Source organism: Cryptomeria japonica, chromosome 9 (assembly GCF_030272615.1).
Source record: "Cryptomeria japonica chromosome 9, Sugi_1.0, whole genome shotgun sequence".
Classification (NCBI taxonomy): domain Eukaryota; kingdom Viridiplantae; phylum Streptophyta; class Pinopsida; order Cupressales; family Cupressaceae; genus Cryptomeria; species Cryptomeria japonica.
Window position 1 is genome coordinate 192410633 of NC_081413.1, and position 72089 is coordinate 192482721.

Below are 72089 nucleotides of genomic sequence, written 5' to 3' on the forward strand. Positions count from 1 at the left end.
TTAAGATTTATCTTTCTATGTTAAGATTTCAAATCAAATTTTTTATTATTATATTTCATTATATTAGAATATGAATCTATTCTTCCATACTTATTCCATTTCAACTAAGATTTGAGACTTCATTAACATACACTTGATCTCTACCCTTCCATTCATTATTTTCATGAATTTTCACCCTTAGCATCTATTCATACATGCCTTAAATAAGTATCATAGATTGATGCATGACCATTGAAGAATAAGTTGATTTTTCATTGCTTTGATTTACTGATTTTTTCGAGAGGAATTGTGAATGAATTGCAAATGTTGTTTTGTTCTGACTTTGCATAAACATGTTACTAGATGATCAAAAGCTCCCATCACATGAAAATTTACTAATTTTCCTTTCTGAGTTCTTGTTGCTTTGAAGACAGAGATAGGTTGTTGTGTTTTGTTGGTTTGTGAGTTCAACTTACATTGGAATGGTATCACAGCCAGAGATTCTGAGAGCATAGGCATAGGATTGAACGAGAGGCAGCCTGTGTCATGACTGTTGAGTGGAAATAAAAAAGAGTAAAGTGGTTTTGTCTCAAAAAGAATCTTAAAATTATTTGTTGCATGAAAGAGGAGACTTGTGACTGTAGAGGGTAGAGGAGGCGGCACAAAAGATTGCTTCAGATTGTGAAAGACGTTCAAGTGAGTTTGAAGGGAAAGATGAGATGGGTTTTGAGGAGGCATGTAATAATCCCATCTTGGGATAAGTATTGGGACAAAGTGGAGAAGAGAAAGCTCCATAAAAAATTGGAAATGATTGCAAGCAGAATGGATGCCTTGGAAAGGAAGTATTTTCCTAATGAGGATGTGACTGCAAGAACTGAACAGCAGGAACTGAACAAGAATAAGGATGATGATGAAGACTATGAACATTTTGTAGATGTTAAGGAAGAAGATTACCAAGTCAAAAACTGACAAAAATATTAATTCTCAGAGTTTAGAAAGCTCAGACTTTGGTTGCCTTGATGATTTGATGAAAGATGGCTCCAATGAGGATGAGGAGATAAATATGATAGTGGCTGAAAATGAAGAAGCTATGAATGAGATCAGAGCAGTTGAAATGATTGCAACAAATAGTAAAATTAGGATTCAAGAGTTAGAGGTTGAAGAATTGCTTGGGCAAGAATTGATAAGGGAGCATCTTAGCCCTTGTGCTGAAGGAGAATGGAGAATATATAGAGATTCCAACACCATTAATCTGTTTGTTATCAGTTTGCGGGAGTTATATATGGATGATCCAGATTTCCAAGATGGATATGAAGCTTATAGCAATTCTATAAATAGCAATATCGAACAATAGATTATTTTTGTGTTGCCAAAAGATTTCTTGTTGACTTGCAATCGATTCTGCATACCTAGGGGCTCAATGAGAGAACCTCCTGATGGAAAGTTATTGTGTCATTCCGTTGTGGACCTCATGCGCAGTAGTATGTATGACTTCTTTTGTTCCAGGGGAGACTGATGCAAGAAGCATTTGAGCATTTATTATTTTCTTGGTTTATCGTACTATTTTCGCTTGGAATTAATTTTGGTAGGTGGTTATGGACGATATGAAACAATTGAAAGGCAGAAGAAAAAATAGAGAAAACGTATATTGGAGGAAAGTTGGACACTAGTCAAGGGGAGAGAAACGTGTGGAGTGGGAGTACGAAAGGAGGATGCAAAGAGTGTGGAGACCGGATTGAAGGAAGAGAGAATACAAGGTGGAGGAGGCTGATCAAGTGGGATTGAGAAAGAGATCCGGTAGAACAGGTTTCAATGAGATTTTTGTTTTGCTTTGAAGGTGTTATCATTTGCTGGCAAAGTCAAAATAAAAGGATGCACAGGTTTGGGTTTTGTGTTTCCTGAATAAAGTTTGAAATCGGTTGTTTGTAATTATCTTTATGTAAAATGAAGAATAAGTTGATTGTTCATTGCTTTGTTGTTTTGTTTTGACTTCGCATAAACATATTACTGGAAGACAAACTATCTTTGGCTCCATCAATTAAGGTTTTTAGAAAAAGAAAAGAAGAACAAGAGATAGGAGCTATGCCACTTTTAGAATGTTTTATTGTAAACCCTCTTCAATTGTTTTCTCATAAACCTTTCTAAATTGGTTATATATATATATATATATATATATATATATATATATATATATATATATATATATATATATATATATAATCCAAGAAAACAACTCTAAAGAGTAAATCAAAGGATTATTAAAATGGCAATTGACTTGGACTCGTACTTAATTCAAAAAGAACCCACCAAAGATCAGTTATTGCCAAATGTTTTTTCTAAAGTACAAGCACCTTAACTGAAGTTTGAATTCATCTTTTTTTTTGTCAATAAAGGCAGAGCCAGATAGATACAAAATTCAATCGAGCAGAGTCTATTGGTCAATGGGTCATTAAACGAGACTAGACAAAATCAAGCAGAAAAACAAAATGAAAGAAACAGTCCTCCACGAAGTCCAACGCGACATCCTGTCTTTAAAGGCGGGACATAGTTTAAAAAATTTATACAAAATGGAGAAATGATCCCCACCATGGCCGTTTTTTCACTTTTGAATCACAACTTAAAAAATTAGTAGAATGTGTGCATTGACATGCTACTTTTTTCTAAAACCGTATAGATGAAACTTCAAATTATAAATAAACCCTAAAAAAATATAGTAGGTAACAGGCGTGGAATTTGACAGGCTAAATGGCCATTTTTTCACTTTTGAATCTATTAATTGATTATCATTTAATGTTTATTAAGATGTGCATTGCATTTTGGTGTGGCTTCAATCTTTACTTTTATATTTTTTGACAGTTAATATTTTTCTTAAAACGTCAAATGAAAGACATTGACTAAACCATCATCAAAAAAGCATATGACAGGTAGGGGTGACCGTCAAATTCCATTCATGATCCCACATTCAATTCTGAAGTTTAAATTCTTTTGATGAATACACTTAACTGAATTTTGTATCCGAAAAAAATAGACAATTTCTCACGAAGGGTTTTTCATCTCATTTTGAAACATTAAATAAGGGCGGTATGTTTTTCTTGTTTGGCTGCATCATTTGAGCTCTGCTTGCAATTGTATTGTGTGCCGCCTTCTTTCTTTTAGGTTCTAGTTGCCCTGCATTTCTTTGTTTGGCTGCTAGTTCTAGTGGGTTCTCTGCCTGGTTTGTTCTAGCATCTGTTCTAGTGGATCCTCTGCCTGGTTTGTTCTATCATCTGTTCTAGTGGGTCCTTTGCCTGGTTTGTTCTAGCATTGTTCTATCATCTGGTCTAGTGGATCCTCTGACTGGTTTGCTCTTGTAGAATCTGAAACTGCCCCTGTTCTTAAAGCCAGCTGTTAAACATAAATATTTATGACAGAGAAAACAATTGACAGCCAAACCATATAATCAGAAACATCCAAATTGAACTCACAAATAAATAATACCAATCTTCATCTGAGAGAAAAAAGAGAATTAGAGGATACTCTGTTTTTTAACAGCGGAGAGCTCTATTTTTTATTACAACTTACAAAAAGAGCTGAGATTCAAGGTTTATAAAGGAATCTCAGCTTTTCAAAAAAGACATTAACAACCAGTTCATTGCACCTCTAAAAAGAATTCGAGAGATTTGCAAAATAAAGTATTTAGTGCTTAAAGCAGAGCATGCACAGCATGCATTGTTCGGTGAAAGGAACTAACTAATAGTTCTAAAAAAAAAACTTATACACTCGAACTAAATTAGGTTAACTAAAATATCCTTGTATGGGCATGCATTATTTAGTCAAAATTTAGAACTGGCTGTTCGAAATCTAATTCTATTGCTAATTTATTAAACTACGGTTTCATTGAATACAAATGCTTTGATCGGTGGGTGGCTGTGCAATAACGGTGTATGACGGTGGAGCTCTCAGTGAGCTGTTCAAACTTTTAGTTCAGCATCAGTTCTCCACAGTTCTAATGCCAACTCCTATGATCAAACCCTCCAATTGACATCACACATATATATCTCTCTATTCTCTGTTTTTTTTTTTTTACATTTTACATCACACATATATATGTGTTTGAATGGTTTTCATAACCCTTTGGATGAAAAGACACCCCCCTTTTAAATAAAAATAATTCCAAATCCTGAAATTGCCTTAGTTTATGTAATTAATTGTCACTTTACAAGTTGTTTGGGCATATTAGAGGTATTTTAAAGCTATTTTATGGGTATATAATGGATAAATGGTCTTTAAATGATGTAAATACCCCCTTTGGTGCTTCACACTCCATTTTTTATGCCCATTATTGTGTTTATGTTATGGTTTCATATTGTGCAACAAATATAAAATATATTACTTGTACCTATTCAATATATATATGTATATATATATTTAAAATTTTTCTTGCTCCTTGTCTTGGAATTTAGAATTCTAAAAATTGCAAATTTTAGGGTTCCAACAGGTCCTTTACCTGGTTTCTTCTATCTATGTGGCGTAGATTTGAACCTGCAACTTAATTCACTTCTGTTTGGTTTATTTATTCTTCTCTACTGCTGCTTTAGCGTTCAACCACCTATCTCCATCAACTTTCATATTCTTTTCCCAAAAACAAAAGATGGCAAATTATAGAACAACTGGAGCTGATTCTTCATCCAGCAGTAGCAATGGTGAGCAATCATGGGTTTTGATTAGTCCTATTAGGGTTGACGAAGAAGAAAATACTGTTATGTCTTACAGTCAACCTGCAATTGGGTCATTAAATTCTGAAGTTGCTTCCTCGTGCAATGGAAGCAACACTGAGCAATTGCCCAGCCTTAGTATTGATGAAGAAGATTGTACTAGCATTTCTCTCAGTCCACCTGAAGAAAGGTCATCCGGTTCATCATCCTATTCTTCTGCAGAACAGTCCCTCCAAAAGCAGTCTATCAAAGACATTCACAAAATACAGGCTAACTTGCAGCGATTCGAAGTGGACACCCTGAATTCCATTCACATGCTCACGACACACATCCAGGCTTCTTTCTCTGAGGTCGGGAAAGAAATACATGTTCTACAGAACACTATGATGAATCTTTCGCAGGGTACAGAGGAAACAAAACCTGTGGAGACTTATATTCTGCAATTCATCTTCAGCAGGCGAAACCCTATTGAGAACAAAGAAGACAGCATTGAGGCAGTGAAAGAGCACATACTTAAAAGAATACTGGGGTTCGAAGATTCGCAGCTTCCAAAAATAAAATATGTGCTCAAGTCAGATTTTACTAAAGTGCTAGTAGTATTTGCCGATTCTTTTTCTAAAGAAATAGTTTTACGGCGGGCAAATGAACGGAGGCAAATGATGGCAGGAGCAGATATTACTATATTTGACTGGTAAGACAAAACATTTTGGCTCAGTGCTATAATTTTGCGACTCGTTCTGAAAATAGCAGGTTTCAATGATGTTTTTGCAATTTCCTTCGGTTTTTGAGGTTTTTCTGAGTGAAGGAAATCATCTTTGCTGGATATTTACTGTTCTCAAATTGATGAATGCAGGACTCAATAAAAAGACTTGGAATATCACAAGAACATGAGAGAATGCTGGCTTGTCCTCGGGTTAGGGTTAGTTTAAGAATTCGGTAGTTAGGAGATAATTTAGGTTTGATCTAAATCAGGGCAATTATTTTGTGATCAAGCATCTACCTGTTTGTTTGTATGATTCAGTGGGCAAAAATCACTTCCGAACAAAGAATTTAAGTTCGTCCATGTAAACCTTTTGGTATTTCAAGAAAAACAGAAACTCCTTAAAACACTTCGGTATTTCAAGAAAATCAGAAACTGCTGCTTGGAATGAAAAAAATGCTGCTCCGAATTTTCGTAATTCCATTGTTTATGTCTTTGAAATAAATCAATTGTTGCTTGAATGAATCAATAGCACATTGTTTGAAACAAGTTTTACAGTATTTAATCTGCCATATCAGCTGAAATCCCATTTTATGAGCTTTTGAAAATTTGCATTTCTGTAAAAGTGGGCAACGGATAGGAGAAAAGAGAAAAGATCTTGCATGCTAATCTTTCTAAATGGGAGTGATTGGAAGATTCATATCATGGAATAAGTTGCGACCAATCACTTAAGAATGATATGGTCTTTCTACCATATTTCAGAATGAGAAAACAGCTGTAGATTTTAGTTGTAGTGCTTCCATTCTTCAAAGCCTCCTGAAAATTCCCATTATCCTCATACTTTATCTCTTTCATTTTCTGGAATCAAAAACCTATGCAGACAACACTTTTGCAGTCAATCCAAACGCATTGTATCAGGTAGTCCTACAGGAAACCCCCTTCTGATTTTCGCCCATCAGTCTATCAGTTTGGAATTGGCAGAGGACCCATTTAAATTTTATGAAATTTCTTTCCTTTTGGAATTTTCTAAGAGCTCAACAGGATATTTTTCATTGTTCTTTTTCCACATTTTTTCTAGGAATAATTCATCAATTAGCAAAGTTTCAGAGCTAAACAGGATATTTTTCGTGGTTTTTTTTCCACATTTTATCAAGAAATAATTCATCAATTAGCAAAGTCTGAAAACACTTCTTGCTCTGTTTTCCAATAAAGTATATATCAATGTATTTGCTAAAATATGTATTAAATGTGAATTCTCTCTTATTCTTTTTAACAAAATTCTCTACAATACATATTGCTGCAGAAAATATTGATTCTTTAAGCTTTTCTGTTCCATGTTAACTCTGAATATTTTAGTGGTTGGAGCGATTTTGTTGTTTACTTTATTATATTCTAGCAAAAAAGATGAATCATTAAAAAAAAAGTCTAAACCAGATTATAACAGGAAGATTTAAGATTTCTAGACAACAATAGCTATTAATAAAGTCAGGAGAAGGAAAACTCAAGGGGATTTTTCACTATTCTGTCAGCTGCAAGAATCAAAAGAGACCATGATCTAAACAAAACTTGCAAAATCAATGAACAATAAGAATGAGAATTGACCCTGATCATTATGAAGAAGCTGAAGAAGTTGCAAAAATCTATCTAGAGGCAAAGATACACCCATTCAATGATATTCTAGTTATGATCAATATTAGAGGTGCATTTTGTTAAATAGTTCTCAATAATATTTCGTTTTTTAGGAATGTGAACGAAGGAAAGGGATTCAAAATTTGGAGTGAAAAGAAGCATCAATTTGACAAGAAAAGCCAATCACTAGGAGGACTCATGCAACTTCCTTTGTTCGAAATAGAAATTAGAATTATTGAATCCATTTAATAAATAACCTTCTTCCAACCTAGCTCATAGGTTTTCTCAAGTGCTACAAAAATGGCTCAAGTCTCTATTTTATTATTAGTGCAACAACCCATAGAAGAAGTGAATAAAGAAATGGACATAAACATCACCATCACATCCAACCTCTCCAATCCAATAGCCCTTGGTTTTTCCACGATGATACATTGGTATTAATTTTGAAATAAACCAAGTTGAGGAGGAGACCACTTACCAATCTTGTTCACCTTCCTATAAGCGTTCAATCTTGAGTCAACCTGAATGTAAAAGGCAATTGAGGGGGAAAACTCTTGGAGGCTTGATAGGTGAGCATCAAAAGGGAATACAGTCTCATCAAAAGAGCATTTGGTTGCAATAGTTTCTTTGACCAAATTCTTGATCTTTTGCCTAACCTACACGATGATACTCTAGCACCCTTGGAAAATCTGATGGTTTTATTCTAACCAGATCTACCAAAGAGTAAAAATAAGATCCAAATCCTAGGAAACCAAAAGGAAAGAAGCCAATGTCATAGTATGACCCAATCTTGCCCAAAACTTAGATAAATAAGTTGCATGAATGAATGGTTGATTCCACCTCTTCCATCATTGCCACACAAAACACATTTAGAAGGGCCTTGAAATTCTCTCTTCCTAATATTATCCTAAGCGAGACATTATTTCTAACACAATAAATAGATACAAATATTACATAGGCCAATTGAATTTGTTCTTGATTTTTTTCCACTGGGAAAGTCTGTACTCACACCTTTCTTATGCTCTAAAAATTGATAGCCAAGAGCAATCAAATAGGATCCTTTAGGATCATGATCCCACACAAGATCATACATTCCCTCTAAGGAACATCAAGGCCAACCAATAGGAATGGAGGCAAGAGTAGCATGGACTTCATGTTCCCCTTCTAGGCTAGCTACTAGGGTCTTTTCAATAATATATATGAGAATTCCCTAAATGAATAGAGCTCTTAAAATCAACAAGTTTTGGCCAGCCCATTGACTGAAAGTCTTCACTCAAATGCTGGAGAAGGGGGAAGGAAGTGAGGATCAAGAGATGGAGACCCAAAGAATTCTTCTAAAAAAGAGCTCTATCACCAATATTGATAATCTAGTAAAGCCATTCTTTGACAATTGAAGCCCCTTTCTTAATGGCTTTCAAACCATTCAGATTTTTTCATATAGATCTATCTCAAGAACGTCCTCAACAATTCTTCTTGAATATTTGAAATTAAGGATTCTAGATCTCAAGGTCTTTTTGGTATGAGAAATTACCATACATAAATTCCAAGGACTAATGTTTAACAAATCAACAACCAGTATAAGTAAAATAGAATGACAAAGCTTAACTTTTACAGCTATGTCTAGAGTTAAACTGGTAAAGAGTCTTTGAATAGAAACATCATTCTCTTTTGAAAAATATTCAAGAATTAAAAATCCATAAATAATTATCAAGAAAAAGGAAGAGTCTTTACTACATTTTCCCATTAGAAATAATAAAAGTACACAATTTTCAATACAACCTTCTTTAGATAAACTTTCAAATTATTCTTTTTGTTACAATTTTCATAGTATATTCTTCATGGAAATAAACTCAGACCTAATATATTCATTACTTCATGTTATACATGTGCATGCTTGATATTCATTTACATGGAGCAATTTTCTCATGTTTCCACTATTATATTCTCACCTACAATTCTTTTTATGAAGTCCACTAACTTCTTGTTCCGTGTGTAGGAATGAAATAAATGAACTATCAAAAAAATAAAAATTAGTCTGACTATGATGTTGCTATCAAACTCATTGACCCATGTTTCATGAGTAGTGGTTCACAAGAACCCATCTCTCATGAGAATGAATGGTCCACTTAACACTCATTGCATCTATAGTCTGATTTCATGTAAGCACGTGAAATCATAGACTACAACATCATCAAAATTGAAATTGTTACAAATCTTTCTTTCAATTCACTATAAGAAAATATGTAATACAAATATTTTAGATCTGTTGAAAATTGTATAATAAAAAATTCTATTACAAAATCAATAAAATATACAGTATATCAACATTTTAACTTCTCTATAGGCAAAACCATTGCACCCCCTTCTGCATTCTATCCAAGAAAGCAGCCCGTATTTTCAGAAAAAACCCACCAAAGATCAGTTATTGCCAAATCTTTTAAAAGTACAAACAGAACTGAATTTTAAATTCTTTTGATGAAGACACTTAACGGAATTTTGAATGGGGAAAAAGAGAAACCAACGGTCAAAAGAATTCAAAATTTCTCACAAAAGGTTTTTCATTTAATCTTTGAAACTGTTTAGTAAGGGCGGTTAGTTTTTCTGGTTTGGCTGCCTCTTTTGAGCTCAGCTTGCAATTGCATATTGTGCTTTGAGGTTCTAGCTGCCCTGGATTTCTTTGTTTGGCTGCTCTGTCCTAGTGGGTTCTCTGCCTGGTTTGTTCTATCATCTGTTCTAGACTTCTAGTGTGTCCTCCGCCTGGTTTGTTCTATCATCTGTGTAGCATAGCTTTGAACCTACAACTTGATTCATTTCTGTTTGATTTATTTAGTTTTCTCTAATGCTGCTTTAGCTTTGAACCAGCTATCACCATCAACTTTCATATTCTTTTCCCAAAAACAAAAGATGGCAAATTATAGAGCAACTGGAGCTGCTCCCTCATCCAGCAGAACCAATGGTCAACAATTAGGGGGTTTGAATAGTCCTATTGGTGAGGAAGATAGTAATAGAGTTTCTCTCAGTCCACCTGGAAATAGGTCATCCGGATCATCATCCTACTATTCTGCGCAAGAGACTTTCCAAGGGCAGTCTATCAAAGTCATTCACAAAATACAGGCTAAATTGCAGGTATTACAAGCGGACGCCCTGCATTCCATTCAAATGCTCACGACACTCATCCAGGCTTATCTCTCTGAGATCGGGAAAGAAATGCATGCTCTACAGAACACTATGACGGATCTTTCGCTGGGTACAGAGGAAACAGAACCTGTGGAGACTTATATTCTGCAATTCAACTTCAGGAGGCGAAACCCTATTAAGAACGAAGAAGATAGCATTCAGGCGGTGAAAGAGTACATATTTAAAAGAATGCTGGGGATCGAAGATTCGCAGCTGCCAAAAATAAAAAGTGTGCTCAAGTCAAATTTTAATGGAGTGCTAGTAGTATTTGCCGATTCCCTTTCTAAAGAAATCGTTTTACGGCGGGCAAATCAACGGAAGAAAGGGAAAGCAAGAGAAGGCATTATTATTTTTGACTGGTAAGACAAAAGATTTTGGCTCAGTGCTATAATTTTGTGTCTCGTTCTGAAAATAGTAGGTTTCAATGATGTTTTTGCAATTTCCTTCGGTTCTTGAGGTTTTTCTGAGTGAATGAAATCATCTTTGCTGGATATTTATTGTTCTCAAATTGATGAATGCAGGACTCGATGAAAAGACTTGGAACATCACAAGAACATGAGAGAATGCTGGCTTATCCTCGGATTAGGGTTAGTGCAATAATTCAGTACATAGGACAAGGACAGAATTTAGGTTTGATCTAAATCAGGGCAATTATTTTGTGATCAAGCATCTACCTGCTTGTTTGTGTGATTCAGTTGGCGAAAATCGCTTCCGAACAGAAAATTTAAGTTTGTCCATGTAAACACTTTGGTATTTCAAGGAAATCAGAAACTCCATGTAGACACTTTGGTATTTCAAGAAAATCAGAAACTGTTGCTTGGAATGAAAACAAATGCTGCTCCAAATTTTCGTAATTCCATGTTTTGTGTCTTTGAAATAAATGAATTGTTGCTTGAATGAATCAATAGCACGTTGTTTGAAACATATTTTACAATATTTAATCTGCCATATCAGCAGAAATCCCATTTTATGAGCTTTTGAGAATTTGCATTTCTATAAGTGGGCAAGAGATAGGAGAAAAGAGAAAAGATCTTCCATGCTAATCTTTCTTTTTGCTGTTCTGGAAAAGGAAGAAAATACAGATAATTAAGGGAGAAAATGGGAGTGACTGGAAGATTCATATCATGGAATAAGTTGCGATCAATTACTTAAGATTGATATGGTCTTTCTACCACATTTCAGGATGAGAAAACATCTGTAAATTTTAGTTCTAGTGCTTCCATTCTTCAAAGCCCCCTGAAAATTCCCATTAGGCTAGCTGTTTGGCATAGAACCCATTTAAATTTTATAAATTTTCTTTTCCTTGTGGAAATCTCTAAGAGCTTAACAGGATATTTTTCGCACATTTTTTCAACGAATAATTCATCAATTAGCAAAGTTCCAGAGCTCAACAGGATATCTTTCGTGGTTTTTTCCACATTTTTCAAGGAATCAGTCATCAATTGGCAAAGTTTCAGAGCTTATCAGGATATTTTTCGTGGTTTTTTTTCCACATTTTTTCAAGGAATAATCCATCAATTAGCAAAGTTACAAAATCTGTTTCCCAATCAATGTATTTGCTAAAATATGTATTAAATGTGAATTCTCTCTGCTTCTTTTTAATAAAATTCTGTATGATACATATTGCTGCAGAAAATATTTATTCTTTAAGCTTTTCTGTTCCAACTTCCATGCCAACTTTGAAAATTTCTATCGTTACAGCAATTCTGTTGTTTAATTTATTAGATATTGGTAATAAGGATTAATTAATTAAAAAAAGTCTAAAACGGATTATAACAGAAAGATTTAAGATTTCTAGACAACAATAGCTATCAACAAAGTCATGAGAAGGAAAACTCAAGCGGGGTTTCCACTATTCCACCATCCCAAAGAATCAAAAGAGACCATGATCCAAACAAAACTCGCAAAACCAATTAACAACAAGAATGAGAATTGAGCCTGATTATGAAGAAGCTTAAGAAGTTGTAAAAATCTATTTGGAGGCAGAGACACATCCATTCAATGATATTCTAGTTGTGATCAACATCAGAGGTACACTTTGCTAAGTAGTTCTCAATAACATTCCATTTTCTAGGAATATGAACAAAACAAATGGATTCAAAATTTGGACTGAGATGGAGAATCTGTTCAACAAGAAAAACCAACCATTAAGAGGACTCGTGCAACTTCCTTTTGTTCAAAACATAAACTACAAATCATTGAATCCATTTCATAAATAACCTTCAACCTAGCTCTTAGGTTTTATCAAGTGCTACAAGAATGGTTCAAGCCTCTATTTTAATATTAGTGCAACAACTCATAAAAGAAGTGAATAAAGAAATTGATAGAAACATCGCTATCACATCCAACCCCTCCGATCTCAATAGCCCTAGGTTGTCCCATGAGGATATATTGGTATTAATTTTGAAATAAACCAAGTTGAAGAGGAGACCATACCAATCTTGTTCACCTTCCTAAAAGCCTTCAATCTTGAGTCAACTTGGATGCAAAAAATAATTGAGGGGGAAAGCTCTTGGAGGCTTCTTGGGTGAGCATCAAAAGGGGATAGAGTCTCATCAAAAGAGCATTCAGTTGCAATAGTTTCTTTGACCAAATCCTAGATCGTTTGTCAAACCTACATGATGATACTCTAGCACCCTCAAAAAATCTAATGGTTCCACTCTAACTAGATCTGCCAAAGAGTAAATATAAAACCCAAATCCTAGGAAACCAAAAGGAGAGAAGCCAATGCCAAAGGATGATCCAATCTTTCCCAAAACTTAGATAAATAAGTTGCATGAATGAAGTGTTGATTCCACCTCTTCCATCATTGCCACACAAATCACATTTAGAAGGGTCTTGAAATCCTCTCTTCCTAATATTGTCCTAGGTGAGGCATTGTTTCTAACACAATAGATAGATAAAGTTATTACATGGGCCAATTAAATTCATTCTTTATTTTTTTCCATAAGGAAAGTCTCTATTGACACCTTTTCTATGCTCTAAAAATTGATAGCCAAGAGCAATCAAATGGGATCATTTAGGATCATGATCCCACAAAAGAACATACATTCCCTCTAAGGAACACCAAGCCCAATTGAAAATAATGGAGGCAAGAGTAGCAAGGACTTCAGATGTTCCCCTTCTAGGCTAGCTACTAGGGCCCTTTCGATAATATTTGAGAATTCCCTAAATGAATAGAGATCTTAAAATCAACAAGTTTTGGCCACCCCATTGACTAAAATTTTTCACTCAAATGTTGGAGAAGGGGGAAGGAAGTGAGGATCAAGAGATGGAGGCCCAAAGAATCCTTCTAAAGAAGAGCTCTATCACCAATATTGATAATCTAGAAAAGACCTCCTTTGACAATTGAAGCCCCTTTCTTAATGGCTTCCCAAACCATTGAGATTTTCCCATATAGATCCATTTCAAGAACATCCTCAAGAATTCCTTTTGAATGCTTGAAATTAAGGATTCTATCTCCAAAGGTTTTTTTGGGTGCTTGCACCATCACTAATATAATTTGGCTACTAGGGCCTAACAATTGAGCTCAAACTTCTTAAGACCAATGCCACCATATATTTTACATCGATAAACTTGGCCCTAACTAATTGAGCTCTATTTTTGGAAATCTAGGTTTTTGACCCATAAGAATTTCTTAGGAGTGTTAAATTCCTTAAGAAAGCTCTTAGGGATTGGTAAACCTAACAACCTACAAATAGGAAGAGCTTCTAATGTAAATTTTAAAAGTGTCAACCAACCAACAAAAGACAATCATTGGAACATCCAAGTACTAACCCTCATGTGAAATAAATGTCTAGAATCATTTTCCTCTAAAATCTCTTTTAGGGCTTTCATTAGATAAAGGAACACACCCAAGTAATCCAAAGGGAGAGTCCCTATTTTGAAGTGAAGAGTGTAGGCAATTCTTTTCTAAATAATCCCAAGAATATTAAAGAAAAATGTTGAATTTATCTTGATGAGTTAATTTGTTGACCAAACATAAAAAATATATATAATACAGAGTTTTCCTAAAGTTGATCACCTCACTAATTTTAGCAACGTCCATCGGAGCAATATCATCTACAAACTAAAGGTGGGATTGTGAATCTAGTTGTTGTTCCTAAGGACAACCCTAAATGGAACCATTAGCTCTCAAGTGTTTAAGCATTCCACCTTTACCTTTTGGCATCGAGATAAAAATGTAAGGTGATACAGGATCACCTTGTTGAAGTCCCTTGAAAGTAGAAAAAAGAGAAGGGATTCCATTAGTAAGAGTTGAGAATGAATAAGAAGTTACACAACTCATAACCCATTCACAAAGTTGCTAACACATTCATAAGGAATGACCACCTAACTCTAACATAATCCTTGGACATGTCTAGCTTGATGAACGTAGCTTCACCCCTAGAGCTAAACATGGAATGAATAGTGAAGACAAGGTGGATAATAATTATGCAATCACAAAGGATTCAAATGCAATAAATGAAACATGTTACCTTGTTTTTCTATGCTCCTTTGATTGAGTTAAAGTGTAGTGCACCCAATGATCCACTAGATGTGATCTTTGTGATGGATTGATGGTGGAATGTGGTTGCTTGGTGAAATAACAATATGACTTTACAATTATGATAGATGATCAAATTGACAACATGATTGTATGGAAGTAGATGACATGAAAATAATGACATAAGGATAATATGAAAGTAAATGATGCAATTGGAAGGAGAGGCCTCAAATTTATAGAATTTTTATGAGAGAAACTAAGGGCTCAAATGCATTTTTTAAATAAAGATTTAGGAATTGAAGAAAATGAAGGTATGGAGCAAAGTTGTAGTCAAGTGACAAATATCACATGAGGTGTAAGAGCTAGGTATGACCACATGTGTGAGAAAAAGAGGGGACAAGGTAAAAAGCTCAAGGGGTGATGGGGAGGCTTAGTATGCCTCCAAAATAGCACGCTCACACATGTGTGAGCAAGGTGTGGATAAGGTTAGCATGCTCACACATGTGGGAGCATGCAAGGGTTGAGGTGGAAGTGAAAGATGCTTCCAAGAGTGCATTCTCATGCATGTTAGCTTGAATCTCATTTAATGAAGTATAAATGATTTATTATTCCAATATATTGTAAAAAAAAGTATAGATTAAGATTATAGTATAGTTGCACAACATCTAAACATGTTAAGAGACACACAAGATGGTGTTCTCAAATTTTGAAAGTAAGTTGTAACTTAAAAAGTTTCAATTATTTGGTATGAATGAGTATTTAATATTATACAACTATGTGTAGCTATACTTCATCGTAGGGTGGATATCACCTTGGTGATGCTCCCTATCTCTCTATCTCTTCTGCTTCAGGTTATGAAAAGGGAAACATAAGAAGTATTATAATATGAAGGTTAACATATCTTGTGACCTACTGATTAAAATAGTAGATGACCCTTACATATTTTCTTATAATGTCATATATAATTTTCTAAATTTATTATGGAAGAGCATGACTACTATAATAAGATTGATTGCATGTCTCAGCAAATTGGTTTTGAGGCGTGTGTACATGCATTTCTACATAAAATAACTTGTTTTACGATTATGGAAAAGATTATAATAGCTCAAGCATTAGTTGTGATGATGGAGAACCATTTATATGTTTTGAAAAAAATGTCAAGGTGTTTGACTCTTTGATTTCGATTAACAATTATGTTTAATTTATTCAAAATTTTCTATATTTAATTAAGTGATTATGAGTAGTTGTTACAAGGGTGGATTTCAAAGAAAGGTTATTTAGTGTGGGAAGCAAGTTTACTCATTGTAATGAATCAATAAAATGTTGAGAAACATGAGATGACATAGTTACAATGAGAACATTACTAGATTAAAATCAAGTATTAAATAAAATATGAATAAATTATGCAAGCTATGGTGTTCAACTATATGTACTAGTTTGTAATGAGTGAGATACGTGTTAGGCCCAATATGGAAAGCTAATGTACTGAGAGGGGAGGGGTGAATCAACACTTCAAATCTTTTCTTCAACAATAACTTTATTGTTATGCATAAACCAAAAACTGTTGTAACATAATATAATGCTAAAACAAATAAATAACAATCATACATGATTCACTCCATAACACATATATTTTGGTTATGCAGAAACTCTTGGTTAGAGAGAAAAAATGCGGTGGGGATGGCACCCACAACTTCACTACTGCAATAAGAAAGGTTGCTTGGTTAGAGCTACATGTTTGGCTATTTCTGATAGCTTACCCTGTTAGGAGTATCAAGATCGTTAGATCTACCTTGCTAAAGGATTTTACAACACTTATTCTAAATGTTGCACCTGGTTAAAGGCTTTACAATTTATAGACTTTGTTAGAGTCTTTTACCCTGTTAAAGGTTTCTCTTACAACTCAAAATATTACAACACAATATTGCAAAATATCTGCAACTTCACATCTGAAATGTTATAGTAGATTCTATGTGCTCAAAATGAGATTACTTTGCTTATAGCATACCTCGGTAATCCATAGATTAACTTGGTAAACCCTTCTGTTTACTCTGTTCCTTGACTGTTCTCTGAAATCCTTCTCGGTGACCTTCTATGTCTCTAACAGTCACAATAATCAGTGCTTCCTTATCAATTACACGTCTTGCTTCATACACGACTATTTATGATCCTTAATTCATGCTGTATAAATAGATGTCTTAGGACGGTGATCTTGTTCATGCTTCGATCTTACAAACATGTTTCATCGAATAACTATACAAAATATTTCATTGGATAAATGACCTCAAGATCATACAAAATCTTTAAGGTGCAATTTCCTAAGTGATAACGGTTCTTTGTTCCTTGATCTTGTAACACGTTTCCACACATGTGTCCAGGTTCAATGAATTTGGTAACACGTTTTCACTCGATGTGTTTTCACTTGGTGTGTGTTCACTCGGTATATTATTTTTGCTGCTCGGTAGACATAGAGTGTTACTCGGTAGACAACTCGGTGTATACTAGACTCTGTGACTTCTATCTTCTGTAACCGACTGCTTTAGTGCTTACCGACTGAATGTTTTGGTAGTATTAACCGACTAGAGTATATAGGATGACTTTGGATATAAAACTAATGACAACTTAGTAAATAGTAACAATATGTGCAATGTCATTAATGATAGATGACAAAATAAGATCCAATTCTAAAATCACCATCAATAATGGTGAAAAATACAAGGATAAAGCTCCTATTAAATACATTGAATATGCACTAGTTAAATGAAAGGATTTCACCTGTTATGTATAGTTTATTTATGCTCCCAAAAAATTTCAAGATAGGGATAATAGGGGACAAGGGAACACATTTTTAGGATGGGGTTTTCTAAGACCATCTTAGGGGAGGATAGGGAACAACTATTAAAAATGATATTTTTTTAAAAAAATAAGGAAATTTTAAATATTCATATGATAACATTAATCAAAAATTTGTCATAGGCATATAGAACAATTGTGAGCATGGGTAATTAAATAAGAATTACGATGATGATTAAGACATGTCTAAGAGGTGTATATACTTAGATGAAAGATTTATTATTGAAGTTTTCCTAAAGCCTCAAGATTGCATATTTTATTATCAAACTCATTAACAAAGAGGAAAAGGTAAGTAAAAGTTCTAGTTTGACCTCAACTAAGATATTAATAGATGAGATTGTTCTATGAGTTGTTTGTGTAGGACATGATTGATACATTTTTGTAATTTGAAAGTGATATTTCCTACCAACTATGACTTAACTGGTACTCAATAGTATAATGACTTAAAGCATGACAACTTTGTCTATGGTAGTTCTGGTATATTGAATAGGTTGCACAATGTATGAAACAAGATGTGAAGATGCATAGATTTGCAAGGAGGGATATGTATTTTATAGATTTTATGATCATGATTAACCATTGGTCTATTACTTGGTCAAACTTATAGCTTGGTGGGGATTTCACGACAATACCTCCAATAGGGTCAAGGGGTAGCAGCTCCAGCAAGGTCAAGGGGTATCTTGATTGAAGACCTTTAAAACCACACAAACATTCACGGAACACATCATTTTCAATTTTTTTTGTAAATCTTAGATGAGCATGTCATAAACCAAACATGATTAAAAAAGGTAATAAAAGTTTTTTTTTTTATAAGTAACAAAAATGTGCCTGGGTACATTAAGAGACATCCCCTAGTCATCCTAGGGATGTTTCCAAATTTTTGAAAAAGAAGGGGATGAAATGAGTATATTTCCTATCCATTCCAATGTCCTCAAAACATCCAATATAAAAGACGAGATCATTTTGGATGAAGGACATATCCTTTAGAAGCATAACAGTAGTAAGACATTATGTTCTTGCAACACCAAACAAACATAATTACTTTTATATTAGAAAATTAAGATAGATAGAGTTGATTATGTCAATTTAAGATCTCTGAGTTGTTCACGAAGCCTAAACTTTAAGGTGTTGTAGTTGTTCACAAAGCCTAAATCAAATGGTCTTATTTTTATATTTAAATTTTTTTGTCATAAAATATAATGACAAATTTCGAAAAGACTTATCTCATATAGAAACAAAAATTGAACAATGTGAAATATTTACAGAATAATCTCACAGGTTCGGATGTTTCCAAATATTTATGAAATAATCCCACTTTACTGGAAGATTCCATCGTATATTTACGAAATATACGAACAATTTGACAGTCGAATGATACCAAAAAAAAGCATTCATTAAAAAGGAATACAATTGAAGAAAGCCAGAAATAGGCTGAGAATCTGTGAGAGGGTACTGAATCTGTCCTTCGTGGAAATTTTAAATATTCCCTGAAGAAGGGTTCTGCAAACAGCAAAATAACAGGCAATTTAATGGATATCGAAAAGTTGCAGGATAATCTGCCGGTGAATAAGGGCCATTTGCTTCTTTCATCGGAGAAGAAGAAAACTGGACTGGTGTTGGTGGACCTTGTCAATGGCTTCTGCACTACTGGCTCTGGCAATCTGGTATTTTCTTTCTTCAACTCTTTAAATTTTGATATTTAGGGCTTCTAGGTTTTATACATCGTTTTAGGATAGCTGTCGTGTGCCCTCGGGATGGTTAAATGTGATAAGATCGCTGGAATTGGCTTCGCTAAGGGGAAATTTAAGGGGTGGAAATTGTTTTAAAATTATGAAATGGTTGATCAGATTTCCTGGCTCAAATCAAAAGAAATTTAAGATGATAAAGAAACATCAACCTGAGGAATGCGCTTTTAAAGAAAATGTTATCTGTCTGTTTGAAATTTAATCGATTGGAAGAAAAAAAAAACTGTAAATGATACCCTGGAATCTGGATCTGTGTCTTGATTTTTTAAAGTTTTGTTGGATTCACGAGCCAACAAAAAGTTAGGCAGGAACTCAGGAAAACAAGGGCAATTTGAATTTTCAAAACTCCATGCTGCAAATCCTTTTTTTTTATCTCTCTTGTGGTTGTTTTAAAACAGAAATTTAGATGTTAAAGTTTGCCAGCTTCAAATAGAGCAGTTTGCCTGCTTCAAATAGTTTTTCCGCTTTGATTTTGGGTGTTATTGTCTTCAAATTATGAATGTAGATAACAAGCTCGAGATAGATAACAAGCTTTAGATTCATATAACCAACCAATCTAAAGGCAGAGATTTTTAAATAAGATTTGAATACATTAAAGAATGAAATTCTACGAGGTTTTTAAAAGTAGCAATGTGATCTTACTTCGAGGATAGTTGATGTTCTCAACAAAGATAAAACACTAAATTTAAGGTCTATTAATGTGGTTGAATTTTATATCATATTATCAAGAGCTTATCATGTCAATCCATTAAAGTCCTTGCAAAGTTTAAAACAAGGATGAGAGATTGGTATTCAAGATGGCTAAAAAGCATTCATTTTATATTAATATTGTTGGTTAAATTATTTTAAGTTTGTTTTTGTTTGTTTAAGGGAAAGAAGAAACTTAAAAACTACATTTCTAATTGTGAGTCAAGCGTGTGTATGGTTTCATAAAATCATGTTTGGATAAAAAAAAATATATAAATTGGTTACATCACTTTTAATATTAGTTTTAGTGTTGTTTCGTTAATAAATAGAATCATTATATTTTTATGGACATGGGAGTTATGATGCTTCCTCAACAATTCATAAGACACATTCATTGGAGATGAACTTTTTGAAATTAATATCACACACACCATACAAACTTTAATCACTTTATGTACATGTGTTGTTGTATTCATGTTGCATTTCAAGAGAAAAAAAGTAGAGTAGAGATATAAGTACTTAGAATAAAAACTAAGAGGGAAGAATTAACACAATTTGGATAGAAAAATTTGAAAAAACATTAACTGATGTAAACATAAAATCAAAATATAAGGGAATATGAATTTTGCCCCTAAATCCACATACATTTGTCAAGCACCTTTATTGTAATTAGACAAGTCATTTTACCACACATGATGAGGCTTGTTTGATAAAGAACATACTAACTCTTATAGGAGTTAATGTGTCATAAAGATAGGTGAAAAGAATCCAAAAAAAAAAATCTTGCAAGGGAGGAAATATATTGTGAAACACTTGACCACCTAGTAGAGAAAATTGATGACCAACAAGAGTTCTTATGGAGGGTCAACAAAGTGATGACCTTGAAGTGACCCAATATAATCACCAAAAAGAGGGTCTGGTTGTTCCCATTGACCTAAGCCAACCATCATGATTGATAGCGAGGGAAATGAACTTTGGAATTGAATTAAATTTTGAATTAGAAGAATAAAGCTTTTCATTACTATCTCCACCAAAATCAATGGATGTGTCTTAAGTGATACAATACTATATTAACAATGGAGGATAAGGAAAGAGAGATAATGTTGGACTTGGGAGAAAATGAGGATGATAGGGGATAAGGGGACATGTTTCTAGGATGACTTTATTTGAAGGCCAATTTTTAGGGGATGGTAAGGGATCATTATTAAAATTCAAGATTTTTTTAAAAATATATGAAAATTTCAAATAATTCATATAATAACATTGTTTAGGTGTTTATCATAGAGATTATAGAATCTTTGTGTGTATGAATAAATGAATAGGAATTATGATGCTCTTTATGGGCATGTGCACAAAGATGAGGGACCAGAAAGTGGTCAAACTACTTTTGGGTTCAACTAACATATAATGTGAGCACATTATAACATGCTTATGTTATAATACAAGCAAATTATAACATGCTAATGATATGTGAGCCATAAACACTCACATTTTAACTTACTTTGGAAACTATCAACACTTAGGGTTGGATTTACCTTGGGCATGCAACCTAAAGGGTTTGACCTACATGTTAATTTTCAAAGACATTTTTTCTACAATTATTAAAAAACAACTAAATCTCAAGCATACTCTCCATTAATTTTGCACATTTTTGGATGTTAATTTTAAAAAAATCATATTAATGTCAAGCTTTCTTACCTTTCTAGCCATGTATTTCTTTTGCAATGCAAACATGTTATGGTTTTGATATTCAATTTATCTTGCTAGTGTCTTTTTATGTTGATGCATAGTATTTTTGTGTCATTTTTTATTTTTTCATCCAAATTTGAAACAATTTGTATTTGGACATTCTCAAGATTATTCTATACACATCAAAAAATTATTTTCAATTAGTTTTAAAAAAGGTGAGCATGTTCAACTTTTTATTTTTTAAGACATGTGTCCACTTTGAAAATTAGTAAGAAAATAATATATTCATTAAAAAATAGCAAAACAATAAGGGATAAACTACATGCTAGCTCATTTTCTACTATAGTGATTTGTGAAATATTTTTTAAAAGTTAACATTTTAAGTGGAGCACATTGGATGCTATGTTATATTTTTTTGACAAAAATAGGAGTTATCTTCAAAAATTTCTCATCCACTATTAAAAAAATGTAGATCAAAAATTAAAATACAAACAAATTACAAATCGTATTTTTGTCACATTTTCAAATTTTGACTATGGTTATCTTCAATTTCTCATCCAAGATCAATTTTGATTGGTTTTAGAAATAAAAATAGCTATTTTTTTTAACCTCTGTTTGGTCCCTTATTTCCTTGCACATATTTGTATATGCCCAATTGGTGTGTATATTCAAGTGAAGGATTTATTATTGAAGTTCTAATGAAGCCTTCAAGACTACATGTTTTGTTGTCAACCTCGTCAACAAAGAGGAACAATTAAATGAAAACATAATTGGTTATGTTCCACTTAAATCTCAATTAGGCTACTAATAAATGAGAATGTTCTATGAGTTGTTTGTGTAGAACAAGATAATACATGATTGTGAAGATGTGGATATCTACAATAGGTGATACATATTTTGTATATTTTGTGAAAATGATTAATCTTTGGTCTATTTCTTGGTTAAACTTATTGCTTAGTGGGGGATTGGGCACAACATCCCCAATGATGTCAAGGGGCAGTGCCCCTCATAGGAGTTCCACGGTAGCATCCTTGGTGTGTTACATATCATGATACAAAGCAAGGTTGAGGGCTAGAGTAAGGGTGGAGCCCCAATTACCAAGCCCAATTGAAGACCTTCAAAAGCACACAAACCTTCATGTTGCACACTGTTTTCATATTTTTTGTAAAGCTTAAATGGGGATGCCATAAATCAAATAGGCATTGAAAGGTTATAATTTTTTTAAAGTAATTAAACTATGTTTAAGTACAATAGGGGATGGCTAGCCACCAAGTCATTGTGATACATGGTGAGGTCAAGGGGAAGAAGACCACCACCAAGCCCAATTGAAGACCTTTAAAACCACATAAACCTTCTCCCAAGGATGGCTAGCCATCCATTAACATACCCAAGCACACCCTTCAATATTTTTGACATCCTAAGGATGCTTTTGAAATTTTGAAAAAAAAAAAAAGGGGAATAGGGTGGCAATGTTTCCTACTTGTCCTTGCATCCCCAAAACACCTCCTAGAGAGGATGAGGTCATTTTGGGTAGGGGACACATCTCTAAAGATCATAACAATTTATAGTATAAAATCTAATACATTACATTATTGTAACACGACAAACATCCAATATTTTTCAATTAATTGACAACACATTTTATCAAACATAAAATTGTTGTTTTAGTAAATACTTTTGTATTAAAATATTATGCATAATATAAGATAGTGAGAGTCTATTATATCAGTTTAAAGTGTTGAGATTGTTCACAAGACATGAAATTGATGGTCTTATAATTATAATCAGACATTTTGTTATAAAATATAAACAATTTTTTAAAAGACATATAATAAACAAATAATCGATATATAATTTTATTATGCCGAAGGCATTCCCTTATTTGAGATGGGTTGCCTGCATTTTAACATTACCCATGCAAGATGATCAAACAAATCAAGGCCGTTTGTTTTTTTGTCAATTCATCGAGCAACTTTTTTGACGCGTAACTATTTGTGATGGGACCGATGTGATATAATTTTGCAGCACCATACAAATACAATTCAGATCATGCAGCGCATACCTACATTGTCAATGACAAATATTTTTGAGTTCTGTAGGGCCCACAAAGACAACTGCGACTGTTTATATTTTTTATGAGTAATATACTCAACCAAATAAAATTTCTTACGGTATCTTACAATCATGATATATATTAAGGTGTGCAAAGAAACATCTAAATTTTATTTTGAAGCAAATACCAAAATTAATGAGATTATTATATGGGTTAACTAGTTCTTATATTTAGGTAGTTATATTAGTAGTTAGACTTTGATTTATTTTTTTAAATTAACAAAATAAATGAAATAGTAAAATCAGATATAAATAGTAATTATATTGTGTTTTAATTAAAAATCAATGTGTTTATTATCATTAAGAATAATCATGCTAGTTTAGATTTTGGGTGATTTTAATAAATTAGTTTTCAAATCAGATGATTTTTATGGATTGATTCTGAAAACTCTTGAAGTATTTAATGTTAATATAATACTTAATTTATTATTAAGGTTTTTACTTTGTTTAAAAAATTAATAAATTTGTCAAAATAAACACCCTTCAATTTCTAGCAATAAACTAATTATAAAGATAATTAATAATTTATATAGTTCAAACAAAAAAAATTGGTTTCAACAAATGATTGATTTTAAAATATGTTTTTTAATTGAAAAATAATTAAATACACTTATTTATATTTTGTTTATTCCTTTATATTGTAATATTTTGTTAAATAACTTTTATCTTTTGGTCTATCTTTTTTTTTGCTCGATAATATATGTATTTTATTTAGAATAAAAAAGAGTACACCCATGGATCTTCCAATTGTCAGCCAAAAAACAGAGCTTCCAAAAACACCCCACACCTAATAGTAACTGCTTGCTAACCCCCAAAATTATAGACCCATCATCCAAATGCATATACAAATTTACATAGTTTTAGGTTTAAAATGGGAATCAACAAAACACGTGAATCAAACAAGTGCAAAGATTAAACACCAAAAAAGAACAACCTTAAACAGTTTAAATAGTAAAACTAAATGGGAAGAAGGAATCATGCACCCTGAGAGCTCCCTTCCCCTACATTTCAAGAATCTCACACAATCTCTTCCTCTTACGTGGTTGCATCACTCTACTAGCCTATGTCTGAGCTTGACAAATCACTTCATCAATCTCCTTAATTTGCACAACTAGTTTCAAGGCTTCCCACCCATGCTTGGCTTTCGCCCTTCGGTGAGCCTTGCCACACTCTTCTAGCCATCGGATAAAAGACAAGGGTTTCTTGTGTCTCGCATGTGGCACCTCTGCCATACTTTCACTGAAATCTAAATTCACTCCCAGGATTACCCATTCCATGATGGAATCCATGCCAACCAAATAATCTTTGTGCACGATGGATTCCATCACCTTTTTCACCACCTCCATTGGTTCACCAAGGTCTAACCCCCATGCCATGATTAGAGAAAACAAGTCCATGTTCGTGCGATACCGGTGCCTAAGCCTTCCAAAAACCTCTCCCAAAATTAGTTGCACGCTCTTTATCAGCTATTCATCCTAAAAGAGAAACATCCCTCGGAGCCTTCTCTTTGTGACATCCCCAATGAATGGGCAAAGCTGCTTCTTGGTTTTCAACTTGAAGTTGGCCTCCATTTTTCTCTGCAACCTCAGTCGTTGCCCCTCACTTGCCAGCTCAAAACTTCAACAAGAAGAAAGATTGCCAAATCTTTGGGCAGTGTAAACAAATAAATGCACATCTTAACTGCAATTCCTTCAGCATTAAAAGCCCCATCCCTCGCGTGTCGCCACCCTTTTTTCCACTTCCTCCAGACAACGCATTTAATGAACTCTACCATAGTTGTGCTTGCTCACTAATTCTCCAAGGATTCAAATTCACAAAGATGGCCAATGTACAATTGTATCATCGCCACCCCACCATGTTGTCACAAACCTGTCTAGCACACAAGCCACATTGGACAAAAAGTCTGCCACTCTGTTACCTGCTCACCGAATATGAGTGATCCTGAAATCATGAAAGGATCAAAGCCTTGAGCAAATAATCGAAATGAATTTATTAATTTTCCAACTTGGAGAAGCCTCTTTCACAATTGCTTCCACTACAATTTTTGAGTCCCCTTTTAACTGAATCTTTGAAACTTTCATATTGCTTGCCAAATCTAATGCAAGCATTGCGGACTGCACCTCAACCTCATTATTCGTGCCATCTTGCAATCTTTGAGCCCCTTTGAAAAGCACTTTACCATCTTATCATGAGCTACACACCCTGCACGTGAGGTACCTGGATTACCCCTTGAAGGTCCATCAAAGTTGATCTTGATCCATCCTTTCTTTGGCTTTGTTCATACCTCGATTGAATCCTTTCCATCCCTAGAAGAAGGATCAACCCTCCCAAACCCATGAACGGGTTATTTTTTGGTTTATTTTCAAATTCAATCTTTGATTAAATATTTTTAATTATATGTACAAATCTTATATCTATAACTTAAAATTTTATATTATTTTGAATAACATTGAAAATATTCATTATTATTGTAATAATTTAAAAATATATCTATTATTAATATAAATATTTAATTTTTTCTTTTCCAATATCTATTAATTATTTTAAATCAACTTTCAAAATATTTCACATTAAAAACATTAAAATTTTAATTTATGATATAAAAGATGATTTAAAAAAATTACATATTATCAAAATAAAAAGATATTTTACTCTTTTCATTTTTTTCATATCCCTCTTTTCTCTCTATCTTTATCTTTCCCTCTCATCCCCTTTCCATATTCCTCTTCTCTATCTCTATCTCCTTCCTCTCCCCCCCTCTCTCTCTCTATTGCAAACATAACATGAGTCTATTGGTAATGAAGTTGTTTGTTCAGAGGTTTTGTTTCAATCATGTTTAGATCCTTCTAAGTGGATGTATAGTTAATTTGAAACTATCACATATCTATTAAGACCTTACTCACACATACTACATTATTTGCACACCAAAATAGACTAAAATTTTCTCTTATTGACCTCTTCGGCATACCCATTGCACACCAAGATGCAATTGCTAGTTTATATTTCCTATACTAAAAATTGCTTGACAAGTGAGACCAGACGGCAAATTTAAACCTAAACTGGCATCTAGACGCCTCCAAAATTGAAGTGCACTATTGTTATATTCTCTCACGCAGTATGAACAAGAAACCCGAATAGTAATAACCGCCAGATTTAGGCGGTATACACACTGTGTACACATCCATAAGCTAGTTGGAAGCTTGGAATTTTCCTTGGTTTATTTGTGGAATAATTCCATTGTGTGCCGACAATCTAGCAGTCAAATGATACCAAAAAAAAATCATTCCTAAAAAGAGTACAATTGAAGAAAGCTAGAAATTGGCCGAGAATATGCCTTTTGTGTGCTTCCTGTTCCTTGGGTGGGCTCTGCAAATAACAGAAGAAAGGCAATTTAATGCGGTATCGATCTTTTGGAACAATTGCAGGATAATCTGCCTCTCAAGAAGGGCCCTTTGTTTCTTTCCTCGGAGAAGAAGATTGGACTGGTATTGGTGGATCTTCTCAATGGCTTCTGCACTACTGGATGTGGCAATCTGGTATTTGCTTTCTTCATCCGTTCAAATTTTGATTTTGTTGGGCTTCTAGGTTTGAACATGGTTCTAGGATAGCTGTAGCACTACACATCAAACACTAAGAGCAGGTCCCCATGCGACTGCTTAGCTTATTTTGGCTATCAGCCACTGCTCAATTTTTTAAGCATTAATTTGTGGAGCTGGTGGCCCCATGAATGTAAAATTTTGCTGCTTATAAAATAAGCAGTCATCTTAAATTGCATTATTAAAAGAACATTTAATTCTAATTGGTCACATAAATTGTGGAGAAAAAATTGGAAACAAATAAAAAGAGGGAAATTGTTTTGGACAGCCACATGTCAATCTTCTCAATAAGCAGTTGCTGCTTATTTCCAACCCCCCCTTTTTCTGCTTATTTCCAGCCCCCGCTTTTTTTCAAAGCTTATTTTTAAGTTTTAAGCAGCCCATGCTCCACTTAAATAGGAAAAGATTCCAAATTATCCTTTCCTCTTAATTAAAAAATTGCATGGGAACACTCTCGCCGCTTAATTTTAAGCAGAAATTGCACTTAAGCAACCACATGAAAACATGGGGTAAAAGATGTTGTGGTTGCTCACCAAACCTAAATTTAATGTCTTATTCCTATATTTAATTTTTTATTTTTGTCATAAAATATAATGACAAATTTCGAGAATACATATAATATAAAAACAAAAATTGAACAACGTGATAGGTTAAGTGAATAATCCCACTAGCTTCGAAGTTTCCATATTGAATTATGGAATAATCCCACTTTCCTCGAAGATTCCATGTATATTTACGAAATATACGGACAAGTTAACAGTCAAATGATACAAAACAATCATTCTCAAAAAAAACAATACAATTGAAGAAAGCCAGAAACAGGCTGAGAATCTGTGACAGGGTACTGAATCTGCCTTTTGTGTGCTTCCTGTTCCCTGAGAAGGTTCTGCAAACGGCAAAAGGACAGGCAATTTAATGGATATCGAGCTTTTGGAACAGCTGCAGGGTAATCTGCCGGTGAATAAGGGCCATTTGCTTCTTTCATCGGAGAAGAAGAAGACTGGTCTGGTTTTGGTGGACCTTGTCAATGGCTTCTGCACTACTGGCTCTGGCAATCTGGTATTTTCCTTCTTCTACTCTTCAAATTTTGATATTTAGGGCTTCTAGGTTTTAGGATAGCAGTAGTGTGCCCTCGGGATAGTTAAATGTGATCGGATCGCTAGAATTGGCTTCGCTGAGGGGAAATTTAAGGGGTGGAGATTGATTTACAAGTATCAGATATCCTGGCTCAAAACAAAAGAAATTAAAGAACCTGGAGAATGCGCTTTTAAAGAAAAAGTTATCTGTTGGTTGCTATTTTTTTTCGACAATTTGTTTGAAATATGATCGGTTGGAAAAGAAAACCATAAATAATACCCTGGATCTGTGTCTTGTTCTTTAAAGTTTTTGTTGGGTTAGTGAGTAGATTCATTTATGAACATTACTGATGGTATAATTTTGAGATCACATCCGGGCTTCAACTTTGCAGGCCCATTTTGGGCTCAGGGTCTCTCCAAAAAGATAGGCAAGAACTTAGGAAAACAAATCTGATATTTTCTCTTGTGGGTATTTTAAAGCAGAAATTTAGATGTTAAAAGTGAGGAGCAGAGGACAGTTTGCCAGAATCAAAGTTTTTTTTTCCGTTCCTTAGCTTCAAAGTTTATATGTAGATAAAAATTTGGAGGAGGAGATAATCGAAGTCAAACACGAGTTTGAAATAATCAAAGGCAGAAATCTCATAGCAACATGATCTTACTTGAGGATATTTGAAGTTCTTCACAAAGATAAAATACTAAATTTAAGGATTTGAATTTTATATCAAATTATCAAGAGTTTATGATGTCAATCCTTATGATACTTGTAAAATTTAAAATTATGATGATGATTAGTATTCAAAAATTTAAAATTATGATGATGATTTGTATTAAGATATCTTATGTTGTTGTTGATTAAATATTTTGAAGTTTTTATTCATTTAAGGGAAAGAAGCAATTTAGAAATTATTTTTAATTTGTGAATAAGTGTATGCATGGTTTCATTAGATCATGTTTGGGTGAAAATATAAATATTTATAAATTGGTTACATCACTTTTTCATATTAGTTTTAGTATTGTTTCATTGACAAATAAAAATATTGGTTTTTTTTTAATGAAAATTCGAGCTTGTTGCTTCAACAACAATTCAAAAAGCAAGATCTTTGGGCATAAACTTTTTGACATTAATATCCCATACATCATGCAAATGACAACCATTTTATGTAAGTGTGTTTTTGCATTCAAGTTATATTTAAAGAGAAAAAAAGTAGAGTAGAGATATAAGTACTTAACATTACAAACTAAGAGGGAAGAATTAACACAACTTGGGTAGAAAAATGTGTAGAAAAACATTAACTAATGCAAACATAAAATCAAGATTTAAGAGAATACGAATGTGGCCCCTAAATCCAAATACACTTGTCAAGCACATGAATTCTAGTGAGACAATTAATTTTACCACACATGATGGATGTGTGGTAGAGAACATTCTAACTCTTATAAGAGTTTGTGTGTCACAAAGATAGCTGAAAAATAACCAAAAATAAAATCTTGCAAGGGAGGAAAGATATCATGAAACACTCGACCATCTAGTAGAGAAAATTGGCACACAACAAAAGTTCTTTCTATGGAGGGTCAAGGAAGTGATGGCCTGAGTGACCCAACATAATCACTAAGAAGAGGGCCTAATTAGCACACAAAAATAGAGGACCTAATTATTCCCATAAGCCAACCATCAAGTGCAATAGCAATAAACCTTGGGCTTGAATTAAATTTTCAATTAGAAGAATAAAGCTTTTCATTGTCATCTCCACTCAAAACTTGATTGATGTGTCTTAAGTGATACAATACTATTTTAACTATGGAGTATAGGAAAAGAGAGATAATTTTAGACTTTAGGAGAAAATGAGGGGACATGTTTATGGGATGAGTTTATTTGAAGGCCAATTTTTAGTTGATGCTAGGGGATGACTATTAAAAAAAGTTTTGTTTTAGATATAACTTTTCTTTAAATATTCAAATGATAACATTGATTAGGCATTCATTATAGAGATTATATAACCTTCGCGAGCATGAGTAATTAAATATGAACTATGATGCTCTTTAGAGGCATGTGCACAAAGACAAGGGACCAAAAAGTGGCCAAAACCACTTTTGGCTTGGCCACTTTATGATCCAACTATCATATCATGTGAGCACATTATAACACACTTATGCTATAATACTTAACAAGCACATTATAATGTGGTCATGAATTGTGAGCCATAAAAATAAGAAAAATCTCACAAAACATGAGTGTGTGTTATAACATGCTCACATTTGTGAGATCTTTTTTTCTTTTTAGGCTCACAAACCACTTGAGCATGTTATTATGCACTCAAATTTCAACTTTGGAAACTACCAACCCTTAGGTTTGGATTCACTTTAGGCATGCAACCTAAAGGGTTAGACTTGCATGTCAATGTCTAAAGACACGTTTTTCACAAAAAATAGAAAAGCAACTAAATGCCAAGCATGCTCTCCATTAAGTTTGCACATTTTTCAATGTCGGTTTTTAAAATATCATAATAATGTCAAGTTTTCTTACATTTCTATCCATGTAAGTTTCTCTACTTATCAAATATATTATGGTTTTGATATTCAATTTATATTGCTAGTGTCTTTTTTTATTAAAAATCTATGAATAGTATTTTTGTGTCATTTTTAATGTTCATCCAAATTTGAATCAAATGATAATTTGACATTCTAGATTCTATTCTAAAAACATTAAAAAATGACTTTCAATTAGCTCTCAAAAAAATTTAGGCTAGCATGCTCAAATTTTCATTTTCTAATGTGTCCACTTTGAAAATTAGTAAAACATAATACATTCATTAAAAAATAAGCAAATCTAAATAAATGATAAACTTCATGATGTTAGCTCATTTTTAACTAAAGTAATTTGTGAAATATTTTTAAAATTTAACATTTTAGGCAGAGCACATTGGACACTATATGTTATATATTTTTCACAAAAATAGGAGCACTTTGTGTACTCTCGCTATTTGAACCTCTTAATCTCTACTAGATTTAAAAAATAGTAGTTTAGAAATTCAATTCCAAGCATTAAAAGTCTTCTCTTTGTCATAATTTCAATTTTGGAGTGAGGCTATTTCAATTTCTCATCCAAGGTCAATTTTTTAATTGATTTTAGAAAAAAAGTTGGCTATTTTTTAACTTTTTGCAGTCTCTCATTTCCATGCACATATCTATATATGATTGACTGGTGTGCATATTCAAGTGAGGGATTTATTATTGAAGTTTTCATGAAGACTTCAAGACTACATATTTTGTTGTGAATCTCATTAACAAATATGAACAATTAAGTGAAATAATAATTGATTATGTTCCACTTTAACCTCGACTAGGATATTGATAGATGCGATTGTTCTATGAGTTGTTTGTGTAGGGCATGATTGATGCATTTTTGCATTATGAAAGTGACATTTCTTCTTGACTACAACTTAACTCATATTCATAGTATATCATTGTAGCATGCAAACTTTATCTATGACATTTTGTATATACAAAACAAGTTCTCTAATGTATAAAACACGATAATATTTGATTGTGAAGATGTAGAGATGTGCAATGGGTGATATGTATTTTGTAAATTTTGTGATAATGATTAATAATTTATCTATTACTTGGCTAAACTTATTGTTTGGTGGGGGTTTGGCCACAACAACCCCCAACAATGTTGAGGGGTAGTGCTCCTCACAAGAGTTTGGGGTTACTACTCTTAACGTATTCCCTATTGTGATACAAAGTAAGGTTGAGGGGTAGAGTAGGGGTGGAGCCCCCATGAATAAATCCATTTTGAAAACCTTGAAAAGCTTACGAACCTTCATGATGCAGATTGTTTTCATATTATTTTGTAAATTTTAAGATGGACATGCCATAAATCAAACGATCATTGAAAGGTTAGTATTTTTTTAAAAGTAACTAAAGTGTGTTTGGGTACATTATGGGATTGCTAGCCACCAAGTCATCACCATATAGGGTGAGGTCAAGGGGTAGAATAACAACCACCAAGCCTAATTGAAGACCTTCAAAACCACTCAAATCTTCTCCCAAGGATAGCTAATCATCCCTTAATATACCCAAGCATACCTTACAATTTTTTTGACATCCTAGAAACGTTTTTGAAATTTTGGAAAGAAAAGGGGGATGTTCCCTACTTGTCCTCACATCCTTAAAACACCCCTTAGAGGGGATGAGGTCATTTTGGGTAGGGAACATGTCCCTAAAGAGCATAACAATTTGTAGTATCAAATCTAATGCATTATGTTCTTGTGACGCCTAACAAACAAGTGATGTTTTTTAATTAATTGACAATACATGTGATCAAACATAAATATGATGCTTTATTAAGTACTTTTTATTAAAAGATTATACGTAGTACAAAATAGTGAGATTCCATTATGTCCATTTAAGACATTGAGATTTCTTCTCAAGACCTAAATTTAATGGTTATATAAATATATGATTATATTTAAACCTTTTTATTATAAAATATAATCCTTTTTATAAAAAATTATCATATAATAAAAAACAAATAATCAATATTTAATTTTATTTATAATATTTGAAAGACGACGTCTAACAAAACCTATACTAAAAATTGCTTGACAAGTAAAGATCGGACGGCAAATTTGAACCTAATCTGGCCTCTAGACGCCTCCAAAATTAAAGTGCACTGCCGTTATCCTCTCCCGCAGTATGAACAAGAAACCGGAGCAGTAATAACCGCCAGATTTAGGCGCTATCCACACTATACACATCCATAAGCTAGTTAGAAGCTTGGATCTTTCCGTGGTTAACATGTGGAATAATTCCGCTGTATAGCGACAATCTAGCAGTCAAATGATACAAAAAAACATTCCAAATAAGAGTACAATTGAAGAAAGCCAGAAACTGGCTGAGAATCTGTGAGGGCACTGAATCTGCCTTTTGTGTGCTTCCTGTTCCCTGAGTGGGCTCTGCAAATAACAGAAGAAGGTAAATTTAATGGGTATCGATCTTTTGGAACAACTGCAGGATAATCTGCCCCTCAATAAGGGCCATTTGCTTCTCTCCTCGGAGAATAAGAAGACTGGTCTGGTGTTGGTGGACCTTGTCAATGGCTTCTGTACTACTGGATGTGGCAATCTGGTATTTTCTTTCTTCCACTGTTCAGATTTTGATTGTTTTAGGTTTCTAGGTTTGAACATGGTTCTAGGATAGCAGTAGCGATTTGGTGGCCAGATCGCTGGAATGGGCTTCGCTGAGGAGAAATTTGTAGGGGTGGAAATTCTTTTACTAATGTAAAATGGTTGGTCAAATTTCCGGGCTCAAAACAAAAGAAATGTAAGATGAGAAAGAAACAGAGGATTTTTTTATCATTGAATTCATATTATCTGGAAATTTAGTATTTTACATGCGTCCTATCTACAAATAAGAACCTGGAGAATGCTTTTTTAAGAAAAGAGTTATCTGTTGGTTGCTGTTTTTTGAAAGATTTATTCGAAATTCAATCGTTTGGGAAAAAAACCCCATAAATAATACCCTGGATCCGTCTTTGTTTTTTAGTTTCTGTTGGGTTTAACGGGTATATTCATTCATGAACATTACTGGTGGCCTAATATTGAGATCACAACTGGGCTTCGATTTGGCAGGCCCATTTTGGGCTCAGACCTGGTCTCTCCAAAAAGGGGCAAGAATTCAGGGGAAAAAGGACAATTCGAATTCGTCAAAACCCAATCAAAATCACAAAAGAAAATAAAGAGTCCTCCATGCTGCAAATCCTTTTTTTTCTCTTTTGGGTGTTTCAAAGTAAAAATTTAGATGTTAAAGTGAGGGGCAGAGAGCAGTTTTTCCGCTTGATTTTTAGTGTTAATGTCTTATTAATAAATGGCGAGTCTCCTAAGTTTATTTACTGGAATTTTTCACGGCCTGATATAATCTGTCATGCACTAAAGTTCCCACGTCTTTGGCTCATGCTTTTCTGAAAGATTTGTCAACTGATTAGTTTTATCCCTTCACAAGAGTTGACATGGAAGGACTTAAAAATTAAGCTCTTTCCTGAGCTATTGAAATTGATGAATTTAGCAGCATTTTCAAATTACCAATTTGCAAACAACTGTTCTTGTTCCATATAAATTGATTTTAGTTATGCATTGATATAATCCATTTGGATTAGAGAAAAACTATGATGCTAAAGCATTGCATTATATATTGTCTCATTTCTGATACCAAATTAAGAATATCTGGGAAGAAAAAGTAATATGATCCTCCTCTGGCAGGCTCCTCAAGTCCCCAATCAACAGATAAATGTTATGGTGGAAGAGAGCACAAGGTTGGCCAGGGAGTTTAGTGCTCGAAAATGGCCAATGCTGGCATTTCTTGACACACATTATCCAGATAAGCCAGAGCCTCCTTACCCTCCTCATTGCATAGTAGGATCTGGTGAAGAAAACCTTGTTCCAGGTATTGCTTTATTTAGTTATTTTGTGTATTTATTTTTTCTTTGGAAACATAAGCCTTTATTACTATTTGATTTGATTTCTGCTACTCTTGAACATTTTCTTTTGTTAGGAATCTTTGGTTTCCGTTGGCTGCTTTGATTTGTTGCATGATCTAAATACATCTTTGGATAAGTTCTGTGAAAATAAAGTCTTATGACAACATTTGATGTATTGTTTCAGCATCTTGGATTTTTTCAGTTATGGATCTTTTTATGTTGTTTAGATAAGAACCATCTATCTTATTTATTCAGCTAATCCTTGGAGACCCAGTGGATCTTGTGTTTAGCATCATGGGATATTTTGGTATAATTTCAGCAATTTAATTTACATTTTTATTTGTAACACTTGACAGCCCTTGAATGGTTGGAGGATGATCCAAATGTAGTCATTAAACGTAAGGATTGCATCAATGGATTTATTGGTAGCATACAAAAGGATGGCTCCAATACATTTGTTGATTGGGTGAGAGCCAATGATATTCAACAGGTAAGTTTTGAAATGACCTTGTATAATTTTTGCATTGAACTTCTACTCTGTGATTAAGGAAGTTCATTACATTTTCTATCTTTAGTTCTGCCTAATATAAAATATGAAATAAGCCAACAAGTCTAGTTCATGATCAGGAGATCTTGGGTATTTTTGCTATCAGTTTCTTTCACTGTAATCTCTAGGAGATGCTAGGCTGAAATTTGACTAAGCATAGGTTAATTAGATAATGTCATCCAAAACACTGCAAGGGCGAGATTGGTATGCTTTGACTGATGACCTAATGATAATGGAGGATAGTCCAAATTTTTTTATGAAATGTAAATATCAAAAGAAATTCAGGAATTTGACCTCTTCTTCCTTTCTTTGATTGTTTCTCGTTTGCTACAGATTTTAAGCCTTTCCATTATATAAAATTTCTGTTGTCATTGTAGTAATGCAAGTGCTATTTGACATTGCAGGTATTGGTAGCAGGCATATGTACTGACATATGCGTGCTAGACTTAGTAGTAACTGTTCTTTCAGCAAGAAACCGGGGTCTTATCCCCCCTTTGGAAGAAGTTGTAGTATACTCCCAAGGATGTGCAACTTATGATCTTCCTCTCCATGTTGCCAAAAATATATCTGGTGCATTTCCTCATCCACAGGTATGCGAGCTACTTTCTAAAGATCACATTCATTGTTTTTGGAATGTGAATATAGTGAGGAGAAGAGTTCTAATAATGTTCGTGATCAAATTGGTTATACGTGTTCATTTATTTCTTCTCTGTATTTTCCATAATTCTTGTGGCCCTAACTGAGGCATCAAAAGGTGCAATTGACAGCTATACATTTATGGATTTACTGAAAGTCAAATTAGTAGTGAAAAACAGCGTAGACTCTATGCTGATTGCTTTAGTCAGGATTCATAAACGTGTATTTGATAAGTCTGCTTGCTAGAATGGTAATGTTTTGTCAATTCCAGTTCTCTGTTTATTTAAAAAGTAATATAAAAATCTTAAATTGCAAATTTTTGAGAGACTAGCTGGAGTGCTCTATCCCTAATGAAGATGCATCTCAGATTTAGATAATTGTTAGTAATTGCTTTTATGGTATTTAAGATAAACATGATAAAGAGCATTGGTCCTTGTAAAAATATTCTCTGCATCTCTTGAACTTAAAGGAAATTGAGTAAAAAGCTTTTAAAAAGTCTCTTAATTATTCAGTCTGAGGAAGTCCACAGACCTACTTGATGAGGAAAATGGGGAAATGAGATAATATGCTGGTTTCATTCTAATTAAAATTGTAATTTGCTACTAATAACTTGCCATTTAGTGTTTTTTAATACCTTGTCTCATTTATGCAGGATGTAACTCATCACATGGGCCTATACTTTGCCAAATCTAGGGGAGCTGAAATTGTGGACAAGATCTCATTCATTTAGAAAATGTATATAGTAATATGGTTATTTTATACTGATGGAATCAATTTAAACTCTCATTGTTTTTGTTAAGAAAGCAAGCATAGATCATAAAGAAGTGGTGAAAAAGCAAGCACAGTTGTAGTTTTTGCTGCATAGTGGTGTGATCGTTTTCTTGATTTTTAAGTTCTTGTATTGACTTTTGAGGGTGTGATTTCATTCCACCTATCTTTTATGTAAATTGTGTATCATATTTTAAACATTTCGCATAGTAAAATCTAGCTTAAATTTACATGATACCTAACTTCATTTTAAATTCCACCTATCTTCTTGGTAAGTATTTTAATTAGTAGTTATTTTGTACACATACAGTTTTGTTGCCTCACCTCTTTAGTTTCACAGTTGTAATTTTTGCTGCACAGTAGTGTGACTGTTTTCTTGATTTTTATGTTCTAGTATTGATTTTTGAGGGTGTGATTTCATTCCACCTATCTTTTATGTAAATTGTGTATCATATTTTAAACATTTCACATAATTAAATCTAGCTTAAATTTACATGATACCTAACTTCATTTTAAATTCCACCTATCTTCTTGGTAAGTATTTTAATTTCTAGTTATTTTGTACACATACAATTTTGTTGCCTCACCTCTTTAGTTTCATAGTTACTTTATTTTTTGCTTCATCCTTTTCATAAGAAGCTTGAACACAATGCAAGAAGTAAAAGCAAATTGTCTTGCACTACTTTTAGAAAGTTTTTAAGCTCATTTGTTCTACAAGTAATGTAAGTTTCTTGATGAGTTTGTGGGATTTAGTTTATATATATATATATAATTTTGACCTTTATAAGAATCATATGCTTGCATGGAGATGAGAAGTGCATACTTAGCACTTTTTACCACTTGTTTAGCACTTGCTTCTAGTCCCTCTTAGCACCTTGTTTAATAAGCATAACCATGCCTAGTTTATGACTATTTGGTACACCAACTCTTCCAAAATTCACACTTTATTTTAAAATTTATCTTGGTCAAACCTAAGCATTCTAGTAAATTTTATCACCTATCATTCCTCTATCTTGGATGCTACCATGCATTTTCTCATTTGTAGTGTTCAAGTTTTTACTTTTGCCATTTTGATTTATGCTTTTTTACTTCACTCCACATACCAATATTATATGTGTCCAAACAACCATATATGATTCTATCATTCTTAATAAATAATAGATTAAAGAGAATGAACACGCAAGAGAGAAAGGTAGAAGAAACATTTAATATACAACAAAGATTGAGAAGCACTTCATATACACATGCATATTGATACTACGATTGATCACCTAGATATACTACCCTCTTCCAAGGTTCAACTTCCAAATTTTCAAATCTATTTATGAGATTGAATCAAGATAAGAAAGGAAACTAGATGCTTGCACACCTTAGCAAAAATCTCTAAAGGTGTCCACAATGCTACTTTGTCTTATACAAAAAAAATATTGTCGTTGTAAGTTGCAAGTTTATAGTGTACTATACTATGGTCATATTGGACATGTATGTAGTCAAATGGTGGGAATGCAATTGTAGTAACATGACCGCACCAAAGAAGATATGCAATGACATTCAACTAACACAAACTAGAATAGAGAGCATAACAACATCAAATATTGCAATAGGACTAGAATGTTCTAGCTTTCATTCATTTTATTTTCTATCATTGACCTCAAAGTCTTCTTGCATTCTTTAGTTTAGAATATAATTATATTTAAAATGTTTTATCGTGTAGTAAGTTAGATTTTAGAAAGAACACCTCTTTCTATCTAATGATAGATAACTCAGTCAATTATTAATTTAATAGTTTGTATGGACAATTTATTCAAGGGCTGGTATGAGTTTGGGATTGATTGAATATGTCATAACTTTTTCAACTTATGAGTTAGCGATATTTTGGGTAAGATGGTCAAGCCTTTAGTGTAAGGATCATCTGATTTTCAACTCATTTTGTTGAGTTTCTAAAGAATGAAAATAATAAAGGTAAAATATAACGAGCTTTGATATGGTCTCCTTACACTAAGGTGTTATCCCTTCATATAGGGATTTGTGGAGAGGGCTCTCCTCCTTTCCAATAAAATTGAAGTTACATAAGAGATACGTGAATAATATGAATTTGAGTTGCAACTTTAGATTTATTTAAATAATCAATATTAATAAAAATTTAATTTGAAATAAGTAACATTTATTTTGTTCATCAAAATTATAAAAAGAGAAATAATAGAAATTCAAACAAATAAACATATCATTTACTAAGATCTAAACATTATGTTTCCACTATTAAAAAATACATTATTTAAGAAAAGCTATAAAATTTGTTTTTAATGTAGAGATGCCAAGTTGTATACATCATTTTTATAATTACAAATTCATTATTTTATCACAAAATTCTAAAGCATTATATTTTCACCTGATACCTTTTGGAAGTATTCGCGTTTGACCTTTTGCAAGAGCAAATAAAAATATTTTCTTTGCATATTTTGTGGGAGTGGGGCCAAGATCCATAAGATTAGACTTTTGTGGAGGTGGAAAAGGATTGATGTTAATATTTCTTAGGGCTTGAGGTTGGTCGTGTTTGTGTGTTTTTTGTTTTTTTTAATACGATAATCATCATGGGATCACATGGGAAACAGGGTTAAAAAAATAAATCACAAACTACAAAGAAAGATGATTTGAAATTTAATGAGATTTAAAAATATATCTAATTTTAGAGGAATATAAGTAAATTATGTCTAAAGTTATTATATTCGTTTCTTATTCTATTTAAAAAAATATTATATTATTAAATTGTAATTAATATTAAATCGTTATTATATTATGATGTGATAATTAATATTAAATTATTATTAAAATATGATTATATTAATATGTTTTAATATATTCTTGTTATTATATTTTTATATTTCTGTTTAACTCTTTACAAAAGCAAAAAAAATTAAGGCCAAATTATTATTTTTTATAATAAATAGTCTATCAAGACTATATTATTATTATTATATTATCATATCATTTTATTTTTATCTCTTATTAAGACTAAATATGATGTATGGAAAAAAAGAAAAGCAAATCTTTAAAATCTAGGAAATCTTTAAGATAAATATTTAGGGGGTGTTCATGTTTACAAAAATGTAAAGAAAATAAATGATTTACATAAATTATTTAGTAAAAATAAATAAATACATCAATCAGTATACAATCAATCTAAATATAAGTGCTAGGACAAATACTTGAAATAAGCATAAAAATTACTAAATGACTAGGTGTATTGAGCTCTAAGATCAATAATGTATAAATGATGTTGATGTTATTCTAGATAATTTGTTGCTATCAAAATAATTGCTTCTAATTGATATGCTCTAGAAATTGAATTGTCTCAAAAAATTATGCAAATCAATCATCTGTCCCTAAAGGTTAATCTCAACTACTAAGAATCTAAACTAAAATGTGAAAAATTATCTATTCGTGTGTACTAATCTAATCTAATAGAAAGTATCTCAAAGAATCTATTTGCCTTCACTTTGTAGATATTGAATTTGTTAAGGTGCTGTCTAAAGGTACCATTGAGGATCTTGCCAATTCAATAGATGAAAAGGTTCTCCTAGGTCCTCCTAGGTCAAACCCTTTGGTGAATCAAATTAATGATATTAAGAAAGATTGAAGGCAACATTTATAAAACATGACAGGGGCCTAAATGGTGATTATAGTCATCTAAAAATGACTAATACATTTTCATCTTGTCATTTCATTATGATCTCATCAATTCTTCTATCAATATTAATTGAATAATTTTTAATTATTTAGTTAAACTAATATTTCCTCTATTAATTAAGTCATTTTTTATTTTTAATTAATCCATTATCCTTTTTTCCCTCCAATATTAATTAAAAATAAAAATTATTTAACTAATTCATCTTTTAGTCCACTATAAATAATTTTCAAAAATTATTTAATCAGCTAGCACTTCTTTAAAAATTAAATTAATTTCAAATAATTTATTTAATTTCCCACCTCAAGCAAATAAAATAAATATTTTATTTATTTCTTATATGTATTACACTCTCTTTATTCTTATCTCATCAATCCTTGTGCTAATTATATTTGCTACATTTTCTCAAAATTTCTCATCTATTGATCTTTCTAATTAATATCTACTACTGATCAAATGTTATGTGACACATCTAAATAAAACCTTTATTCATTCATTTCTTCCTAGCTAGCATTATTATCAATACTTTCATATCCTAGCACTCTTATTATCAAATCACTAGTGTTATCATCAAAGGAGCACTATTCTAGCATTTTCATCAGTATTATCAAGCATCTATTATTAAGCATCAAGCCTTCATGTGATCATGTTGATATTAAGGTTATGTTAAAAATTTGAGAGCAAACTACATCAAGCATTCAATATTTTTATCTAGTAAACAATGAAGCAATCTAAGGTCTTTATTATGGTATTATTGTTTATCATTTGATTTATGCATAAATCTTAGGATTTATTGAGTGGGTGTGAGTGTGAATTTGGATCTTGCATTGCATTGTTCCATTTTATTTAGATTCACATTTTCATTCATTACATTTTGCCACATTTGGTGGGACCCACATCCTTAATTTTATCAATATTTTTACAAGATATTTGGTTTTTAAGATGTTGCAAGTTAAATTGATACTTTTGAGCTAACTTTTGATGTTTCATAGGCCGACATTCGATGCATTTGTTAGAAAACCATCATCTAATGCTCAATTTTCCAAAATTTGTCTATAAATTTGTCTATTTCTAGGGCAGTTTTTTTTTGCCTGAGCAAGTCGTACAACCCTTTGAGCGCAAAGGTATGTCAATTTTTTTTTGTTGATTTTTTTTTTTTGCACCTTATTTATTTTATATGACAAAATGTATGTATTGTGTGCATTATTTATGTAGTCAAGTGAAATATATTTTATTGTTAGCATATTTTTTAAAAGGAAAAACAAACTTTGGATCTAAGGTTTGGATTTGCATCCCCACCTTATCAAATATTATTTATAGTACTAGTCCATGCAAGTACTGATTTGGTAGGGTTCACTAACTTGTTTGGCACTACACATTCTACACTGGTAGGATTTAATATTGTTATGCAGGCACATTTATTTCTTGGTCGGCATCGAACTTTCTAGCCCCACTTTGTCAAACCATCACATTGACCTACACATCCCATAATTGGTGGGCACCTTTTTAAATCTAGGTTGGGGCCCACTTTATATGTAGGGTTGACTTTATCAATTTTCAAAGCTTTTTGTTTGGTAGTTTAAGTATTGTGGGGTCAAGTTTCAGCTTGTAGGCGTAGGAATTGAAGTTTTTTTTTGCAAGTCAAGGTTTATGTTCTTATTAGGGGAGAGGGCTCTATACACGTGCACCCTAACTTCACACTTCTCAAAATCTAATGTGAAGATTTTAAAATTTTCTCAATTTTAAACAACTTAGTTGTCAAGTCCCCTACTTTTAGTTTCAAGTCCACATGGTCAAATACGATGCCACATTAGCATGCATTTTTGTGAAGGTGTCCAAAATGGTCCCAAATTGTGATAAGACCAATAGGTCTACATTATGTCATGTTTCCTTGTGCACTGATGTGGAATCACATGATTGGTTATTTTTTGAATTTTAGAAGCACTTTTTTTGGGGATAAGAATTGACATGACATTTCTAGGGCACCACTATTGGGCTCATTTTGTCTAAGTACCATAGCATGTATTAGTACCCAATCACCTATTGGTCCCTCTCCCCTACCTTGGTTGGTGTTCAATTTTAGGCGTTGACAATTTTGATGTCTTGTAAGTGGCACCTAAGCTCACTAAAACCAAGTGCCCACTTTATAGGCCAATGCTAATATTTTTATTGTAGGTTACTTTATTTGTTTGTGGTAGCCCACGTATTTGCAAGTGGATAAATTTATTTAGGTTGAGACATTATATATTTTGAATGTGGTTCTTGGAGGAGATGTGTAAGTGGGTTTGGCAATAACGCTACCCACATAAGCACCTAGAACTAAAACAAAATTCAAACCTGCGCCAATGAAGGTCACCTGGATGATCAGGAATTAGCCCCCAAGGAGCCCCTTTTTTGCCCTCTTGTGCCCAAATCTCGCCTTTTTTCAAAATGAGATAGCTTTTACTACATGAGGCAAAAAAATTCAAACGAGGTATCATTGGAAAGTTGGTTCTACCAACTTCGCAGTGGTGTAGGCTATTTCTCATAATTTTGTTGTTTGGTAGCATTTATTGTAGATTCAAGTGAATCTTCCCTTTTGATTGCCGAGCTCATTGCCAAATTGTCTAATTTTGGTGATTCCACCAATATTTGAAAGGTGAGCAAGAGCTTCATCATTTTGTCTATGCAATTTTCCCAAATTTAGGCCTAGTTATTATTTATTGAGATTTTTCTATTTTGGCATCTAATTTGATTAGTTGGATATACTATCTCCTAGAGAGGTTTTGTTTGTGGGGGGACTTCATTTTTAGTTGTGTTTCAGATTTGGGAAGTGTGGGATCAATTTCTATTAGATATTTGTCTATTTTTCTATGTTTGTGCTTGTGGTCCTAATTGTTGCATCAAGATTTAAGGTTCTTACTCCTCAGATTTATCATACATGAAAGTTTAGGATGCAAAGGTTGATTTGGTCTAAGGGTTTATGGTTTGCATTGAATGAAGAACAACCTACCTTTACCAAGGAATATGAAATATTTGCACATAGGAACAAATGTGATGAGGTTATAGGCTTGATTGCAATGCATGTTTTCAATAGCTTATTCTTCCATATTGAGGAGTGCACTACACCCAGATAGGTTTGGGAGAATAAAAGGATGTCTTGGTTCCATTAGTGAGGTAAGGGATGTGCAATTAGAAGTAGAATTGGCATATTTCTATTGATATGTTTCCTACAATTGTTGATTATTTGGTTGAATTCAACTCATTTAGATCTCAATTAGCTAGTTGTAGAATGCATTATCTGATTTTGTTTAAGTTGAAGGTATTTTTTCATAAATCTCTACTTCCTTCTACTCTACTATGGATGGATTAGGTGATTCATTTGACAATTTTGTGAGCAATTGACTAGGGAACAATCTAAGCTTAATCATCTTGATGCCACTCCTAAGTCTCATGTATTGTTAGCTCTATCACCTAAAGGAAAAGGGAAGAAAAAAATAAGCCTAAGACAAAATCTAGTGAGACTTCCACCACCTCTTCTAACGAAGGCTAATCTAAGAAGGAGAAACCTAAGTGTACCTTTTGTAAAGGGATTGGGCATAGTGAACAAGTTTGTTCTAAGAAGAAAATTCATGAGTTGAAATAAATTCTCAAGGATCATAATATTTTAATCCTTTCTTCATCTTCTACTTCAAAATACCCTTTTTCCAACCATGTTCCTCTCCTACACACATTGGGTCAATAGGTTTCGCTAATGGGGATTTGATACAGAAAGTTCATGCATTAATCACCACTCATTTTAACTAATCAAGATATTGGCCGAATCATTGATTTGATTGCTTTAGAACATATTGCTCACTCAAATGATTAGGTTATTCCATAGTCTATTAGATCATCTCACTATAATAGGATATTGACTACAAACAATCATCATGTTAATGTTGTTGGTATGGGAGACGTTGACTTGGGTACATGGCTAGTATTCAATGTTGTTTGCATTTATGATATTGCCCATAATCTTCTTTCAATTTATCAAATAGCACAAAGTGGCAATATAATTGAGTTCACATCCAAGTCAGAATTTAGTTTTTAGGATACAAGAGTGCTTATTGTTGTTGGTTAGGATGATCATCTATCTAAGTTGTATATTTTTTTCTACTTCTATCCTAACATTGACTCTTATGTTCCTAGATATCCTCCTAGTGCATGGGTAGTGTTTATGTTTCAGAGGATTCTATTTCTAAAGGGTTTGTGAATCTTTCCATGGTTCTCCCATTACCTACTTCATAAGAGTTGATAGTTAACATGGCTTTCAGGACTTCAACAAAGCAATATATATCAATTTTTTTGGATTTGTGGCTGCAGGATGGATTCATTTAAGGTGTTTCATACTCAATTTGTCATTCTTATTTTGCAAGTTTGGAGTGCATGCTTGAGGGGGTAACTGTCCTCTTTGTAGTTCTTCTTTGGAGGATTTTCTTGAGTCTCCTCATTCATTTGTTTCTTCCTTGATGGAGGTTTCTCCTCATTTTGATGAGACATCTTCAAAGGCACTTGATCCTTTTACAAATATTTCACTTGTGAGACCTTTTCCCTTTTTCTTCTCATGGAGATGGATCTTCTTTTTGCATACAACATTGGATTTATTTCTTCCTAAGGGGAGACATGTGGTTTTTTTGTCATTAGATTCTCTTTTGGCTTTAACCTTTCTTTAGTGGCTTTGAGGACATTTCCTTATGGGGGCCTATGCAGTCTCCATTCTTTTCTCCTTTGGAGAGACCTTTTTATTTCATCTTCGTAATGAATGTAGTTCTTGGGGGGTATTGAGGAGACCTCCATAGATCACTCACTCTATCACTTGAACATGATCTCCTTTTACATTCTTTGTTTTGGGTAGGGTTTTGAAGTGTTTTTCTCCTTTTCTATGTTTATGAGAAATGATTTATACATTGGTATCTAACATGGACTAGTATCCAGGACCCATCTTGCATCTTACATCATTTGCATAATTTGTATTTCTCCGTAAGTTTCACTTAAGGTGGGTGTTGATGTGAATAAGGTTTTGTACCTAATAAAGTCTCGTGGCTAGTAATTTTCACAAGTTCTTAGAAGGGGACTTATTCACATGAATTAAAGTTCACTTAAGTCCCAGGTGGCATTCTAGAAGGTTAGTTAGTTGTCACGTGATCATATCTTATCACATGACAACTACTTTTAGTTACATTAAAGTCAACACTTAAGTTGCTCCATTGCATAGGACTATGCCACATGCCAAAATCTCATAGTCTTACATCTCACCTTGTTTTTATAAGCAAGGCTCTTGTACATTGTAACATATCTCATATCTCAATATTCAAGTAAGTTGATTGTTACAACACTCTCTTGTGGAAGGTTTCTTTGTTTTTGTTGGTCCTCTTGAAGTTTATAGCTTCAACAAATCAAATGAACATTACCCTCATAAAATGGTTAGTTACTTTAAAAAAATACCATGAGACAAGTATACATCTTTTTTAAAAGAAGTTCAAAATGACTAAAGAATATATTTTATGAATTCCAATCAAGAAAAAAATAAAATAAGGACTACATATTAAAATAAATATATTGAATTATACAACCAAATCTTTTAAAAAAGAAGATGAACATTGCCCTCATAAATGTTTCACTATTTAAAAAAAGTACTAAAATATAACTATACATCCTTTTAAAATGAAGTTCAAATTAGCTAAAGAATATATTTTATATAGCTCCATCAATCAAGAATATATTTTACAAAAGAAGTTGAAATAAAATCACACCCCAATCAAATAAATTTGAACATTGCCCTCATAAATGTTTCACTATTTTAAAAAAAGTACTAAAAGATAACTATACATCCTTTTAAAATGAAGTTCAAATTGACTAAAGAATATATTTTATAGAGCCCCATCAATCAAAAAAAAAATATAAAGACTTATATATTAAAATAAATACATCGAATTAAAGAACCAAATTCTTTAAAAAAGAAGATATAGAATCACACCCCAATCAAATAAATTTGAACATTATCTTCATAAAATGATTCTTTATTTAAAAAATAGTAATACTGAACTTAAATAAGTATGCATCTTTTGAAAAAGAAATTCAAATTGATTAAAGAATATATTTTATAGAACTCCATCAATCAAAAAAATTAAAATAAATACTATATATTAAAATAAATAAACATATTCTTTTAAAAAATATATAGAATCACATGTCAATCAAATAAATTTGAATATTACCCTCATAAAATAATTTGTTATTAAAAATAAAATAAAAAACTAAAAGATAAATATCCCAAAATTTCACCACTCATTTGAGATATTGTTCAAAACAATGTGATTGCATTTTCAACTTAAAATCTCGAATGCGTTCACACGGTCATCAAGTGCATAACCCAAAATCCAAATCGAATAGATACTTTTGAATATTATAAACACAGAGATTCAGGTTTTGGATTTCCTACTGCCTAAAACAAACAAAATTCTGCCAGATAACACGAAGGATCTTTGCATCTCTTGTCAGTACCTTTAAAACAAATAAAATTCTGCCTGGAAATCTCTGTTTTACAGAAACTGCCATTTGGGTATTGTTTTTTAACTTGTAGTGGGCTCTGTAAGTACAAAGTCATGAGCTCTGTAAGTACAAAAGTCGCAGTCAATTTAATGGGAAAAATGCAGCTATTCGAACAGTTGCAGGTTAATTTGGCCGTCAAGAAGGCTCAGTTAGTTCTTCCCACTGAGAAGAAGGTTGGTCTGGTGTTGGTGGACATCGTCAATGGCTTCTGCACAGTTGGCTGTGGCAATCTGGTATGCTGTTTCTTCCTTTCAAAAGTTGATGGGTTTAAATGTGTGAGCGTTGTGTTTTTAGGACAAATAACTAAATTTGGTGTCGATGGGTTTGGCAACGATTTGTTGGCTGGGTTATAGTAATGGGTTTTTGCTTAGAAAAACTTCTAAGGGTTTGAAGCCCTTTTGCAATTAGAGAAGGGTAGGCGAATTTTTTGTTTTCCAATTTCATTTGTAGTTTTACAAATTCATCTTAAATGTTACCCTCAATTAGTAGAAGCTTTGCCGTTTTGGTGGTTTGAGCTTCTGGATTTGACTGTGTGTCTTTTTCTTATCAATATTTCAAATCATATTTTATGATTCATCGTCAAAATAGAGAGCTTTGCTGTTTCGTCAGATCAAAGACATGTAAACAAAGAACCATCAATATCTATAATTGTGGGCATTGTGAATTTTAATTTATGAGGAAGGGGGAGGATGGAGAGTTGATCTTCAGAACACATGCAATCGCTGGACACTAAATTGAGATTTCCTTTTATGAGAGCATAAGCACCTTGCAGACGGTAACACTGATGACATCGAGGGATACCAACTGAGATCTTGAAAGCTGGGAATTCCATCCTTGTTCATAACAAATTTCTTCATATGTTAACAGCGAGGGAGAGAGGAAAATGTGCCAGCATAATGGCTATTGATATTTTATTTTACTTTTTGGGTATTTAATTATAAAATTTTGTGTGTCCCATGTTATTTCAGCTGGACTCTGTCAGGGTCTGGATGTAACCTGTCATTTCATGCACTGAAGTGACCAACATCTTCATCTCCTGATGCTTTTCCTGACATTTGCTAACTGATTAACTTTGACCCTTAAGAGCGTTTACTTGCCAGAATTCAAATTAAACTCATTCCTAGGTTATCCAAGTTCATGAATGGAGCCTTGTATCATAGGTAATTTTTTGTTTTGATTTTAGCCCTTCGGATTCCACCTAGATTGGTAATGGACTGATATGCATGTTGTATCAGTTGAATAATAGTTACAGTAAATATTTAATTTTGTGATATATAACATGACTTGCTGGCATGGCCTCCTCTGTGTCTTAGGCACCCTCTGAGCAATCTAGGGTAGGACCATTAGCATGGCCATAAAATTTCAGGATTTATAATTTCAGGACTACTAAGCATTTTTGTTTTATAGAAGTACAAAAATCATGATAACATAACTTTAGGAATAAATCAGTAATAGAATTTGTATAAAGGCAGCATTTTCAAGCTAGCAATTTGTAGACAATTGTAATGGTTTCATATTACTTTGTTTCTAATCATGCATTGAGATAATCCTGTTGGTTAAGAGAAAAACTATGATGCTAAGGAGTGCAATTGATGTTAATCTCAATATTGATTTTCTACTTGTTATCTAATGCAAAATTATTAGATTTTTTGAAAGGACAAAAATCAATATGGTCTCCATCTTGCAGGCTCCCCAACACCCCAATCAGCAGATAAATGTTATGGTGGAAGAGAGTGTGAAGCTGGCCAGAGAATTTAGTGCTCGAAAATGGCCAATACTGGCATTTCTTGACACACATTATCCAGATAAGCCAGAGCCTCCTTATCCTCCTCATTGCATAGTAGGAACTGGTGAAGAAAATCTTGTTCCAGGTTTGATTTAGCTTTTTAGTTTTTAATGTTGTGGAATTTCTGTTCTTGGTGGAAAAAAGGTTTTACTACTGTTTGAATTGTTTTCTGCTAGTCTTTGACCATTTTGAACTTTTTATTGGTTAGAAATCTCTGGTTTGGTTTATTTGCATGTTGTAAATAAGACTTTTGTATGAGTTCTGTCAATACAATGTCATATGACAATATTTGAAGTATTGTTTCAAGCATCTTGGGTGATCACTAATGATTACAAGATGGATCTTTTTATATTGTTTAGACTTGTAAGGCATCATTATTCTTCTTATTTGTGTTGGGTGTCTTATATTTTTGGCTAATTCTTGAAGATACAACAGATCCGTTTCTTTAGCATCATATCATGGGGACATAGTTATGATTTTTTTAAGCTAATTTGCATTTTTGTTCTATGCTCAACAGCCCTTGAATGGTTGGAGAATGACCCAAATGTTGTCATAAGGCGCAAAGATTGCATAAATGGCTTTGTTGGTTGCATTCAGCAGGATGGCTCCAACGCATTTGTTGATTGGGTGAAAGCCAATGATATTCAAGTAGTAAGTTTCTAAATGCTTTTGTTTAATTCTTGCACTGAATTACTACTCTCTGATTGTTATAATTCTTAATGGTATGGAAGTTTCATTTTGTTTTCTACTCCTAGCATTTGTTTCACATCATGCAAAGTAAGCCAAAATGCAGGTTTATGAACAACAGTTCTCAGGTGCTTTTTTATGAGTTCGTTTCATAATCGTGGTGTGGTAATCTATGAGAGATAGCTAGACTGAATTTAAATTAACATAGGTTAAATTTAATATCATTCAAACTGCTGAATATACTTGCTGTGATATCCTAATGGTAATGAAGGAGTTTTACAAAATTCTTTTGATGAAGTGCAAATTTCAAAAGAAATTCATAAATCTGACCTCTTCTTCCTTTCTTTGCTTGTTTCTTGTTTTAAACACCCTCTAAGCTTTCCATTATACAATTTTCCTTTTGTTATTATTATGCTAGTGGCATTTGTCAATCCAGATATTAGTTGCAGGCATATGTACAGACATATGTGTGCTAGACTTTGTATCAACTGTTCTATCAGCAAGAAACCGTGGCTTTATTCCTCCTTTGGAAGAAGTTCTGGTATACTCTCAAGGATGTGCAACTTATGATCTTCCTGTCGAGTCTGCAGAAAAAATAGAAGGTGCATTTCCTCATCCACAGGTATGCAAACTGCTTTGCAAAGGCCATGTTCTTTTTTTTTCGGGGGGCGGAGGGGAATATTGAGATAGTATGTGTTCATTTTTTTCTTTGTATTTTCTTTGTTCTGATATTGATAATTGAGCATCATTTCAGTGGATTTTATTTCTCACTATTTGTTTTCTCATTTGTGCAGGATGTAACTCATCACTTAGGCCTATACTTTGCCAAGTCCAGGGGGGCTGAAATTGTGGACAAGGTCTCATTCATTTAGAGAATACATGTAGACATTATGTTTTTTTAATGCATCCTGAGCAGATAGCACAAAATTCAAATTCAACTCCTTTGTATAACACCCTTTATTAAGGATTTCTTTGTATTCCAAACAAACTTTGCATGCATGTCACCTGATATTTTTAGTAAAAGGTATATAGTTATACATATGAAATGCTTAAAAGTCTATTGCAGTTCAACAAAGATCATTGGAACTCCACTTGAATCACTCAAAGAAAGCTTTTTTCCATAGCATAACTTATCTATGTTTGCTCTAGTCATCAACAATGTTAGGATCCCCTCAAGAGTCATCTAGATTTCAAGATTAACATAATGGAAAACAAATAATCAAACATTGTTGTCTATGGTTCTGTCATATTACATCAGGATTTGAAGGGCAAGTTTGGATTGCTTCATTTTTACTAATCAGGCCCAAGCTTATATCTCGACTGAACTGTTTGCTCTCATGTTTTTGTCATTTCAAACAGGATATTAATCAATGTTTGGGGCAGATATTAGATTTTGTCTGCTACACTCTTCAGAGTGTTTCCTTCACATGCTACTAGTTTCTCATTTTAGTATATGACCACATACATATTTATCATGTTTTTAAGTTTTCATGGATGATGAATTGCTTCTAGATTTTGTGCAAGCGAGTGTTGGAATCAATTTTACTGTTTTTTTTATAGTGCAATATATTTTCCAATAAAAGATATATTGTACAGACTATTAACAGAAAAAAATGTGGTATGGGATCTTTCCCCAAGTCACACCTACGAGGCCGAGCCTAGGATAAATAATCCATCATGTGGCTCAAAATAATCTCAGCTGTTTACCAAATTATATTCTATTAAAATTATGTAGCAAGAACAATAAATCTAGAAGCAGAGGTGGATCCCAATCATCTAACTCGGAGCTCCACATTTAGCAAGCACTGGCTATAAAAAAAATGAGCTCCCAACCAGTATTAACCTATGCTCCCCCAAATTTCATGGACGACAAGACGTGTTTCTGGTTTTGGGCCATTTCTTAGGGGACAACAAGAGATGGCTATTGAAAAATAGAGAATCTTTTAAAAAAATAGAGAAATTTCAAATACATATATCATAACATTTTTTAGACAGCAAGAGACGGCTATTAAAACATAGTGAAACTTTAAAAAACATAGAGAAATTTCAAATATTCATATCATAACATTTTTTAGGGGACAGCAAGAAACTGCTATTAAAAAATAGGGAAACTTTTAAAAATATAGAGAAATTTCAAATATTCATATCATAACATTGATAAAGCATTCATCATAGACATTGTAGAAGCTTAATACATTAGACTTGAATTGAGATTTCACATGAGAATTGACAAAGAAATTAACAAAATTAAAATGCTTTCATTGTCAATGTGCATACATATTATATAAGAATTATAACAAAATGCCCAAAGACTCCAAGTTTCAATTATAAAATGACAAAAGACTGAAAAATATATGGTTGACCCAAAGCAACTAGTAGATCTATATTAAAATCAGAGTTTTTGAGGTGTCCCCAAGTTCTTGAAACATTTTGGGGATGGGAACAAGTGTACCAAGGCAGGGGACACATCCCTGGGAGTACTAGCCGAGGCAAGACAAATATATGTATCATAATAGTAGGCAAAGCCTACCACATCACTAAAATAACATGGAAAAGGGTTGATGGCTAGCCTACAGATGAGGAGATCAATTAGCATTTCTTTGGAAATGCTGACAAGAGCTGCCACACCAGGAATGATTTGGAGGTGATGAGGTTGGATTAACATGAATTGTGTTAGTTGTTCTATCCTAATGGTCCAAAAGAGTTGGTCTCATAATCATTTATCAAATAATCAATTTTAAACCATTTAGGAAGTTGTTGAACTTTGTAAGCAATTTATGGCTTTATATAACTAGCCAAAGCAATAGAAGATGCCAATTTTTTAATTTCCAAGGAATCACCTATAAAAACTCCTTTGAGAGCCCCTTGACCACTTTAAATAGTTGAGAATGACTAGAATGTTAAAGTTATTTTTCAACGAAGGTTGGTTCAATGCAAGTATAAAAATCATAGTTGATGCTCAATTCTTCAAAATTATCAACTCTCTTGACAAAACTTTTTCATGAAATGGAGTCAAGAAGTCTAATAACTTTGCATGATCTCTTCGAACTTGATATTCAAAATTTGCGTCTTTAGGGAGTTATAAATCACATTTACCATAAAAGTCCATTATGTGAACTAGGAATGGTTATTCCTTCTCATGGGAAAACATTTATTTCCCTTGTGTAGTTAGGACTTTTTGCAATGTTATTGAGGTAAAATTGTGATGCATCAAATTGATGTAATTGCCAAGATATCCTTGTCAAGTTGCCTTGAAGGGTTTTCAATTGAACATTTTATAGTGTTAGCATCACCAATTATGTAGCTAACATAATCTCCTTTAAATCATAGATTCAAATTTGACCCAAAGGATACATCTACAAATTATTGTAGTTTTCAAGTTGTAATAGCAAAAGGCATCTTGCATTAATGATAGATAATAAAACAATTATGAATACAAATAATATTCATCATATGAATAAGAACATGGACTAAATAGTTGTGAAATTGAGTTTACACTAGAACACTAAACTTGAGTTTTCAATGAGGAAACTCATTTTTAATGACTTTCTATTGTACTAGTAGGAGTAATGCATGTAATGTGCATAAAGGGATGATTTTTGGTATTATGATATAGACTAAGGGTCTAAAAAAATTGGAGTTAACATCACTAGAGAATGTGAGTGTATTGATGGGAATAAGGGTGAATCTACTAAAAGAACCTTCAAGGCTTCTTATGCCCCATTGAGTATCGATGATAATATTTAAATGATGATGCTCTAGAATTATGTTATGGACCTATTTTTTTGCCAAGTTATTTTGCACTATATCTTTATAAGATTTCACCTAGAAGGAAATGCATAGCACAACCTTGAGCATGCATGCCTCCTCCACCATCTCCTTTAAGAGCATTGACATAAAGTCTTAGAGGGAGGATCCTCCACCTATTATTAACTAGCAAGACTTATCAACAAGCATGGCATGTGGGATCCACTACCACACTTGTATTAGTGTGACTATTTATCTTAGCTGACATGTACAATGGGGTGGGCTTTGCACTATAAGGAGCATTTAGAGGTGTAAAATATGTCATTATTTTTCAACCTCTAGCTAGGGGGCAAGACCAAAGTGATGATGACCATGTTTAACTAACAAGCCACCACTCAACTCAATGTCTGATGATGCAGAAATGAAGTTTCATGAGTGATAATGAAATAAAATGATAAAGAGTATGTTTAAATGTTTTAAAGTTAATTAAAATCACGCAAGACAAGAATTCACATCAGGTTCACCAAAATTTAGAGGAGTGGATTTTCTACCCTCGAAGTGATGAAACCTCAAGGAGAAAACTTTCCTTCGCTACCTCACTAAACTAGCACTCTGGTGAGCCAGGAAGATACAAACAACTAACTATCCAAAACTATGAACAATAATTACTGGAGAGAAGCAAATATAATATTAAAAATATATTAACCACCAAATACGAAAGAACGGGTCACAAAGACCCTCTAGTGATCTCTACTTGTTCTTTGCCCAAAGATGCACATGTGAGTCATGGACAACAACATGATGCGTTGGTGTCCTATACAGATAGAGTGCAGAGTCGCACACAGAGAATACAAAATGTATAGACTTAAGGATTATCTTATATTCTTAATGATATGATAGTAAATGAAATAACAAAACTAACAAGGAATGAAAGGAAAGAAGCTCAAAGAAAATAAGCTCACAATAGTCCCACATTTGAAGCTTCCAACTAGCTCATGAACCTCCTTCGATAACCTGCACACAAGATAGATGGAGACAAAATGTTGGGGCTATGTTTTAGAGGTTTGCCATAGTCAAACCCTGCTTTGGTGTTTCCACCTCCATGGAGAACCGAGATAATATATAATGGATAAAGAAGATGCTATGCAATGACACACGATAAACGAGATGAATAATATAATAGATGATGGATAAATAAGATGCTATGCAATAAGACAAGATAAACGAGATGAATAATATGCTATTGGAGATATAATGCTATAATTAAAACAAAGAGGAAGAGACTCCCCTTCAACTCTCAGAGAACAAGAACCTACCCAAGTGAAGGTGAGCATCAAGGATCCTCCAACATATAGTTGTGATGATGGTGACAAGATGAATGAAATGCAATAGTGGTGGATTGCAAGACTAATGATCAAGAAGTTGCAGGTTGTGTAGAAAGATCAAAGAGTGTCTGAGAGGTTTGAATGAGTTTCCAGAGAGCCAAAATGAAGCCAAAAAGAGAAGATATGCATGTTGGAAGTGAAACTGATGTTAGTTGTTGTGGGAAGAAACGTTATGAGCTCTATCAGTCATAGGTGTAATGTTCAAACGACCACATGTGGATTGCAGATTCATAGGATGCTAGCATAGTGTACAAACATCTCCCAGCGCATAGGTGTTCATGATCCATATAGTTGACAAGGTCGAGTAAAGGACAAACTAAAGGGTGACAAAATGAGCCAAGCAAACAAAAGGACAAAAAGGGAAGGGAATTTTCCAATCAGCATAAAATGAAGGCAATTATGTAGTGTAAAATTACATGTGGTACAATTTATGACACTACAACTATCATTGTTGCTAATCTTCTTTCCCATGAGCCACCTATTGCAGAACACATTCTAGTTTTCCATGACTCACCTCCCACATCCCTAGCTAATTGTTTTGGTTCTTTGAAGTAGTGATGCTCACTTATGTGCAACATTTGAGTTCCTCTACGAAGTTTGGCATTGGGACTTAAGGTTATTGTGGCACAAGGAAGGGTTTATGAACTTTATTTTTGTCCTATTTGTGGATACTATATGTCTCCTTTGACATAAACCAAAATTTCGATGGCAGCATGCTATAAAATATTATTGTTTCTACTATGGGATTTTGTTGTCACCAACAAACCTTCTAATCTTGTTGCAAGTATTGAAGCTTATATCACCTCTCTTGCTAACCCCTTAGAGAATGCTTACATGAATATCTTCACTAAAGAACCTTCACCTTTCAAATATTTCATTGTTTCTGCCTCACACTATTTTCATATTAGTTCTTTAGTTGCTCTTCCTAAGGTTAAGAGATTTGTGCTTCCTTGCTCCTATTTTTTTTTCGAGGGATATGGTTTTAAAAATTATTATTTTTATCTCAGAAAGGATTAATATGAAAATTTGATAGGTTGTGGAATCCACATTGAAATCTTAATCACTAGATTTCTTAGTAGTGGTAACCTATTATAAATGGGAAAAGAAAAATTTACCCTTGTACTAAGGGTTTCTTTGTGATTCTTTTTTATTTATTCTTAGATCAAGATACAATTATAAAGGGTCAATCATGGTTTTGGGCTCAACATGCCCTCTTGTTGAGGCCTTGGGATTCCTCCTATAATCCTCTTACCAAATAATTCAATTTTTTGCCTATTTGGATTCACTTCCCTAATCCTACTACATTAGCATTGGTAACTCACTATATGAATCATTTTATCAAAGTAGATCAAGCTACTACTATTTTTGTCACACTAGTTGTAGAAGAGGAATATCAAACCACTACATAGGGTTATCAAACCCATTGAGGACTTAATGTTCTCTGTACTCCAACCAAACCTTCAAGGTCTTACAACCTTTGAGTTTGCTCTCTAGGATGGTAGAGTGTGCAAAACTATGTAATGCTAAAAGATAAACATATTGTAGACACCTAAAATTGTCTTGTCTAATTAAATAAATATTTAATTATTTTAGCTTAATTCTTCTAATAATTAAATAAATCTTTATTTATTTAATTAATTCATTTATCCTCTTCTAGCCTTATTTCTCATTTAAATTTATTTATTTATTTATTTAAATTATCCTTTTCCTAAATTAAATAAATACTTTTTATTTATTTAATTGATCCCACTTCTTCTATTAATTAAATAAATCTTTATTTATTTAATTAATTCATTAACCTTTTCTACCCATGACACATGTCATTCATCTCTTAATTCCTACACTACCTACCCTTTCATTATTTTCCTTTTTCTTCTACCTACCCTTTAATCCTAGCCGACCATTTATCTTTACACCTCTTAATCTTATCCCTCCATTTCTTATAGTGTCTTCTATATAAGAGGATGCTTCTTTCATTATCAACCCTAATCAATCTATCCTCCTCCCAACTACGCTTTTGAACTTTCATATGCGATCAAGCCTACTTGCAACCACATTTCCGTTCTTTGTTGAGCTCTTACGCACACATAAAATCTGAGAGCAAATATATCAAGCAAGATCAATGGAGATAGGAAGAATGAAGATCCAAGCCCTATTGGACATGTGATGGTATAATCTTTGTGATTTTGATTGATTTGCATTTGTCTTAGGTAATCTTCATATGTTATGGTGGATCTTTGTTGTTGTTAGGCTAGGGTTTTGTGGTTGAATCTATTCAATCTTTCAACATTGTTGTTTCCATTTTTATCATAAACATTTTGGCACGTCTGGTGGGACTCTTGTCCCTTTTGCATTTAACATCTTGGTTGCAGATTTTATGCTTTTTGAAGTTACAGATCTGACATTTCCGACAACATTTAGACATTTTCGCGTCTACGCATTCTGGAACCGTGTTTTTTGATTTTCTGTCGCGTTTGTGACCTCTAGAATCGCGTCTGCGTCGCCGACAATATTTTACATTTTTAGATTGCAGAGCTGCATCTGTGTTCCCGAATCGCGTTTAACCACGTCTGTGTTGCAGAAACGCATCTGTGAGGTTTAAAGTCGCGCCTGTGTCGCGAAACAACATTTGTGTGAGATTTAATCGCGTTTGTGTGTGGATTTTACAATTTTGGTTTTTGTTTCAGTTTTTAAGGCTTCATTTTGTCATTTTGATTTCAGATTTGGTTTATTCAAGCTAATATCTTATGATCTAGCTAACAAATTGGTGCAGCTTGTCCTTGAAGCAACATGTCTTGTTGAAGGCCCCTTTTTCACAAAGTCTTTTGGATCTAAAATTTACCTAACTTGTGTGCTTTCAGGAGGGGTATTATTGCAAAAACTACTAACAAAATCTTTGTTGCAGAATTTTGGCAAGGGTTTTCTTTTGATCCTTATTGTGTGCCTTGTTTTTATAGGTTAGCAAACACTTCAATTGGTGCACTAAAATTGAACCAATGTCTTTTGTGTCTTGGACAATAGGCTCTTTTGTGCTTATTTTTAGAGGGCTTGCCTCCTTGTGTAGTCATTAGGACTACTAGTGAGGAGGGAATGACCCAAGTGGTAGCGAGGAAAACCCACCTCTTCCGAACCACTATAAATAACTATATCAATGGTGAAAGCCATGGGTAACGTGTGCTGATTAGTTCATACCGACACTATGTCTCCCTATAAACCCGTTTGATCAAATTTATTTGATTAGTAGTAGGGAATAACCCCTACCAGCTGGGAGCCTTCTGTATTTATAGAGCTGAAAGTGTCGCATGTATGGCCACACGAGCGGATTCCCTTACTAGCACCTTTTTATTTTATAAAGCCAAAATCCTTCTAGTTGTTGGGGCAAGAGGTCTGACCTTTGGAGAGGCCCACACACATACGGTTCTTAGTAGAGATACAAAGTTTGCCATGGGGAGTTTTCATGGGGATGGGTGCTTGGCTGCCCTAAAGAAGTGAGTGCCGAAGATGGAGCCAGTGGGATCAAGAATCTAAGTATCCGCTTTGAATATCGTAGCCTCGAGGGAAACCCCATGTGGGATCAACAACTATACCAGGTGGTTCCTATACACAATATCATTATAGACCTCCTCCATATGAGCATGTTTATGATCAATACCATCCATATATGCAGTATCCTCCTCCTCCACCTGGTGGCTTAGGCATGGGATATGGTCCAAGAAGTCAATCTCCACCTAAGAACAATTTGGAACAGCAAATAAAGGACTTACAAAAGAAAATGGAGGATATTAATACACCAAATCCAACTTACACAACGAGAGACATATGTCCCTATCCATTTGACAAAAGCATTCCAATGCCTCCATTTCCTACACACTTCGTAACACCTAATTTTGATAAGTATAGAGGCAAGGGATACCCTAAGGCACATATAAGATAATTTTTCACAGCTTGCATTGAGGTAGCAGCAGAAGAAACATACTTGATGAGATTGTTCCCACAAAGCTTAGGTGATCAAGCTATGGAATGTTTCTCCCAACTTTCACTTGGAATTAAGTAATGGGGTGATCTAGCATAAGCTTTCATCCAACATTCTCATATAACATAGAGACAAATATATCGGTCACCACCTTGTGCAACACCAAACAAAAGGATGGGGAGTCTTTTTAATCATTCTTGCAAAGATGGAGGAATTTGGCCAGCAGATGCTCTTGTGAAATTCCTCAAAAACAAATGGTAGAGATGTTTACACAGAATGTCAATAGAGATATTGGTTATGACTTGAGGAAAGCTTGTTTGTCCACTTTCAAGGATGCCATTGAGAAAGGCTTAGCAATAGAGAAGGTCCTAATTGAGCAAGGTATCATCAAAATATTCAAAGAAAATAAAGAGGACTTTAAAGGAAAAGACAAGCCCCGATTTTGGAACAAGAACACGAACACAGTAAATGATGGCATTGTCGATGCTAATACAGTGAGACGCAAAATCATTCTTTCTGGATCAAGTTCTACAAGTAACCAAGTAAACACTCAAGCAACTTCAAAGCCACGAAGGAAGTACACCCCATTGGGAGAACCACTTGAGTCAGCCTTCAAGAAGCTAGTGGAAAACAAGATAATAACAATTCCAGACATTTGAGCCAAAGATCAAACCAAATTGGTGGAATTACGATGAGTACTGTGAATATCACAAGAGCAAGGGACATAAACCAGGAAATTGTCATCGAATGAAGAACATTATACAAGATCTTATTGGTAGAGGTGACATTGAGATAGAAGGACATACGTCCAATCAAAAACATGAGATGTTTAAGGAACCATTCCCTAAACACGACAAGGGAAAAGTCAAAGCCACAGATGAGAAAGCCAACTATACCAAAGCATCCTATAACTATGATTCAACTGTCAATCACATCTCGATGGACAATTATGTCTCTACCATTATCATAAAGGACAAAACACTTGAAAATTCTACCCAAATACCTAAAGTTGTCCTAAAAGGAATTGGACCTTCTTCTGAATCTACCTCCAGATGTAATGTCAGAAATTGACGAGGTAAGGTCACTTTGCAAGGTGCTCCAGCTAAAACCACCGCTTCCTCAACAACCAAACCTAAGTACGATCTCGTATAATAGTTAGGGAGGATGCCCACGCTTATCTCCATCCTTGAGCTTTTGCACATATCCCCCGCACATAAAGCCATCCTTGATAAAATTTTGAGAGAAACTTTTGTCCCCACTGATCTGAACGTGGACCAGTTTCAAGCCATGGTGAGATACCTTTCCGTTCCACATTCCCTTACATTCACAGAAGTCGATGACGCCTTTGTAAGCCAACCACATAATGCACCTTTACATATTGAAGCCTTCCTACAAAAACATTAAATAAAATGAGTTCTGATAGATGGAGTAGCTGGTCTCAATATATGTACTTTGAACACAATAATACAATTGGGATATTCTGATAAAGCTGTGAATGCTACAAACAAAATTACCATCAAGGCATATGATAATGAGGAGTGTTCATACAAAGGCACAATCACCTTACCTCTCAGAGTAGGGCCACAAAGGATGTGGTTTGTCAAGTCCTAGATCTTGATCTCACATACAACATATTGATAGGACGTCCATGGATTCATGAGATGAGAGAAGTCCCATCGACATACCATTAATGCATTAAGTTTCCTCACAATGGAGTTGAAGTAATAGTTAATGGTGATCCTAATCCATTTATATACTGCAATAATTTGAGGCCAGAAGCTGAGACAATAATTCCAATTAATAGAGAAGCTATCCCATCTTCTTCATATATTGACCCTGAATCATTAAAACCTTCAACATCAAAGCAAGGTGAGCTTAAAGGGAAATATCAAGACCAAGGCATGGGTGAATACACTCTATATCAAACCATTTACTTGTAGCAAGTTATGAGTTCACCAAAAAAATATGGATGACCACATCCTTCTAAATGGGTATCTATCATTACACTAAAATGGGATCCTACTATATTCTTAAAGTGGGGTGAAATGGAAGAAGAAGACATACGAAATGCTTTACAGAGACCCTAAAGATGATACACAAGATCACATCAAGATACCTTGTGAAAAATATGGCAAAGGATTCAAGATCCTACAAAAGTTTGGGTACGACTGTAAAAGTCCTCTTGGCTTAAGAAAAGAAGGTATCACTCAACCTTTGCAACCAGAATTGACATTTAAAAATCAACACTCAAAATGGCTTGGTTTCATATCTTCCAGGGTAAACACTCAAAAATTAGAAGCAGCATTGCAAATCAATATTTCCAAAGATCAACAAGAGAGCCTCTATTCCACAGACTCTAATGAATGGGAATGGGGTTCAGACAAATCCTCCAGTGATTATGAACTCATTGAGACATTCAAAGAACCAGGTTAACCCACAAAAGAAGATGAATTTCATTAAAAAATCAAAGTTGGTCAAGAAACAATCCTTGAGGATCCCATACAGTCTTTGCTTTTAGGTTCTAGGTCGAAATCACGAAGAATGAGGACACCCATTCTGAAATGTGCTTTTAGTGATGACAATTTGGACTTGTTCATGATCATGACAAATGAGGAGAGTGGTAGCAATGACCTTGGCAATTACCTTGACATACCTGAATATAACTGTATCTTCACCCTTACTCCCGCTGACTTTGAAAATATTGAAGGCCTTCCCCTTGTTCACCACCAACTTATTGACTGGGACCATGAAGGACCTTTACAATTTGACACATTCCAAAATGATGAGGCCTTCATCGACTATTTAGGCATACAATATGATCTTCCACTTGGGGACCATAAGGTAGGATACACTATAGAACTCAACAACATGGCATATTTTGGTGAGGGTGTTGGGTTTTCTAGTCGCAAAAATGTAATAATAAAAACAAATCATGGGTTTTACGATGAAAACCACATTGTGGAACTGTCTGACCCCAAAAAAGTAAAAAGAAAGGATGTATTTGAGGGTGAAAACCTCTTTGAGGCACCCGAAGATGGAAGGCTTGACATTCGCCTTGCATCATATGAAGAAAAATAATCCATGTTAGTAGAGGAGACCATCAAAACAAACATTGGTACATAAGAGATTCCACATAACATATTCATGGCACAATCTCTGATAGAGAGAGAAAGACTGAAGTTCATAATTTTCTTCACAGAGCGACAAATCAATTTTGCATAGTCATATGCCAATATGCCTGGGCTAGATCCGGATTTAGTAATGCATCATTTGACGGTTAAAACAGGAGAAAATCTAGTGAAACATAAACTACGAAAGATGCATCCATAAGTGGCATTATTTGTAAAGGTGGAGCTTGAAAAATTGTTGGATGTCGGATTCATATGACCAATTGATTATCCTGATAGGATCTCCAACTTAGTACCAGTTAGTTAGCCAGATCCCAGCATCAGTATATGTACAAATTTCAGAGACATCAACAAAGCTTGTCCTAAGGATAACTTTCCATTGCCAAACATTGACCTGATCGTAGATCTCACAATAAGTCATGTGATGTTATCTCTGATGGATGGATTCTTTGGCTAAAATGAAATAAAAATTGCATATGAGGATCATCACAAAACAACGTTTACTTATCCTTGGTGAACTTTTTGTTGGAATGTCATGCCCTTTGGGCTAAAGAATGCAAGCGCTACATACCAACGAGTCATGACTACTATCTTTCATGATCTTATGCACATAACTGTAGAAGATTATGTTGATGACTTCTTGGGAATATAATTAGACAAAGACACACATTTGGACATCCTTTCAGTCATTTTTGATCGGTTGGAAAAATATAAAGTGAGACTAAATCCCAATAAATGTGTCTTTGGAGTAACCTCTGAGAAGCTCCTTGGATACATTGTTTCAAAAAGAGGAATTGAAGCCAAAACTACAAAAATCAAAGCAATATTAGATATGCCACCACCGAGAAATTGATAACTCAATGATCAACGGATAGTACCAAACCGGTACTGAGAGGGGGGGGGGGGTGAATCCGTACAGACAAAAACACAATCCTAAACTGGTTTGTCAGCAGACACTGTGCTTAGCCAGACAAACAGTAACACCGGTCTTAAACAGAGTACAATCGATAAAACCCAGAGTAACTGAGACAAGCATAAACCGGTTGACACTTATCTTCTCATACGATCTAATACTTCATTTCCATTTCACCCTAGTGCATGAACAGGTAATCTACCATCAAAGATATATATAAACAACTAGATCAACATGATTCACTGCTTGATAGAAAACAACATAGCATCACATGAAAAAGACATCACATATGACACACATATTTTTCACGTGGAAACCCAACTAGGAAAAACCACAGTGGGGATGAATACCCACAAGCTTATTTTTGAACTCTTTAGAAGTCCGCTTTGTTAGGAGCCTTATCCAGTTAAAGATTGATACAAGAGGTTTTGTTAGGAACCGATCCTGTTAGGGATCACCCGGTCAAGGGATGGCTAGAATATCCAGTTAAGGGTTAAACCCTATTAGAGGTTACCTTGTTAGAGGATTTACAGCAAGTCGGTTAAAGCTACCCTGTTAAGGGATTTTCCAACTATTGAAGTGGTTAGAGATCAACAGGTATTACAATGATCTGGCAACAACACTTAATGCCAATGCATATCTGCTTTAGCTCCTCTTCACCTTCTGCACTTACACTCTGCAAGTATCACTTCTCTGTTCTGCTCTTGCAAGAATCACGTATCTCTTCTCTTGGATACACACACAATTTTTGCCAACAACCTCAGAAAGAAACACAACATCGACCTTATAGAAAATAGATAGGTCGGTAGCTTAAACCCTAAACCCTAAACCTATTAGGTTAAGCAATTCGAACGGTTCAATCCTGACCGTTGAGCACATTGCATTAAATGCAACAATCTTGAACCAATCTCAAGACATTCTGCATCGTTCGTTTTCCACCGATTTCATGGTGGCTAATAACCCATCACACGTTATCACCATTTTTAGACTTCGCACATTCCCAAGGTAGATAGGGACAATCTCCTTCATGCAAGATCCTTCATGCGCACAAGGCTGATGTGGCAACACGATCTGTTATTCGTTACAATGCTAACTCATCACACAAAGTCACCAATTGAGTCACACAGGCTTGAGGCACTTCAATCAGAAACCCTGAAGTTGAGACTACCAACCGGTAGTCATACAAAGCTTCCATGTGTCGGTTCCCATAACCACATGCAGGTTCACCTTAAACAAACACACCGCTTCAGTTTGGCACAAATGCCGGTTCACAGTCTTATACCGATTCTCACATATACCGGTTCTTGGTAACATACTGGTTCTCACATATACTGGTCCTCTCCTCTTCAACATATTGACATCAATGACAACATACAATGTCATCATGTCCTCATATCAGTTCACATAATGACAACAATCTCCCCCTTTGGCATTGATGGCAATATACAAAGATATCTCTCTGCTTCACATTTTCTCCACTTCTCTTCTTCTCCCCTTTGACAACAATGCCAAAGTGGAGGCACAAGCTTCCCTGTTCCATTATGCTACTCCCCTTGAGGAGTAGCATCCTTCAACACATCAATCCTGAAGAAAAATTTGACTATGCAATACTTGACTGATGTGGAGCATATATCTTTAGTTTACTTCCTGAAGGAGCAGCACCCCTAATTCACCTCTTAAGTACATAAATGTAGCCTTTGGGAGAGGCTTCATGAATATGTCTGCTAACTGCTCCTTACTGGAAACATGTTCCAGTGCAATCTCTTTGTTCTGAACCTTTTCCCTCAAGAAATGATTCTTAAGCTCAAAGTGCTTGGTTCTAGAATGTAAAACCAAATTCTTGGAGATGTTAATTGCACTAGTATTGTCACAAAATATACTTACCGGTTCAGATACAGGAACTTTGAATCCATTCAATACATGATTCATCCAAATTGTTTGAGTGTAATTCATGAAAGCTGCAACATACTGTGCTTCCGCTGTAGACTGAGAGATACAACTCTGCTTCTTACTCATCCATGAGACTAGTCTACCACTGAGAAAGAATGCACCACTAGTTGTGCTCTTCCGGTCATCTACATTACCTGCCCAATCAGCATCTGTGAATACTTTCAAGTTGAAATCCTTTCTATATGGATACCACAATCCATAATCAATAGTTCCCTTCAGATAACTAAGAATCCGCTTGACTGCAACAAAGTGGGATTCTCTTGGGCTTTTCTGGAACCTTGCAGTAATGCCAACTGCATGTGCAACATCTGGTCTACTATGCACTACATAATGCAACTTACCAATCATTGATCGGTGTTCCTTCTCATTAACCAAAGCTGAGTCATCCTCTTTGGATAGTTTACAACCAGTCACCATCAGTGTACCAACTGGTTTGCTATCTTCCATGCCAAAGGTCTTCAACACCTCTTTGACATACTTGGATTGAGTTATAAAGATTCCATCTTTCATCTGCTGGATCTGTAGTCCAATGAAGAACTTAATCTCCCCTATGAGTGACATATCAAACTCTTTCTTTATCTCATCTGCAAACTCATGACTCATCTTGTTATCTCCACCAAAGATAATGTAATCAACAAATACCTCATAGATCAGGAATTGATCTCCTTCAGACTTCAAGTAGATATTGCTATCTTCACTTGTTCTCTCAACTCCAATCTTTACAAGATGGGAGTGCAGGCGTTCATACCATGCTCTAGGTGCCTGCTTTAGACCATATAAGGCTTTATGTAGCCTACACACCATGTCACTATTTTCAGATAGGGCAAACCCATCTGGTTGCTTATAAACACTTCCTCTTCAAGTACACCATTGAGGAATGCAGATTTTACATCCATTTGATATACTTTGAATCCTTTAAAAGCTCCATATGCAAGAAGCATATGAACTCCTTCCAATTTGGCTACAGGAGCAAAGGTTTCTCCATAGTCTTCTCCTTCTTCTTGGGCATATCCTTTGCACACCAGTTTGGCTTTATTTCTAATCATTGTGCCATCCTCATTCAGCTTATTTCTGAAAAACCCATTTGGTGCCAATGACATTTTTATTCTCTAGTCTGGGTACCAAAGACCATGTACCATTTTTATCTATCTGGTCAAGTTCCTCTTCCATTGCCTTGATCCAGTCTTCATCTTGATGTGCCTCTTTGAATGATTTAGGCTCAAATTTAGAGATCATACATGAGTTTTCTCTGACCTTTCTTCTTGTAAGAATTCCTGCATCCTTATCTCCTATGATCTACTTAAGATCATGATTCAACTTGACATACCGAGGAATGGTCTTGATAGATTCCTCTTGCTTTTCTTCTTCATCCTCTTGTGCACCAGTATCAGCATCTACGTCTACCGGTGTAGGAACACTATTACTGGTACTCGGTTGACTGACAACCGATTCCCAGAAGGTTACAACCGGTTCATTTACCGCTTGCTCAATGCCGGTTTCCTCAGTTTTCGCAAAGGTTTCATCAACTCTTACATTGATGCTTTCCATAATTCTCTGAGTCCTATTATTGAAACACTTGAGAGCTTTTCTCTTGGTGGAATACCCTAGGAATATACCCTCATCACATTTCACATCAAATTTTCTCTGGTGTTCGCACCTCTTGATGTAACATTTGCTACCAAACACTCTAAAGTAGCTAACTATAGGTGTCTTGCCAGTCCAATACTCATAAGGAGTTTTATCCTTACCTTTCTTAATGAGTACCCAGCTCATTGTGTAAACTACAGTGCTCACTGCTTCTCTCCAAAAGGTGTGAGCTACCTTTCCTTGAATCAACATAGTTTTAGCTTCTTCAACCATAGTTCGGTTATTCCTCTCTGCTAGGCCATTTTGCTATGGAGTATGGGGGGCAGACAGTTGCCTCTTGATGCCATGTTCTTCACAGTATTTGTTGAATTCACCATAAGTGAATTCCCCTCCTTGATCAGTTCTTAGGCACTTGATCTTTTTACTGCTTTCCTTCTCCACTAATTCTGTGAAAGCTTTGAACTTTAAAAAAGCTTCAGACTTATCTTTCAAGAATGTGACCCACATCATTCTTGAGCAGTCATCAGTGAGAATCATGAAGTACTTATCACCCTGCACACTCCTAGTTTTAATAGGACCATACAAATCAGTATGCACAAGATCAAGCAAATTGTCAGTAGTGAAAGGTTTACCTTTAAAGGTTGAGGAAGACATTTTCCCTAGTTGACACTCTCTGCACAAGATATTTTTCGGTTTTCTTAGCACTGACAACCCTCTAACTGCCTTGATGTTACTGACCTTCACAATGTTATCAAAGTTTACATGGCAGAGTCTCCTATGCCATATCCAACTATCATCAAATTTAGCCATAAGAAATGTACTTATATTTACATTTAGCTGAAATAGGTTACCTTTGGTCTGCATGCCAGTGGCCTCCAATTCACCATTCTTTTCTTTGATTCTGCACACTCCATTCTTGAATTCCAGAGTGAGACCACTGTCATTCAGCTGGGCAACACTCAGAAGGTTGTGTCTGAGACCATCAACCCAATACACATTGTCAACACTACTCTTTCCATTCAGAGAGATGGACCCTCTGCCTTTGACCATACATGGTGCATCATTACCAAAGTGAACCACACCACCATCATACTCTTCCAAGGATAGAAACTTGCTCCGGTCACCAGTCATATTGTGAGAATAGCCACTGTCAATAATCCACTCATTGGAATTATCAAAGTGGGAGACAAGAGCTTTCTTATCTGACACATCTTTCTTGATAGCAACAAGCACAATATCTTCATTTTCTTCATCTTCTGATTCCTCATCTATGACACCTTCATCAACTGCCACAAAACAGTTTCTTCAGGTTTCATCCTTTGAATTTCTTGAACCTTTCCGGTTTGTCCTTGTTGTCGCCATTAGGACAGTTTATAGCAATATGTCCTATCTGGTTACAAGAAAAGCATTTCAAAGGGAGCTTACCTTTGTATTTGTCGGTTCCTTTAGGAAGTTTCCTGGCAAGAAGAGCTTCAAATGCCATCAGAATCTCCTCATCATCCATTTCTCTGCTTTGTCCTAGTTCACCACTAGTCCTAGCTTCTTTTCCTTTTCTGGATGGTACAATAGAAGCTTTAAAAGCTAATTCAGTCTTTTGAACACTGCCATCAAAACTATTTAGCTCATAGGCTATCAAATTTGCAATGATGGAGTCTAGGGATACCTTAGTCTTGTCTATTGATCTCAACTCTTGAATAGCAACAACCCTTATTGCATAGACTGATAATAAGGATCTCAGGACTTTGCTTACCACAGTGGAATCTTCTATTTTACCACCCGCACTCTTGATATCTCCAACAATAGTTTTGATTCTTATTCCATACTGTTGAATGGTCTCACCTTCAACCATCCGCATGTCTTCAAACTTCCCTCTAAGGCTTTCTTCCTTAGCTTGTTTTACATGCTCATCACCGCCATAGATATTTTCAAGAGTATCCCATACCTCTTTGGGATTTACCTTATCTTGGACATCAATAAACTCAATGTCAGATAAACTACTAATTAGGGCTTCCATTACTTGCCCATTCTCCTGCATCTCTCTCTTTTGGTCATTGGTGAAAGTACCGATAGGGGCAACATAGGCATTCTCAACATAGCTTCAATGTTGAGCACCCATGCTTCTGATGTATATCTTCATTCTCTCTTTCCATATATTGAAATTTTCTCTGTTGAACTTTGGACCTTCCCTCTTCATCATTAGACTGGGATCTTTACCTCAAGCGGTTAAGCTTATAACATAGAGGACTTGGAGGACGCTCTGATACCAATTGATAACTCAATCATGAATGGATAATACCAAACCGGTACTGAGAGGGTGGGGGAGTGAATCAGTACAGACAAAAACACAATCCTAAACCGGTTTGTCAGCAGACACTGTGCTTAGGTAGAAAAACAGTAACACCGGTCTTAAACAGAGTACAACCGACAAAACCCAGAGTAACTAAGACAAGCATAAACCAGTTGACACTTATCTTCTCATATGATCTAATACTTCATTTCCATTTCACCCTAGTGCATGAACAGGTAATCTACCATTAAAGATATATATATATATATATATATATATATATATATATATATATATATATATATATATATATATATATATATATATATATATATATATATATATATATACAACTAGATCAACATGATTCACCATTTGACAGAAAACAACATAGCATCACATGAAAAAGACATCACATATGACACATATTTTTCACATGGAAACCCAATTGGGAAAAACCAAGGTGGGGATGAATACCGACAAGCTTGTTTTTGAACTATTTAGAAGTTCGCTCTGTTAGGAGCTTTGTCTGGTTAAAGACTAATACAACAGGTTCTGTTAGGAACCGATCCTGTTAGGGATCACCTGATTAAGGGATGGCTAGAATACCTGGTTAAGGGTTAAACCCTATTAGAGGTTACCTTGTTAGAGGATTAATAGCAAGCCAGTTAAAGCTACCATGTTAAGAGATTTTCCAATTGTTGAAGTGGTTAGAGATCAATAGGTATTACAATGATCTGGTAACAACACTCAATGCCAATGCATATCCGCTTTAGCTCCTTTTCACCTTCTACACTTACACTCTGTAGGTATCACTTCTCTCTTCTGGTCTGGCAATAATCACATATCTCTTTTCTTGGATACACACACACAACTTTTGCCAACAACCTCAGAATGAAACACAACATCGACCTTATAGAAAATAGATAGGTCAGTAGCTTAAACCCTAAACCCTAAACCTGTTAGGTTAAGCAATTCAAATGGTTCAATCCTGACTATTGAGCACATTGCATTAAATGCAACAATCTTGAACCAATCTCAAGATGTTCTCCATCATTTGTTTTCCACCGATTTCATGGCGGCTAATAACCCATCACATGTTATCACCGTTTACAGACTTCGCACATTCCCGAGGTAGATAGGGACAATCTCCTTCATGCAAGATCCTTCACGTGCACAAGGCTGACATGGAAACATGATTTATTCTTCGTTACAATGCTAACTCATCACACAAAGTCACCGATTGAGTCACACAGGCTTGAGGCACTTCAACCGGAAACCCTGAAGTTAAGACTACCAACCGGTAGTCATACAAAGCTTCCATGTGCTGGTTCCCATAACCACATGCTAGTTCACCTTAAACAAACACATCGCTTTAGTTTGGCATAAATGTCGGTTCACAGTGTTATATCGGTTCTCACATATACCAGTTCTCTCCTCTTCAGCATATTGACATCAATGACAACATACAATGTCATCATGTCCTCATACCGGTTCACATAATGCCAACAATCTCCCCGTTTGACATTGATGGCAATATACAAAGATATCTCTCTGCTTCACATCTTCTCCACTTCTCTTCTTCTCCCCCTTTGACAATAATGCCAAAGTGGAGGCACAAGCTTCCCTGTTCCATTATGCTGCTCCCCCTGAGGAGTAGCATCCTTTAACATATCAATCCTGAAGAAAAATTTGACTATGTAATACTTGACTGATGTAGAGCATATATGTTTAGTTTACTTCCTGAAGGGGCAACACCCCTAATTCACCTCTTAAGTACATAAATGTAGCCTTTGGGAGAGGCTTGGTGAATATGTCTGCTAACTGCTCCTTACTAGAAACATGTTTCAGTGCAATCTCTTTGTTCTGAACCTTTTCCCTCAAGAAATGATACTTAAGCTCAAAGTGCTTGGTTCTAGAATGTAAAACCGAATTCTTGGAGATGTTAATTGCACTAGTATTGTCACAAAATATATTTACTAGTTCAGATATAGGAACTTTGAAGCCATTCAATACATGCTTCATCCAAATTATCTGAGTGCAGTTCATGAAAGCTGCAACATACTCTGCTTCTACTGTAGACTAAGATATACAACTTTGCTTCTTACTCATCCATGAGACCAGTTTACCATTGAGAAAGAATGCACCACCAGCTGTGCTCTTCCGGTCATCTAGATTACCTGCCCAATCAACATCTGTGAATACTTTCAAGTTGATATCCTTTCTATATGGATACCACAATCCATAATCAATAGTTCCCTTTAGATACCTAAGAATCCGCTTGACTACAACCAAGTGGGATTCTCTTGGGCTTTTTTGGAACCTTGCAGTAATGCCAACTACATGTGCAATATCTGGTCTGCTATGCACTACCTAATGTAACTTACCAATCATTGATCAGTATTCCTTCTCATCAACCAAAGTTGAGTCATCCTCTTTGGATAGTTTACAACCGGTCATGATCGGTGCACCAACCGGTTTACTATCTTCCATGCCAATGGTCTTCAACACCTCTTTGACATCCTTGGACTGAGTTATAAAGATTCCATCTTTCATTTGCTGGATCTGCAGTCCAATGAGGAACTTAATCTCCCCTATGAGTGACATCTCAAACTGTTTCTTCATCTCATCTGCAAACTTATGACTCATCCTGTCATCTCCACCAAAGATAATGTCATCAACAAATGTTAGAGTATTCTGTTATTTACTTGATTAATTAAACAATATTTGTTTAATTATTTAAGTTCCCTTTATCTCTTTTACACTTAAGCTAACTTTAGGTGCATATAATTAATTATTTTAATTAATTATTATGTGCAAACCTAGGTTTTCCCTTTTAGGGTTTCATGACCTATTAAAGGTTGAGTTCTTTCTTTTCATTGTATGAAGAAGGATTATCATTGACAATACATTTTTGGAGAATATTGTGCTCTCTCTTTTTGAGCATATTTTTCCTGTGTTTTTGTTCCTTCTGTGATTTGCTTCCTTGCTTCTCCTTGTAACAGGTTTTTTAGCTTGCAGAGATTATTTGGGCTCCTGTGGTGTTTTATTTTCTCAACTCCTATATGGTATCAAAGCTTCAGATCTGCAGCTACCTGTTCTTGTTTTGAGAATTTTTTGCTTTGGAAGCAAATTTGGAGGTTCAGGATTTTTTTTTAATGTACCTAGGGGTTGACTATTTTTTGAGCACTTTGAGCCTAAACAGACCTCACCATCGTGCTTAGAAGGCCTAAAAACCCCTATCATCATATAAAATTTGACCTATTTTGGTTCTTGAGCCTCTGGGAGTATTTTTTTCTCAGATCTAGGCCGTTCGACCCTGGCACCCATTTCGAGAAAAAAATTTCAAAAAAAAAATATTTTGCCTTTTTATGACATTCAGGCCAGATTTTGATTTTTTATTAAAAAAATCTTCAAAAAAATTAAAAGGCAAAGATAGGGTTTAAATTTTTTTTTTGTTTTTTTTGCAAAATTTAATGGGGGGGTTCCCACGGTACGCAGGGTCCTATGGGGCCCCTGCCATGTTGCAGGCCCAT

At 34.2% G+C, this 72089-nt stretch overlaps 4 protein-coding genes and 1 long non-coding RNA gene across 8 annotated transcripts; all 5 read left to right on the plus strand.

Moving 5' to 3' along the window:
• Window positions 1-4433: 4433 nt before the first annotated feature.
• On the plus strand, window positions 4434-5894 carry LOC131052361 (uncharacterized). The gene is made up of 2 exons (XM_057987017.2): window positions 4434-5364; window positions 5527-5894. The coding sequence occupies exons 1-2, from the start codon at window positions 4610-4612 to the stop codon at window positions 5534-5536; spliced, it is 765 nt and encodes a 254-aa protein (XP_057843000.2). The 5' UTR covers window positions 4434-4609; the 3' UTR covers window positions 5537-5894.
• Window positions 5895-9550: 3656 nt separating this feature from the next.
• On the plus strand, window positions 9551-11033 carry LOC131052359 (uncharacterized). Its single transcript, XM_057987014.2, has 3 exons — window positions 9551-9762; window positions 9865-10538; window positions 10701-11033. Exons 2-3 carry the CDS (start codon window positions 9907-9909, stop codon window positions 10708-10710), a joined length of 642 nt encoding a protein of 213 aa, XP_057842997.2. The 5' UTR covers window positions 9551-9762; window positions 9865-9906; the 3' UTR covers window positions 10711-11033.
• Window positions 11034-18815: 7782 nt separating this feature from the next.
• LOC131052401 (uncharacterized) lies at window positions 18816-19611 on the plus strand. The gene is made up of 2 exons (XR_009107342.2): window positions 18816-19182; window positions 19366-19611. It is a non-coding gene; the product is annotated as an uncharacterized LOC131052401 (long non-coding RNA).
• Window positions 19612-28113: 8502 nt separating this feature from the next.
• Window positions 28114-37082, plus strand: LOC131052390 (nicotinamidase 1). 3 transcript variants are annotated; one of them, XM_057987037.2, is made up of 5 exons: window positions 28114-28406; window positions 34684-34867; window positions 35258-35391; window positions 35853-36038; window positions 36737-37082. In XM_057987037.2, exons 1-5 carry the CDS (start codon window positions 28263-28265, stop codon window positions 36812-36814), a joined length of 726 nt encoding a protein of 241 aa, XP_057843020.1. In that variant the 5' UTR covers window positions 28114-28262; the 3' UTR covers window positions 36815-37082. The 3 variants fall into 3 exon arrangements, with proteins under 3 accessions (XP_057843020.1, XP_057843021.1, XP_057843019.1); XM_057987038.2 differs by lacking the exon at window positions 28114-28406 and adding an exon at window positions 33093-33553 and having other exon boundaries at window positions 35853-36018; XM_057987036.2 differs by lacking the exon at window positions 28114-28406 and adding an exon at window positions 33102-33553.
• A 9770-nt stretch (window positions 37083-46852) lies between these two features.
• On the plus strand, window positions 46853-50643 carry LOC131052394 (nicotinamidase 1). 2 transcript variants are annotated; one of them, XM_057987044.1, is made up of 5 exons: window positions 46853-47343; window positions 48798-48981; window positions 49414-49547; window positions 50002-50205; window positions 50378-50643. In XM_057987044.1, the coding sequence occupies exons 1-5, from the start codon at window positions 47164-47166 to the stop codon at window positions 50453-50455; spliced, it is 780 nt and encodes a 259-aa protein (XP_057843027.1). In that variant the 5' UTR covers window positions 46853-47163; the 3' UTR covers window positions 50456-50643. The 2 variants fall into 2 exon arrangements, with proteins under 2 accessions (XP_057843027.1, XP_057843028.1); XM_057987045.1 differs by having other exon boundaries at window positions 50020-50205.
• Window positions 50644-72089: the final 21446 nt, after the last annotated feature.

Bases quoted from the DNA above. Each gene is read 5' to 3' on its own strand.
- LOC131052361 (XM_057987017.2), top strand. From the start codon at position 4,610: ATGGCAAATTATAGAACAACTGGAGCTGATTCTTCATCCAGCAGTAGC.
- LOC131052359 (XM_057987014.2), top strand. From the start codon at position 9,907: ATGGCAAATTATAGAGCAACTGGAGCTGCTCCCTCATCCAGCAGAACC.
- LOC131052394 (XM_057987044.1), top strand. From the start codon at position 47,164: ATGAGCTCTGTAAGTACAAAAGTCGCAGTCAATTTAATGGGAAAAATG. The intron at 48,982-49,413 runs GTTTGATTTAGC...TATGCTCAACAG, and splicing joins TGAAGAAAATCTTGTTCCAG to CCCTTGAATGGTTGGAGAAT. The intron at 49,548-50,001 runs GTAAGTTTCTAA...TTATTATGCTAG, and splicing joins AAGCCAATGATATTCAAGTA to TGGCATTTGTCAATCCAGAT.
- LOC131052390 (XM_057987037.2), top strand. From the start codon at position 28,263: ATGGATATCGAGCTTTTGGAACAGCTGCAGGGTAATCTGCCGGTGAAT. The intron at 34,868-35,257 runs GTATTGCTTTAT...AACACTTGACAG, and splicing joins TGAAGAAAACCTTGTTCCAG to CCCTTGAATGGTTGGAGGAT. The intron at 36,039-36,736 runs GTATGCGAGCTA...TCATTTATGCAG, and splicing joins GTGCATTTCCTCATCCACAG to GATGTAACTCATCACATGGG.